At 47.0% G+C, this 63,833-nt stretch overlaps 1 protein-coding gene across 1 annotated transcript; it reads left to right on the top strand.

Annotated features, from left to right (window-relative positions):
• Positions 1 to 3,520: 3,520 nt before the first annotated feature.
• CHMP4B (charged multivesicular body protein 4B) lies at positions 3,521 to 30,469 on the top strand. The gene is made up of 5 exons (XM_049817601.1): positions 3,521 to 3,922; positions 24,894 to 25,071; positions 25,823 to 25,937; positions 26,501 to 26,627; positions 29,655 to 30,469. Exons 1-5 carry the CDS (start codon positions 3,727 to 3,729, stop codon positions 29,720 to 29,722), a joined length of 684 nt encoding a protein of 227 aa, XP_049673558.1. The 5' UTR covers positions 3,521 to 3,726; the 3' UTR covers positions 29,723 to 30,469.
• Positions 30,470 to 63,833: the final 33,364 nt, after the last annotated feature.

The raw sequence follows: 63,833 nt of genomic DNA, 5'->3' as shown, positions 1-63,833 counted from the left end.
GGTCTTGCTGCTGCCTACAGCTGCCTAACAGGCGGGGGTGGAGAAGGTGGAACCAGACTCTTGAGAGGCGCACAGTGGTGGGACGAGAGGCAACAGGGACATGTTGGAACATGGCAACTTCTGACTCGATATATAGAAAAGAAATTTCTACAAAGATGGTGGTCAAGGGAAGATCTCGGTACAAAATTCAACAGAGCATCCTGCTCTGAGTGGCCGTGCTGGGAGGAGGTGGCTGGACCAGAGACCTCCTGATGGCCCTTCCTACTTACATGTTCCCATGCTTCTGTGAAATGTCTTGTCTGCTTTGAAGGGCAGAGTTTATTTGCCCACAACGTTTGTTTTAAATACTTAGTTCTCACAGGAGGGGAACAGTATCAGGAAATAGTTTGCTAAATATACTTTTCCTCCCCTCTGCACCCGCACTGTATGGTGTCATTATGTGGTCTCTGGCGCTTGCTGCAGCGTTGCAGTAGGGTCTATTTTGAGATGATGATGTCTGGGTGCAGCACTACTTCAGCTTGGAGGCACCGTCTGGAGGCCTGGCCTTTCCTTCCTGGCCCCAGCTTTCCACCAGCCCTGCACACAGGTCAGCCATCTAAATGAGATGCTGGAAGCTGGTTTCCACTGGCTACGCTGAGTGTAATTCAAGGAGTGGAAGCAGAGCCGCAAGATGGCCTCGTACGTGACTGTGGGACATTGGGGCTGAAAGATGCCACCCTGTTTGCTTGATGGGTGTTTGCATGTATGGTAGTGTTGAACGGAAACAAGTGTTGCCAAGTTTTATCTTGAGCATAACGACTGACCTCTTAAGAGTAAACCTCAGCATGATTATGTGTAAGATAACATAACAGAGGTCCCTGATCAGAAGAGAAGCTGGGCTGGCTGGTTGTGCGGCTCTGGCCTTTGGAAGCTCTGTGGATCTGAATCCTATGCATGTCTGACGGATGCTGCAGCACCAGGGGGACTGGCAGAGGAAAGGATGTGTGACTGCCTGCAATTGTGGTGGCTGCTGTCCCCTGCTTCCCAGCTGGACTGGCTGCACAGGAGCAATAGCAGGTCCTGGCAGCCCCTGCAGAGCTGGGTAGGTGCTCCTGGAGCCTCACTGCCCTTTCTGTGGAAAGAAAAAATAAATGCAGTTATTTAAAACAACAACAAGACCCCCCCCCCTGCCCCGTAGCCATACTGCCTGCAGATTTTGACATGGAGAGAGATGTTGTGGGAAAGAGTATTTAATTAGAAAGCTATCATTGAGATATCGTGAGTTACATGCAGACCTCAGTGCTATTCTGTATGCAGGGACTGGTTGTGTGGGGAAGGAGCCTCATCACAGCAGGCCACAAGCCTCAGAAACCCTCTTTCTTCCTCCCTGTGCTAATCTTGTCCAGCTGCCTAAACTCTGCAAACCTGGAGTCAGTTAAGATGTCTACAAGCCCTTCTATTTTCTGCTGGCCAAAAGGGAAGAATTCTACCCAGAATTTTACTCCATTTCTGTTTCTCTAGCAGGCGCCTGCCCACTGCTCAGCTTCAGCATGGGCTGATGCGCATCTAAGCTGCTCAGGGCACTGATTTTCTCCCAGCGTCTTTCCACAGGACTGGTTCCATCCTGTGTCCTGGGCACAGTCGTTTTCTTTACAAACCCACCATCAGAAGCATCTTAGCATTTTCTGGAAGATCCCTGGAGCACCCCAGGGCCAGAGCCATCCTCTGGGAGAACTGGAGCTGATACTGGATCAGAATGGTCTATGGTACTCAGCCTCCACTTCTGATAGCAGATGCTTGTGTGAGAGTAAGAAAAGGGCAGGTAAAAGCTCTACCTCCCCTTGTACTCTTCAGCCTCCAATGTTGTCAGCTGGGGGGGCAGGAGGGAGGCTCTCCTGCCCTGGGAGAGGTTTCTATAAACCTCAGTGGATTTTTCTCATGTATTTTTTTTCTTTCTTGCATATCTGCCATTACGATGTTAGCAAGGTAGAATGAGGCAGGATCTGTTAGACAGCTTTGTTGCTGAACTCTCACCTTGTACATAAGGAGGCTGTCTTTCTGTTACCCATGCAGTGCTTTTTCCGGCTTGCTGAGGGAACAAAAAGGATCTCTTGCCCGATAAGCTGTTGTTTGGTTCATTTTTCCTCTCTGCCATTTGGTGTGTATATGCTGGCCTGTTTTACAGAGCACAAACTAGTCCAACCCTGCTCAAAAGCAATGATTAATTTTTTTGGGTGATTTCCAGTGGTAAACACTACTACTGTCTGTTATTAACTAACTTGTTTTCACACCACCACTGTGACTGGAAAGGGGGGTGTTTATTACTTTTACAGATGATAGAGGCCAAGGCACAAACAAACGCAAGTCAAAAGTATCCAGTAAAGGTTGGTACCAGGCTGAGGCACTTAAAACTTGATTTCCTCCTTGGACTTTGGACTCTGTATGTAGGTACTGTGGTCATATAGCATGGAATTATGTCCACACTGCCTCCACAAATCAGAATGCGTGACTGAAGTGTCCAGGAAATTACTCGCCACCAATTAAGCAACTCCGACTCTGGACAGTAACACTCGATTTTGTAAAGTTGGCAAGCTAAGAAAGGGAAGTTTAAAAAAAAAGAGATTTCAGCAGGTATTGCCCCGACACCTCAGCGGGCTGTGCGCAAGTGGCGGAGTTTGAGCAGTACGTGAAGGCCGGTAAGCGACAGCGCTCTGCCGTCACTTGCTGCGCGGGCTAGCGCTAGAGGAGGCTTCGCACCCGGGCCCGCTCACGGCGGGGGCAGGAGGCTCCGGCCCCGGCTCCGCCGGCGCGATGGCCGCCGAGGGCAGGCTCCCACGTTAACTTCTTCAACCGTGGCCCCGTGTGCCCGGTTTCCCAAGGCACCTGGCCCAGCCCTGCCCGGCCCTCGGCGGCGGTTTCAGCTCCGCCTTCCTCACCGACTCACGCTCCTTCCGCGTTTCCCCGCCAGACGCGGCACACGCCGCCCGAAGCCCCCGTGGGCCGGGGCCCCGCCCCGGCAAGGCCCGTGGGGCAGGCGGAGGCGGCGGCGGCCTCGCCCCGGCCCTTCCCCGGGCCCGGCGGGCCGGGGTCCCAGGGCGACGCCTTCCCCCGCCCCGAGGAGGCCGCTGAGGGGCGGCGCGGCGGGCGGCGGCCCTGCGGCGGGCGGCGGCCCTCCGCCGGGGCTGCAGCCCTCCGCCGGGGCTGCCGCCCTCCCCGGCCCCCGCCTACCGCACCGCTGGGGCCGGAGGGAGCCCGCCCGAGGAGCCGGTCCGGTCCAGGCCAGGCCCGCCCCCGTCTGGTGGCGTCAGCGCGCCCCGTGACGCCACTTCCAGGTTCTGCTAGGGAGACAGCCTCGCCCCACCCTTCCCGCCGTGCCCCGCGCCGGCCGCGACTACATCTCCCGGCAGCCCCCTTGAGCGGTTACCGCCTGCTGGCGCGGCGCGGCGCCGCGGGGCACGCTGGGAGTTGTATGCGGCGCGGGGGCGGGGAGCGGTGGGGCGGTGGCGGCGGCGGCGGCGGCGGGGCGGGCTGAGGCGGGGCGGCGGGGTGCGGCGAGTCCAGCAGAGCCCGGCGAGCGAGCGAGCGGCGGCCTGGGCCGGTGGATCTTGGCGGTCGGTCGGTCGGCCGGGCCGGTCTGTGAGGAGGGGGCACGGAGTGAGGGGAGCGGGTACTGGTGCTCCACGGCGGTCCTCGCCGCCCCCGCCACTACACCGCGGCCTCGGCGGCCCGGCCCGGCGCGGCGCAGCCATGTCGGGGCTCCTGGGGAAGCTGTTCGGGACGGGCGCCGGCGGGAAGGGCGCCGGGAAGGGCCCGTCCCCGCAGGAGGCGATCCAGCGGCTCCGCGACACGGAGGAGATGCTCAGCAAGAAGCAGGAGTTCCTGGAGAAGAAGATCGAGCAGGAGCTGGCGGCCGCCCGCAAGCACGGCACCAAGAACAAGCGCGGTGAGAGGCCGGGCCGGGGGAGGCCGGGCCGGGCCGCCCCTTCCCCTGGCAACAGGTCGGCCGGGCCCGGCTGCCCGGGGGTGGAGAGGGCCGGGGCGGCCCGTTGGGTTGCTGGCTGCGCTCCGCGTATAGCGCAGGCGGACGTGTGTACCTGTATTTTATAGCTTGTTGCCTTTATTTTATAGCGCGCTGCCTGGGAGCTGCGGCAGCCGGCTCTCCAGGGCCTGCTGCCCTTCCCCAGCAAGGTTTATACCGGAGCAGGCTTTCCCCGCCTCGGGAAGGGCAGCCTTTATGTCTAACGTGGGCTCCGCATCACTTCCGCGTGATAACGATGTCACGGCGTTGCTTGGCTCTTCTGTGCGAGGTTCACTTTCTGTTCCGTGTGCGCGTCGCTTTAGGGAGAGGCCAGGAAAATATTGCAAAGCAGGAGCCAGGGTGTTTCTGGTTGCTTGCAGGAGTAGCTGGAAAAGCAGCGCATCAATGTGGAATAAGGCCTTGCTTTACTATGTTGTTGTTTTTTCTTCTGACAAACAAAGCTCTTTACCAAACCGCTGCTCAAATTAAGGATTATGGCTAAATATATTTTTATTGTTGTCAGCGTATCTTAAAGCTGTAAGTGGCTTATAAATGGATATTAGAAATTGGTGACCACCAGGTAGAACTCAGCTCGCCGGGGGGAGGTCGAGCTATGTATTTGTAAGCAGTGCTTGATACGCATTAATGGTCTGTCAGCCTGAAGATAAGCAGCAGGTTGCCAGCTATGTATTTTGGTGCTCTGATGAGCTTTTTGCTTGTTTTACAATGGTTGTTAAAAGCGGCATTTTCCGGAAAGCATATTTAGATTTTTTTTGTTGACGTTGCCCTTTTTGTGCTGGGTCACAGCGGAACAGCAGGGCTTGAAGCAGGTGGTGTGGCTCTGTCTGTGGCACCGAGAGTTGCTAATGCACAACTGTTGGCCAAGTAGCAAGGGTTAATTTACAGTAATTACCTATAACAGTTTCTGCTTCATACCACTACTTTTGTCAGCATTTCAAGCCTCCTTTTAAACTTCAGAACAGTGTGCTGCATCAGGGCTTCTCACTTGCCTTGTATTTGAGGGATAGTGCAAATGGAGCAAGCTCAGGTAATGCTTGCTGGGTTTGTAGGCAAGCGGCAGCGTGGCACAGGCCTGACTTGCTGCCCCAAGTGTCTTCTGAAGGACCTCAACAGAGCCTGGCTTCAGGCTTAACTGAGTTAATTTCTAAAGCAAATTTATTGCAACAGTTTTAGTAAGTCTGAGTTTCTTGTGCAGTTTTTTGCCTAGCTTGGTAATGAGCTTAAAATGAGAACTAACATACATCACTTTCTAGCCTTCCTCTTCTTCTGCAGTTTCTGCATCTTCTGTCTTACACTGGTCCTGTTTAACTTCTCCTAAACTCTTTCTGCTGCTGGTTGGTCAGGTCTTTATCTTGCTCTGCTGTAATGTCATCTCTCTCCATGCCTTTCTGTACATGCTGCCTGTCAGTGTGCTCTGGAGCACTTTGGGTAGTGGAGGGATTAAATTTCTTTGGAGGTGGAGGAAGGAGAAAAACCTGCCCGTTCACTAGCAGCATTCTGGGTCAGACTAATTAAGGTCTCACAGAAGGACAGGATCCTGATGAGTAATTAAGGAGCTGTGAAAAGGAGAAGGGCGAGGGATGGTTTTCTGGAGGAAAACAAACCCTCTTTTTTCCGGAGGACTTATGAGACTTAAGAGGCCAACTTTTGTTATTGGGCTGCTAGGAAAGACAGCTGGTTATCCGCGAGGGAAGCGAGTTCCCGTCAAGACAGACTAAGGGCCTGCTCATTTCTTCTGGGTTCAAGATGTCAGTCATCAGTTACAGTTACAGTTGAGCTGTAACAAATTGCATTTTTTTAATATGGAGTTGTTTGGATTTTTTCCTCTCTGACTTCAGGCTGTTTTATAATCTAGAAATTATGTAATTTTGATGCAAAATCTCTTAAATCCACAATTTAAGTGAAGATAAAAAGGTGTTGGTTTTATATGTGAAAGTGTCTTTTCAACTCTATCAAAGTTTTTCCATTAAAATGTTTTAAGTAAAACCAAACAAAAGTGAATTAAGTAGACTTTTTTTTTTTTGTAGTGTTGAATCAACTTCTAAAAACCACAGGTTGAAGAATCCTTAAGCTTTCTTAGTTCTCCAAGACTTAAGCATTTTATTCTGGAGATTTCTCTATATCCCTGCTGTTTATAGAGAAGTGTACTGCGGATGGTGCATATGGGTAATGCACAGCTGGACAGTCGTGCCAACATTAATGGAAGCTGCTGTGGTGAAGCCGGCAGAAGAATATACATGTCTGCAACAGTGGGGCAGGGAGCTTACCTGAAAGCTTAAAGCCACCTTGGAAAGATATTTTTGTTTTCTCAGAGGAAAGATGGGCATCTGGCACACGGGGGGTAACAAAAGGAAACGTTTTCTGCTCTCCAGCACACTGTGCGATTGTTCGGGTGCCAAGTGAGCAGGGTTTCTAAAGGCTCATTGACTAATTCCTACAGCACTTCTGGAGTCTAACGAAAGCACAGAAACTTACAGGCCTTCTGGTTCCTCTGCCTGCCCCAAGCATATGCAGGTTTTTATTAATTTATGAGTTTATACATGTATATTTTTCATAATCTGGATTTAGGATATTCAGGCTGTATAACCAGACAACTCCTCATGAAATTCTGAAGTTATAATGAGTAACTATCTGGAATAAATTTCCTTAGTCTGTGTTGTTTCTTGGCATGGGAGGCTTTCAAATTTTAGTAAAAAGTTCCTTTTTTCAGGGTCTTTCTGTTCTTTTCTGGCTGCATAGATGTGGCAATTTTATGATCACCATGCATTCTGAAGGAACTCAAGTCATTTTTATAAGTAACAATTTTTTATTTTTTTTCTTTCACTCTACCAATTCCTTCTCATTAGTCCACAATATCAAAATAGCTCCTGGGGGAGGGAGAGGGCAACAGTCTCCAAGTGTTAGGTCGGTGCGAAGGCAGCTATGCTGCTTCTAGAGAGTGTTAGACCAGCAGTTATGGCTTTAATGTGCATGTAATTTTTTGTCCGCGGGATGAAAAACTGCCGAGGAGAAGACTGCTCATCTTTAGAAAGGTTTCTTGAAAAGATACAGGTTAATATTCCCTCTTCTGGGAAGAACTTGGGTTATGCTTGTGTTTCGTTATGTGTTCTCATGGAAGTGTTCAGCCTATTCTTTTGAAAACAGAGTGGGTTCTGGTGTTTATCTCTGCTCCCCCCCTGCCCCTCCCTGAGGCTTCTCAACACTTTTACTCTAGCTCATGAGTAGTGGACTTATCCTCTCAGTGAAGTTAATGGAAGTAGCAGTAGTACAGTGTAGTTTGAACACCAGTCAGCCAGTATCTTACTGGATTTTAAATCTGTCGTGAAAATAAATTTTGCTTTAACAAAAGAAGTGTGCAGCTGTGAGCTTGACGGTTTGAAAGTACTGTGCTGCTGCTGCATCCTTTTATTCCGCTCCAGTTTGTCAATATGGCATTGTTTCATGAAATCTGGGATATTTTATCAGGCACTCAAACTTCATGAAACTAACAAAGCTGCTAGATCTTGCCAAGGGTTATGAAGTTCTGGGGCTCAGTATTCAGTTTCAGGATAGCTCAACCTGATCTTAATCACTGCTGCTCCAGTTTTTCTCCTTTCCTTGTGGCTCTTGCCTGGCTGCACAAAGCCAAGCTGCCAGAGAAATAGCACGTGCATACAAAGAAGCAATGCGTTAATTCCTTGATCTCTGACTACTTTGGGTGTTAATGATTCCAGAATCTGTTTCTCGTGGAAACCCAAAGCTCAAGTTATTTCTCAATATGAAGATTACAGTAGGGAGAGAAACCAGACACTCTCCTAGGGTGCCATTTTTATAAGTAGTCCATTCTAGAGTTTAGATCCATGGTGAATCAATGCAGTTATGTTCCTGCCTGCCACTAGATTTTACCTTTTTGTTAATGAACACTACGTCCACAAATACTGGAATGAGTGAAAAACCTAATATCGTGCCAATGCAGTAAATATATTCAGGCTTTAGCAGGAGACTGACGTTTCATGGATTTTCTATCAACTCTGATTTCTGTTAGCTAGTGTTTTTTCTTCTCTGAGTCAAAGTTTCTCTTTCACTGTAAAAAAATATAATGCTATTTTTTTCAGCACTGTTGACCTAGTACACAAAATGGATGCAAAACCACTGCTAGATTCCTGCTGTATAATTCAGGCTTTTCCTGGAAAGAGAACACTCCTATTCTCCACCCGGCACCAAAAACAAACAGGGAAGTTGGGTGTAGGCTGGAGCCAAAAGTCATGATTTTTATGCCCACCTCCAGCTCGCAATAGATCATAGTGCTGCCACAGGTAAGTCAGTTTAGCTGGCTGATCTGATGGAAAATGAACTGTTTACCATCTCCCTACCTTTTTTTAACCTGTCACATCAGTCTGCTGATCTGATTTGCCTGTTGCTGGAGGGTTACTGTGGCACCGGAGAGGAGACAGAACTGCCCCTTTCTGTAGCAGCTTAGTTAACCTGGCTGAAACATACAACTGGTGCATTGTGGTGTGGCTGTGGAACTGGCAGTGGCTGATCTCGAATGATGTGGCTGCCAGAAGCAGTAGTGCCTTGTCCCGCCTGTTTCTCTTCTGCTGGTGTTAGCATTTGTGGGGCAGTGCTTGAGTTGGATTAGTTTGCTGATCCAGCCAAAACCTAACTCTTTAAAAAAAAAATAAAAATGTTTTCTGCACTTAACCACACAAATGCTAGAGCTGGCAGGCAGGAGAGAAGTCAGGAATGTGACTGAAGGAGGAGGGCAGTTCTGCCTCTCCTGGCAACAGTCCCCTGCTTGGTCAGCTTAGAGGTACTAACTGTGATAAAATCTGAGGGTGACGTGCAATCTCTCAGCAAGGGGGCCAGTTGATCATTAATTAAAAAATGGAAGCATGCCTGCATGATGGCACAGACGTTTTTGTTTAGAAGTTTGAGTGGTTCAAAATGTTGGAACAATCTGGAATTCAAGGCAGAGAAAGCTGCAACCTCAGGCCTGGGTACAGGCAAAGGCTCAAGTGGCCTGTGACCATGTATGTAAGGCCTTAGACATCAATGCATTGCTTGCGAACATGTTTTTAAGGTCCTGCTTGACATTTGGCAAGAGAAGTGATCTCTGCTCCTAGAATCAAATAACATGAACCTGGTTTTGTTTCCATGAATCATAAGATGCTGATGTAGCGGAAGCAGGAGTCCTACAGCAAACACTATCCAGCCGTTCTTGCTGTACTTCAGCCTGCCTTTTCTGTGTTTCAAGTCATACTCTAATGTAAAATGCATCTTTGAGTTCCAGGTGCTTAACTGTAAACCACAGCTTCAGTGCAAGAGTACTGATAGCAGTGCTGGCCCGAGTCCTTCATCTCCCCTGAGATTAATGAGTTGACCTGGCTTGGGAAAAGTGTGATAATTACCCTTTTTAAATAGGTGTTTAAAAACAAGAGGAAACTTCTAGTTTGTAATTCTACCTTACCTATGTTTAACTGAGACTTTTGGAGACAGATTGCTGTACTATAGAACGGTTTGGGAGGAATAGGGGGGTTCACAGACACCTTTTAAAACAGCTTTAAAAAGTGGCATAAATAAAAACAAAAACCCTCTGGTCCTGTCAGATGTGTTTTGGTAACTGTATTTGATGCAATACATCCTTTCCTGTTCCTGTTCTCTGTCAAGCCCTTTCAGAAGGGAAACGGGGCATGTTTGCAGCCACTGACTTTGTTTTTATTACTTTTTCTCTCCAAATGTATTAGATGTTGGATTCTAGTATCTCATTAAGCTCCGGGCCTAGTTACTGAATCCTGCTTAAGGGCTCCTAGTGCTAGTTCAAAAACTGTAATTTGCAGGTGATGCAAATTGTGAATTTGGGTTAACTCTCTTTTACTTTCTCAGACTTGTGCAGAAAACTGCCAAGTTGTTTCTCTCTGGCAGAAATTGTGCTGAGTTGTGCAATGTTTATCTGGGCTGGGATGTTGTTAGGCTTTGCACTTGTATCACTCAGGCCTCTCTGTCAATCCCTTCTTGCTCATTCTGACTGGATTCTGGCAAGAACCATGTGCTCGTACTTGAACGTCACCTGGGGCATGCAGCAGGATCCCAGCTGGACTCCTGGGATGCTGGGGATGGCCAGGCTGTGCACTCAGGTACGCTCCGTGGTGCAATCTACAATGCTGCTTGGTAGGCAGGTCAGCATAGAAAAGGTGCTGTATTGGGGCTTGGAATTAAAAGTAGTCAGTACTCCTTACCTGGCGAGTCTTGGTGCTTCCAGGCCTGAAATGATGGTGAAGGACATGGCCAAGTGTTGTGGTTTAAACCCAGCCAGCAGCTAAGCACCACGCAGCCACTCATTTGCTTCCCCCCACCCAGTGGGATGGGGGAGAGAATCGGGGAATAAGTTAAACTCATGGGTGGAGATAAAGGCAGTTTAATAGGACCAAAAGGAAGAAAATAATAATAATGATGATAATAATAATAATATTATAATAATAAAAGAATTGGAATATACAAAACAAGTGATGCACAATGCAACTGCTCACCACTTGCTGACTGATGCCCAGTTAGCTCCTGAATAGTGATTCACCCCCCAACCCTAGGCCAACTCCCCCCAGTTCATATACTGAGCATGACGCCACATGGTATGGAATACCCCGTTGGCCAGTTTGGGTCAGCTGTCCTGGCTGTGTCCCCTCCCAACTTGTTGTGTCCCTCCAGCCTTCTTGCTGGCTGGGCATGAGAAGCTGAAAAATCCTTGACTTAGTATAAACACTGCGTAGCAAAAACTGAAAACATCAGTGTGTTATCAACATCATTCTTGTACTAAATCCAAAATATAACACTATATCACCTACTAGAAAGAAAATTAACTCTATCCCAGCTGAAAACAGGTCACTATGCTTCATTGCTGAGCAGGGGATTAATTTAACATGGAGAAGGGAGGGATGGTGTCACAGCAAGAGGAGTCTGCAGCCAGTGCTGTCCAGGAAAAGGTTTTTTTTCTTTTCCTTTCCCAAACTGTTTTGCAGTTGCTCTTTGGTGTTCAGGAATGACCTACATTAGGAGGGTACCACCACGTCTAAGCTCTTGTAGGGCTCATGCAGACTGTGTTGCCCGTACTACTGGATTGAGTGGACGCCCTTGCTAGAGGTGTGCTGCAGCTGTGCATGTCCATGTGCCTCTGTGTCTCCTCTCCTGGCAGCCCAGCCTCTCTTGCCTGCACACCGTGCTCTGCATTGCTCCTGGGCACTTGTACTTGCTGGAGGCAGCAGCAAGCTGGGGGATGTACTGCTGGCACTTTTCTGAGTCTAGCTGGGAAAAGACCACTGCGATGATTTTGGCAGCTTTTTGGTCTCCCTTGTGAAATCCCCATCCGTTATGGAAAAAAAGTTTTTAATATTGCCCTTTCTGTTTTTTGGAGTAGTATGTGCTGCTTGTTCCAGAGACTTTGTATGGGGTGTGATGTGAGTGGGGAGGATGTGGCATGACCTGCAGCCAGCAAGGCTCTGAAAAAGGTGTGGGGTGGGGTGTAAAGTAAAATCTTGCTGTTTACCCACGCCACTTAAAAATGGACGATTTTGCAAAACTAAAAGTTGGAGCAGCTTGCATGCTTTAACATGCTTTCCACAAAGTTTTCAGCCAGGCATCTAGCAAACTGGAACTCCTGGCACAAAGTGCTTGAAACAAAAAGGTTGCAGTTGGAGAATCCTAAACAGGCCACGCATCAGATGTTGATAGACCATTGGCTTTCCCTCAGACAACTCAAGGCCGCAGCACGTAGCTGATGATAAGGTTAGTTCTGCATGTAATCATCCTGGTTGAGTCTTTGAGCAGAAGTGGTGTTACAGTTGCTGAAGTTGTTGGCAGATGCACGCAGGTCTGCTCACAAGGATGTGGCCAGGTTGCAGGTGAGGAACCTGTGGGCACTGTGGACCTTCCTAGGGGCCAGTACCAAGGGCAGTGACATGGCCACAGTGGCCTTGCGCTGGTGGGAACACAGGAGAGCAGAAATTTCCCCTTGGTGGAGCTCAGTGCCTGTCTGGGGCAAAGGAATAATAGTTCTGCCTGTGATGTCCTTGTAGCTGGAAGCCTAGTTGGAAAAGGTCTGCTATGGCTTCCTCCGGGTTCATTGTTTAAATGAAGCCTTGCCAATAACCATTTTTTATAGGGGCTAATATAAGCATAGGGTAATTATACAGACAGCTGTTGTCTTGTAACTCTCAAGTGATTGGCAGCAAATGATAGAAGTTTGGGGTTGTCCAAATAACCAGGATAGCCATCTCTCTTGCACACACTAGGATATGCATGTTGATCCTTGTATGTAGCAAGCAAGGGCTGATCTCAGTACAGACTTTCCTGACTGTTCCCTTCCCATTTCTGAGCTTCTGCACCAGTCTATGCTCCTGCAGTCAGCTGTTTCCCCAGCTCCTTACCCTCCTCCAGATAAGGGAAGCCAAGTCAGCAAGTGTATTGGTACAACTCATAGTCCATCTAGGACCGTGCTATTCGCACTTTCAGGATCATATCTGGAGCAATAACCAGATCATACCGCTTTCCAGACAGCAATTGCTTCAGAACAGAATACAAGATTAACAGGTCTTTGTCCCCCAGTCCCTCATCCAGCAGGTCTGACGTGTTGAAATCAAGGGTTGATTTAGGCACAAGGTAAACCAAGAGACTTGGTAACACAGTTACTATCCTGCTGGTGCAAATCCCTTGAGGTTAACCTGATAGTGACCATCTGTGAATTTGGCCATGTAGCTGCATCGTGAGCGTGTTTGGATACCTGCTGCCACGTTACTCCACACATGGAAAGACTTGCAACGTCTTTCACTGTAAAACCTGTCTTTTTGGAGTCCCCCTTTCTGATAAAGCTGTCATCAGCCATGCTGACTGTCTCACTAATGTGGTGGTGTGTTAAGTGTTACCGAACATCCATATTGTATGTGCTCTTCATGGCTTGGCAGGAACTTATTCAGGTTTAAGGAAGTCATGTTTACTTCCACGTGACTGCACAGATGTTGCTCGGATGTAGTGGAACTGAAGAGAAACATACATGTCAGGGTGACAGGAACATCAACCAATGATATTCAGAAATATGCGGGTGATTTTTGTTAGTTATGAAATAAAACGGCTTGATACAAAGTAAACTTAATATTGGGCTAACTAGGAACTGTGCACAGTCATTACATCTCCCGTGGAGGTGGTACCTTAATAAAATGTCCTGACAGGATCCCTACGGTGGGCTCAGCATGTGCAATGTCCTGGGAGGAAACTGAGTGGTATAAAGCCTCTTCTGGTAAGTGCTTCCCTGGCAGCACCATCAACTTGTGATGTGAGGACTACAGTAACAATGCTTATTGCTAAACCTGGCTTCTGGAGCTGATCACTGCCTAAGAGTATGGGATTGCCATTAAAAAAATGCAATAAAGTTCTGGCCTTGAGAGATGTACTGTGGTGCTGCCAGTTAAGTGTTTGGAGGTTGATTCAAGAAGTACAGACTTTTTTTTTTTTTTTTTTTTTTTTTTTAAATAAATGTGGTTCGTCTGATTTGCTTTATAACTTTTGGGTGTGTTTTCCACTTTTCCCCCTTAGTTGTTAGTGTTGGAATCTGAGCATTCATGAAAAAATTAATTTTTCACATCTCAAAATAGCATAAGTTCACCAAATGAGATGTTAAGAGAAATGCTAAATATTATGACAGCCTCAGTGAAATTCTTAGACTTGGCAACACTCTAATAATAATTGCCCAGAGCTGGAAAACGCATGATAGATTACCCAGGCAGACACTTGTTTAATTTCCCGGGAAGAGAAGTCTTGAAATGGGCCACTTCAAGGTACGATCTTCTGAGTTTTGTGACTTAATCACAAAACTATTGTTAAGCATAGGGAATTTGGTTGGGTGGGTGTTTTTTTCCCTGTGATAAAAGAACATTTTGAGATACAAGAACAGAAGTAGCTCTTCTTAAAGCTGAACTCTCTACCTGATATATTTCTGCAGGGATACAGAAGAAGATTATAGTTTTTCACTGGAATTCTTTCACAAGGTATCTTCAGCAATCACAAAATAAAGAAGAAAACCCATAAAGAGTATTTGCAAGCTGTGAGAATCCCAAGTTGTGCTTAAGAAACATATTTTTCTTATGCTAAAAGTTTAAACTTTTGTTGAATTCTGAACAATTATCTTCTTTTATACACATATAAAATTCTAATGTGAAATAAGCTGCAGGTTTTTAACAGAAGAGTTATTGGGCAGTTTAAAAGGGTCAGGGAGGATAATTTATTCCAGCAGCCTTAGAAAACTTCTAGTTGTATTTGGAAAGAAGAAATGTGTTTTGGGTAAATCAGTTTTGGAGATGACTTGCAATCCCCTGCCGTTATCCAATGACACGCAGGACCGCAAGAAGCGAAACACTGAAAATTGGGAAATAAGGTATATGCTTTGCTTTCAGAGGGTGGATCAGATTTAGTGTGATGGTTTCAAGCATTAGGCCTAGATGATCTTGGCTGGTCTGGCATTTCTTAGGCTCGTTCCAACTGGGTGGAACAAACCTGTTGGTTCCTTCTCTGTAATTGGGATCTCTCTTCCCTGGTTTTCTCATTTGGGCTTCAAATCTTGCTGTAGTTGACATTTTTTTCCTTTTTTTCTTGGACAAAGCTGTCCCAGACTCACCTAGAGATTATTTTACAGAGCATTATTGACCAGAGGATCGTTGCCTTGATGTTTAAGGGGCATAGGTATCAACTTCCAAGGCTGGAGGTTTGCTTGCTTTCTGGACTCGCCACCTGTGTTCCCTGAAGAAGGCCAGGCCAGAACGAGATTATTCAGCTTGCTGGTTCTGCAAGTGCAATATGTTTCGGTCTGGAACTTTCAGCCTGAGTGAATTACTCACTGTTTCAGGAATAAATGGCAGTGTAATCGTGGATTCTGACCTTCGGAAGCACGCTTTCTGCACTCCTTGTGAGAATGACTGCTTGTGACTAATTTGTAATAAGGAGCGTGACAAGGAAGTGCATTACGCTTCAAGTATAGCTGCCTTACGTCTGGGCTGTGGGATGTGGAACAACATCAACAATTGCTGGTGCAAAGGTCGAGTGGATGCTGACCAGAGCACTGAGCAGTGCCGCAGTCAGTGGTGGTGTGAAGGTGGTGGTTACTGTTCTGTTTGGGTATTGCATGTATCAAAGCTCTGATTGCTGTTGTATGGGATGCTTTTTTCTTTATCTTTTTTTTCATCTTTGTGTATTTATAGCTTTTTAGACCAGGAGTGCTTATTGTTTAGTTTAATCTCTTGCACAATAGACTAAATGTTCTGGCACTGCTTTGCCCAAGAGGAAGTTGTAATCTTGTGTTTTAAATACAGATAGGACAGAAACCTTCTTGTATTCTCTGCCTGGGTTTGGATGCTTTATTGAAGTAGTTCTAATCAGTCAGTTCATCTCTGAGCTGGGAATAGTTGCTTTCCTTTGAGGATAGGGTTTGGGAACTTTAGATGTTTAGTAGAAAGATAAGTGGCAGACCAAGACTGAACTCTGCTCATGATTCCCCACTAAAAGCGTAGCATCTCCCGAAAGAAAGGCACAGGAAGCTGCTGCAAGCACTGGGGGCTACGCTGGAGACATTAGGCCCTGGCATCTGGGGGAAATGTGTGATAATGACCTCAGACATTCAGGATAAAGTGACTTTTAGACTTGTGTATGTCCTCTAGACATCATAGATCTCAGTGGGTGATCCTCACGGGAAGGAAATCATGCTGCTTTGCACCGTATTAGCCTTGGAGTTGATGTGACTTTATTTTTAACTACGCTTTGGTACCTCTGTCTCCCAACCACTTTCACACCATGATGCTTAAAATCAAACCTGACTTCTTGGACCTCTGACATTTTGTGTTGTGCCATCAACTTGGCTCAGTGTAGCTGGGTTTTTAATGGAAAACCAGTTAGGAATATGCTTATGTATCAGCTTAGTGGCCATGCTTGCTTTCTTCCTCTTCAGTCCTTTGTACTAGGCCTGCATGTAACTGTCTCTGAAAGGCTTTGTGTTTTTTTTCAGGGGTAGGAATCTCACTAACGTGCAGGGTGTGGGCAAGGCTCTGCTGGCGCACAGGAGGGGTAGGAAGTATTTGCAGAACGGGAAACAGCGCCAAAACAAAAATGCTCAGGCAGAAGCTTGCAGGACAAGGGTGCTCTCTAGCTGTTATATCTAGAGTAGTTACATGGTTTTGGAAATACCCTGAAATGTTTTGGAAACACTCTGAAAAGATCTGACCTCTGGGACCCTGAATAGAGAATCAAGAGTCACCAGCTTCTGCATTTTGTAAGACTTCCCTGGTCTGGGACAAGCATTTGTTGGTATGTGCTGCAGATGTGCTGTGGCAAGATACCGCTTGGATGCTTTATACTTGGTTTGGTTTGAACCAACATGAGCATTCGTCAGCTGGTTAACAGCTTCCTGAGCTAGCAAATCTCTGCAGACAGATATTTATTCAAGGCTGAACTCAGTGGTGTGAAAGAAGTTTGGTAAGACTGTAGTGGGATTTATATCTACCTTTTTATCTGCTTGTAGCATTGGAGGATACTCTGTGCATTGCTTTACATTACCTTTTGCTTCTTAGAAATTTTTTTGAGATATTGTAGGCAGTTTGCTAATTCTCAATAGACTGAGAGATGAGCAGTTGTTGCCTAAGATTAAGCTACTCTACTGCAGACTCCACGGCAGGCAAGGCAGCCAATTACTTCTTACACCTACTGGTGCCCCTTGTCTATCCCATTTCAAGGATGGCGAGGATGTTGTTCCTGATTACATTTGCTGCCGAGGCAAGTGCCAGGAAGATGGAGCGGTATTTTCAGAAGCAGCAAAAATAATGACACTTCTTTCTGTTGAGCAAGTTATAGATGGATACACAATATAACGTGCGAGACAGTCACATAGTATTAAGTTGATTATCTCAATCATTTCTAGTGCCTGGGCTTTCTGCCAGAGGGGCCAACAGACCCCCATTTGGGAAGCTCCTCTGCAGCTATCTTGCACTATTTATTTTGGCATGGCTGACATTTGGTGTACGTTATTTTTGAGGCTGCTGTGGAACTTCTTCATCCCATATTAATACAACTGGTATCCTTTTGCAGTGGTATCTCTGCTGCTGCCATTTCTTTTCTTGTTTGCCAGAGAGAATGTAAGAATTAGATGTGAGAGTAAGTTATTTTTTTTCCCCCTCAGCTGGAGTAATCAGAGCTATTAACCCATGTGTCTTCCTCTGGATGAGAAGCCTTTCTGGTTTAGGTATCAGTGTGATTTTTTTTTTTAGCAGATTTTTGCAAAGGCAGGAGTTGGATAGGCAGGAAACATGCCTATTGTGAGCCATCAGTTGGGACAAATTCTCTGGGTTCACAAACGTGTGGACCTTGGTACAAGTACGTTTTATAATTCAGTGAAACTCTTGAATTATACTTGCAGTTGTTCCCAGTGCTCTTTGAAGTAACTGATTGTCCTGCTCCACTCAAGTTGAGACATGTTTTTGCTAGCAAAATTTGGAGTTGCAAGTGTGTAAAAAAAGAATTCTTTAAGTTCTTCCTTGTTTTTTTATCTACTAATCTATACTTTTCTAATAATGATATTTAAAAGCATTAATTCAATAGAATTGCTGTATGCGTAAATATCTCATTAACACTATTTGTCCTACAAGTGTATAAGCAGTACTTATTTGCAGCAGGGTTGTTGATTTTTAACAAAATCACTGACCCGTTCATACTCAATTTTTTTCTCTGAATGCAGTACTATGTAGTAAAATTGTATTTTTGTTATCCTGCTAACTTCTTATCACAGTGAACATTTTTCTTATTTCTCTAGCAAACTGCTGTAAATATTGCAAGGGAAATCTTAGGACTTAGAACAGCTCTCTTAATAATAGTATTAATAATAGTAAATTGCTTATATACAGGTTGAAATACTTGAAAAATACATGAACTTAAATTTTTACAGATAGCATTTTTTGAGAGCAAAGTGAAATTATTTGGGTGAGCAGTCATGCTTTTCAGCCTGTGAGTGCTGACAGGGGAGGATAGTCTGGCTAAATGACTCTGTGCTCTTTATTTCTGTGTGTTCATTAGTCAGAAAGAGTAGTGACTGAAAACCGTAACATGAGTTCCTGCTTATCAGTTGTGTTGGAGTGCTGGGTGCTGCTGTGGTAGGCATAATAATGAAACCCTTGGCTTCTTGTTATTCACTGTGGTTGAACAGTAAGTATAAAACTTCTGCTGGTTTTTCTAGGGGGGGCTATCACATAAATTCAAAGTAGTAGGGGATTAAAAGTAGTATTTTGTAGTTCTTCAGTTGAAGACTGTAAATAAATAAAAAACCCAACAACAACAAAGCCCCTGCCCCAACCCACACTCAAAAACCCAACAGTGGAAGGAATAGCTTTTTATGTATTAAAAAGTTTGAGTTCTTAAAAAGGCTTTAAAATGTTCTTCAAATGTACTTTTGTACATGTTTTTATGTTCAAGTAATTGAAACAGTCCACATTTAACTGCTTTTGACTCAGCTGCTGTTTTACTGGACTTGCCCTCTTCTCAAGAAGCTGATATTTGTGAGAATTTCTGTGTACAAAGGAACTGCAGAGATTAGATGTTCATGCTTATTAACACTGAGACATTTTATATTAGTTTGCCAATGGAAAAGAGGTCATAAACTATTTATATCACCTTTAACTGGTCAGAGCTCTGTGGTGAAATCTTTATGAATAAAAACTGGCTCCAACATCCTGGTCGTAGCTGATGATAAAGACAATGAATATATCAAAATGTCATACAGAGAAGATAATTTGGAGCCTGCTCACTGTCTTCTAATGGATGGCAGGAGTCACCCAGTTCGGTATAAATGTATTACCTTTAATTTAATTGCAATGATATATATATATATACACATATACACCCCTGCTTTTCCCCCAGTGCATACTTCTTTATGTATTCTGCTGAAAACTTTACTAAGATTCAAATAAACTACAACTAGTTTTGTTATCTGCTGGGTTTTTTTAGAGGACATTTTAAGTGCATGCAATTCATAATGCACATTGGACTACAAACTAAAACACACACTGTGCCTGTGAAGGAAAAAGTACCGGTTGCAAAGGCTGTCTAAAATACTGAGTGTTTATTGGCAGGTTCTTGCTGTCATCTTGTGAAAACTAACTTCCCATGTAAAGATCAAATATTTTTTGCTGTCATTGGGTCTGCATTGATTCATTAAGTGAAGGTTATCTTATATGTTAAACTTTTTTTTTTTAAATAGTAAATTCTATGTCTACCAACAGTTTTCTCTTCTCGCATCATTTTGTCTAATCCATAGCTATAACAGGTTGGGAGGGTAATGTGTCAGTTTGTTCTTGTAAAGTGGTTCACCAACTACTGTCTTTTCCTCCTGTGCAACCTGTGGGAGATTTGAGCTTAAAAGGGGGGGGCAAGAAAAAAATCCCCTCCTAAACTGTTTTTATATGTAATAGGGATATTCCAAGAGTAAGTTAACCCCCACCCAAAGGCAGGACTCTTGGAGGAGAAACTTAAGGTGTTATCGAGCAACTTCACTGGAGCGTCACTTCTCACCAAGGGAAGGCTTTGCTGGGACAATGAGTGCTGATCAGGGACACTGCCTGTTGTTTTTCTCTACCTGTTTCTGGCATCCTTTGTTGCAAGTCCTGTGCGTAGGAGCTGGGGTGGTTTTTATACAGAGCGGTTTCCTTCAGCTCTGTGCAAGAATAGTGCCCCACTGAGTGATCCTGCGAGAGCTGTGCCTTGCCCTGTACTCACCAGCTGCAACACACCAGGCTTACCCGCTGCGATTAAGCCATTAGTACCACATGGAGATCATAGTCAGGGTCTTTCTGTGCTTTATTCTGTATAAAGGCAGAGAGATCCATAAGAAATATACAGCTGCAACATGGTGAGAGCAAGCATCAGTCCTTAGTTGGTTCAAGCCTCTGAATATCAGGCACTTTGCAGAAGCTACTGTGAGAGTCTGGTCTGGCAATCTTGTAATCTTGTGTAGCTTTTTACTTGTAAGATAAGGAAATTATCACACTGTTGTAAAACTCAAGTCAGCCATTTCTAGAAAAACGTGCTGGTGATCTGTCCAGCAACAGGTTCTGGGTCGTGAGCGAACTCTGTCTAGCTAGGCTAGAGAATAAATGCTTTAAACTTAATATATGGTTACAGATCCTGCTGAAGCAGTTCCACAGCAATTAAAGCTGGGTATTAAATTATGTTGCCTGCCTATGTAATTGCTATCTTCAAAGCAGTAAAGGTGTAATTAGGGGTGTGGGTCCTGAGGACTGTCTCTTCTGCAGCTGCCTAATGTGATAGCAGTCTTCATGAAGAGGAAACCTGGGCCATGTTACACTTTGACTTCAAACACAAATCCGTTTCTTGCATGTGTGTAATCCTAGAGGACATATTTCTAGCCTACTGTCTCTGTGTCATATTTATTTCAAATTCTGGGAACTGTTGGGTGGGGGTTTTTTTGAGAAAAAGAGCCAATGTCATTCCCTTCAGATTAAGTGTTTGTAGCTTTGACTTCAGTGAAACTTAATAAAAATGTATTACTCTGGCAGTACATAAGATTTCAGTAGGTATTTATACAGATGGTAAAGACTCTTTTGCAGGAAAAAAACGGCACAACTGCTCATCGGTTTTCAGAAATCAACACTTAAATAGAGTAGAGATAAAGTAGCTGTAGTTAGAACAGAATCACCTCCTTGGATCTATACCTCTGTTAGGTACCACCACTCTGTAAAGTGTGATAGCAACATATGGAAAATTTGCAGCCGTATTATTTGTGCTACCAAAGACTGTTGCTGGTCCTGCATTTCAAGCAGGAGTTTGTGGCACTACCCCCTTGCCTGTGCCTGGTTGGGTAAGCCCCTTGGCTCCTGTGCAGAGGTTGGCATGGCTCCTATTTTTGCCTCCAGATGGACCCTTACTCTAGAAATTCCTTGTGAGCTCAGAGCTGTGGGTGGGTATTGATGTGGTGTGCTCGTCCAGAAATATCTGACGATGGGGAAATCAGTCCCGAGAGATGGAAAACTGACTTAACTGTAATGATCCTAAACACACAAACAAGATTTTAAGTATTTCACTGAAAGAAAATGCATTTTTATTAACGTTTATAAAAAATTAGATGCAGAGAAATGATCATTTAGTGATCTGTTCTCTAGCTGGGACAAATACCGATTAGAAAGGTCTGCACGAGATCCTAGCAGTCTCCACCACCCTGCATAGAGGGCAGGCAGGGGAGAGCGAAGTGCAGAGCATCATTCTGAGTTGTGTTTGCATCTGCACGAGGATGACTGGGAGCATCTGTGAAAGGGGCACCGTGAAAGGACTGCACTGTTAATTGCAACAAGGAGAATCCTGAAGGTAAAGTGCAAATCCTCTTCTGTGGGGGGAGGAGTATGGGAAATGAATTGCCAAAATTTGCAGGATGAAATTAATGTGAGTGACCTAAATTAACTTGCTATTTTTTTAACTTCTCAGCTTAATAAAATCTTCTAGTTATAAACAAGGACTTTACATTTAAAGATAGTTAAGCCGGGAAACACAGATGAAAATAAATTGCAGGAAGTTGTGATCATCTAATTTGAGGCACTGAATACCTTGTTCTACATTCCTTAGTGCTTCTAGCTGCAAAAAATTGCAATCTCTTGTGTAAGGTTTTCTTCATTGCAGAAACTCATTTATCACTTTGATGTTAATTGACCTATGCTAAATATTTATGCTGAACTGTCCAGACACGGAAGCTTTATGTATGACCCTGTGTTTATTGCCGGGGCTGTGTATCAGTCCTTAATCCTTTTAGGCTATTGAAACAGGCATTTCTAATTTCAATGTCTTTAAGTAGGTACAGGTGGGCACTGTGGCCATGGGAAGCTTTGTCCTTGCATTGGCCGCACAAAGGAGAGGGGAAAATATAAATATCTTCCTTGGATGCTTTTGGTCTGAAGGAGTTGGAAACATTTCTAGAAAAGACCACAAATCCATTTTAAGTTTTCACCTGAAGCAAGGCAAGTTTTAAAACCAGCATGTTGATATTCCTGTTCCTTGGCAGGGGTCTGTCTGCACGTCAGGCTCTTGGCCATAGCAGACCTGAGCATGGTTGGTTCTTGGCTGAGACCAGCAGGAACTCAAGGCAGTTCAGCAGGAGCTCAGCAGGTAGCAGTGCTGCAGCCTGCACCCAGGTGGGAGATGTGTGTCATCTTCCAGGTCTTCTGGGGCCATCCCTGCTCAGTTCTGCAAGCTAGAAGATTACATGCCATGCTTTTGTAAAAGCAGGAGCCTTGATCTGTGTATACAAGTGAGAAATTAGTCAAGGCAAGACTTCATAAAACAGAGTGAAGGCTGGGGAGTGCAGTTCTGGTACACTGAACTGGTGTGTGTGGGAACGGGAGTGCTTGTAATGTTTGGTGTCTGAACAGCTTGTTGTAAAAGTACATAATCATGAAATGTACATAAACTGTTGTTATTCTCAGAGAAAACTATAGTGGGGAATGTAAATTGTCGTACTTTACTTGGATTTGTATAATGGTTATAAAATCTCTGGTTTTGCCAGTAATTCTCCATGATGCACAGAATCCTCAATAAAGAATGTCCTATCACTGCCTGACACTTCCCCAGCATCTGTTGCTATATAAACACAGCCTATTAACAGTTCTATCTTTCTGAGTAAGAAAACTTTATATATCCTTAATTAAACCATTAGCACAAAACTAACCAGACTAAATATACCAGTAATGTGTTGCTCATCACTTTATGATCTGGCATAAAGCTGGAATGTTTCAGATGATATTTGTGTTGTGCTCGATTCTGCAGAGCAAACATTGTCCTTTGTGTTACACGAAAACCCAGTCCTGTTCCCACTCCTGTCAAACGAGAATGGATGTTGGACTGGCCCCAAAATGTGGGATTTACTGGTTATTGGAGCGCAAGTCAGTGAAGGGATTTGTTTTGGGTCTTTGGCTTCTGTGCTTTGGCTTCTGTGATCTGTGCTTTTGCGTTTTTGAATACTTTTACTAAATGAACCTGTGCTACTTCGCGTGCTTGGCAACCTTAGCTGTACCTTCCCAAAATACTTTTTTTATTCTGTAATACATTAGTGTAATTTGAAAGCAATCAAGTACAGCATATTCATAACCAATTGTAGAACTGAAGGTATATGTAGGACTTCTGGATACCAGGACGTTATCTTGAAGGACTGTCAAGCTTCTCAAGATGACATCTGACGAAATACACAGGGTGCCTGCAGGCATAATCTGCTTGTAGGAGAGGAGCTACTTTGCGTGTGTTTCAGGAACACACTCCTCGTGTCACAAAGTTATCATCCCTCTAGTAGGGTAGATAAGGGAAGCTGTCTGCTGTCAGGATTTCCTACTCCTTGTTTTCAACTCCCTCCAAAAAATATGCAAAGTTTTGAAATAATGTCTTTTAGAGATTTAAAAATTTAAAGCCTTTATTTGCCACCATTCCTGGTGCAGGTAACTGAGCTGTTGGGAGGTCTAGAGCGTTGATTTTTAGCAGAGCTGATCCTGTATCATGTTAACTGTTTTCTGCTATGAGTCTCTCAGAGATTAGAGCACTGAAAAAATGAAGTGTGCGTGTGGCTGAGTTCAGAAGCTGAGAGTAAGGCTGTTAGGAGAGCAGTTTGTGTCCAAGCTGAGTTTTTAAAGTACCCGGGTGTATTATATGACCAAGACTGTCATGCAGTGAGCGGACAGGTCTGTTCGTATCGGGAGGGGAGGCAGAAGTGCCATGAAGGGAAGCTGTACTCATGTCTCACTCCGTGTGATACTTGGTTCGTCAGTCAGCAGTGCTCAGTGCTTGGCAGATCTTGCCCACACTGCAGCTCTTACCAAAACTTAGCTGCATACAGGCAAGATTGTATGTAAATCTAGTTTGTGTTCACTGTCAGTGTTTTGAAATGAATGTGCACCGGTCTGTTGTCTGTCCGGGTCTCGGGAAGAGCTGGCTGTTGACTGTTGTCACCCGTTGGATGCATACCTGTCTGGGTGGGGTGGAGCCGAGCGTTGCAGAAGGAGCCCGGGGAAGCCTAGCTGTGCAGCGAGTTGGACCAGTCCTCCCACACCAGCTGATCCCCGTGGGTGTGGAGCTCTGTGTTGGTGCTGTCATGGGTGGGCTCCTCTTGCAAGAGCAGGCATTGTACAAGTGCTTACGAGCAGCAAATTGCTCAAACCAATTTAAGTGGTGGCATCTCTCTTCTCATGTCTATCAGTAGAGACTGTTGTGTGGACAGTACCTTGTAGTAGGACTAATATGAAACATGCACAAAGTTTGTTTATATATAAATATATCTACAAATACGTGTATTTCACAGCATTAAGTAGCAAAACTGAAGAAACATTTCTCTTGCTTTGTATTTGAATGAGCTGCTTCTCCCAGGAGCTGCACAGGAGTTCAGCTGGCTGGCAGGGACCTGCAGCAACATCACAACCTCATCTGACAGGAGCTACACCAGCAACTGTACCTTGATATATTGGGAGTGATGGTGAACAAAGATATTTTTAAGTGGATCAGCTTGCACATTGAAGCCTGCTGTTTGTTGTAGTGTAGTCTCTGCTCTGCAGTGTGTTACAAGTGAGTGGACTACCGATCCTTGAGTTGCTTCTTGGCTTGCATCCTTCATGTGACAGGCAATGGACAGTAGGCATCTGGCCACCTTTAAACAATTTTGTTGAAGGAGGCAAACACAAGGGTTAGGCAACTTAGTTTATCTAGGAATAAAACTGGGCAACAAACAATGGAACGTGCAAAATATTTCTCTGTACTGAGTGGCATTTGCTGCAAAATGTGAATGGCTGTTTTGGGCATAAATCTCACAAATCCTACCTTTTTCTTTGTTGTTCAGCTGCTCTTCAGGCCCTAAAGCGTAAGAAGAGGTATGAGAAGCAGCTTGCACAGATAGATGGCACATTATCAACAATTGAATTTCAGAGGGAAGCCCTTGAGAATGCCAACACTAACACTGAAGTGCTTAAGAATATGGGTTTTGCTGCTAAAGCTATGAAAGCTGCTCATGACAACATGTAAGTTATTCCCTTCTGCATCTTTCTGTAGGACCTTTAGTTTGTCATTTGTTTGATCTGCTAAATGCCAGGTGTTTCATAACCAAAGGTAGAGCTAGAGTAGCAAAACCTTCTTCTAAAAGGCTCTAACTTAAACTAAAATACTAGATACACTTTCATATTGAACAAAATATGCAAGTATTGATGCTTTCTCAGTTTGCCATCATTTTATACAGCACAAAGCTGCTGCCTTCGTCCAAAAGGCAGCTAGCACCAGTGTAGTCTAAAGCAAATGGGAGGGTGCACCAGTTACAGATCCACCTAGTAGCAGCAAGAATTTTAAGCCTCAAGGGGAGACTTAAACTTCTTTCTGTGCAGTGGAGTTTGTGTATGTAGCAATAATTAAAGGTAAACTGATTTATGGGAATGTTGTACTTGCTCCAAAAGCAAATATTGTAGATGTAATGTAATAATGCTGGATCAGGGAACAGCAAATTATTATTAATACTAGTAATGCAGAACAAAACCTCTTCATATGAAGTCTCCGTATGTAACTGCTCTGAGCTAAGCTTTTGGGGAAAAGTAAAGAATACATGCATAATTTTGTTGAGACCGGGGGATAAAATTCAGACTTGCATGTGAAGTATATTTTGGGAAAGGACCTTGTAAATGTCACCATGGTGTGGCATTTCTACATAAAACAAGAAATACAGTCTTAAGTGTTGATTGGGAAAGTGGCTGATTATATTGAACACTTTACTTTCTTTTACAGGGATATTGATAAAGTAGATGAATTAATGCAGGACATTGCAGAACAGCAAGAGCTGGCAGATGAGATTTCAACAGCCATCTCAAAGCCAGTAGGATTCGGAGAAGAATTTGATGAGGTATGCTTTAAATTTGCCTCTGTTTTTATTATAGAATCATTTAGGTTGGAAAAGACCCTTAAGATCCTTGAGTCCAATTGTTAACCTAACACGACCAAGTCCACAACTAAACCATGTCCCTAAGCACCACATCTACATGTCTTTTAAATACCTCTAGGGATGCTGACTCATATGAGGTCTTTCTTTTAAGATCTGTATATTGCATGTGTCTAGGTGTAGTACTAGGATATAAAATCTCTCCTAGAACTTGTTACAAGCTGTTCCTACCAGTGCATACAGCAGCTGTGACTCTGACTTTATGCTGAGAATGGTCTGAATGGCGTGTTCTGAGAATGTTTGGACTTAGATTTCTTCTCTTTACTTCTTTCCCCACCCTTCTCACCCTCCAAAAGATCATGTACAGGAATTCAGAAGAAGAATCAGACTCTTCATCTCCTCAGTTTGCTCTGATCCTGTGCATTTAAGCTGTTTTCTTTAATAATATGACGAGCTAAATCTACTTGCAAATAATTATGACTTAAAGTTTCTTCCTTTTTTTTCTTTTTCTTCCTTTAAAAACCTAGGATGAACTCATGGCAGAACTAGAGGAACTAGAACAAGAAGAACTAGACAAAAACTTGCTGGAAATAAGTGGTCCCGAGACAGTACCACTACCAAATGTGCCCTCAATATCAATACCATCAAAGCCAGGTATGTATGGAGCTTTACCAGAAACACCTTGGATTGTTAAAAAGTATGCTTATTTAACTGCCAGCTCCTCAGATTTGAGAGATCTAGCTGCAGGCAACGCAGACGTTTTGCTTGAAATTGCTTTGTGAATCACAAATTACATCTAGTGCTGTTTCTCCATGGGGGTAACGTGCCTTTCATAAGAACCACGAAAATTAATAGCTATCACAGGAATGGTTATTATCTATTCTAGCGCTACCAGTTTATCTACAGCATTGATGACACTCAGGGTAGAGTGGAGATGTGGAGAAAGGAAGCCTTCTACCAGTTGCTGCTGGCCCAACAGGGAAGTAGTCTTGACAAACATACCAAGGCTATAAAAGGAAGCAGAGAGTAAATTAGCTCTTGGAATTAGTCCCAGGCTGGTTCAGATCCTCACACTGAACCATACTTCCTTGCTGTTGCTGCTTTGTTTTTTTAATTTGATTCCTGTTTTTCTGGCTTTTGGGAGGAACTAACATCAGAGTCCCCTCTTTGGGGACAGCTGTTGCCTCTCTGAGGTTTGCATGTACTTGAGCCAGACAGTACCAAACTTAGGGTCATCCCAGTCTTAGAGCACATATATCTAGGAAATTTTAGTTAGTGTGATGATTTTACATGGAGAGTGGGCAAGAAATGTTCGTATTTACACAGACAGTTCAAAGCTGCGGTTAAATCTGAACTAATCACTCTTCTATGAACTAGAAGTGATACCTCATAAAATACAGTGGAGTTGGAATACCTCTGGCATGCATTAATGGGATATGAAGCTTTACTAGCCTATTTTGCTGAATCTGCCTTAATGTATTATGAATAAGTTGTAGACTTTGCAACTCTATTTCATGTGCTTGCTTAGGGAAAAAAGGTCCAAAAAACTAGTGGATGAAAAGAGTCCCAATTGGTCAGTGTATCTATAATTATCTTGCTGCCTTTCCAGGCTTAAAAGGACCTGGGAAGCCGCAGACACTGCCAAACAAGGTTCTGCTTTAGGTGGCATGCTATGAAGTCTGCTACTTGTGCATTATAGTTCTTTTATTTTGACATAATTGATTTTTTTTTTCTAGTTCTGTTTTGCTAGGCAGAATTGCTGACAAGTGTTGATGAGAGGGGAGTGAGTTATATCAAAGTATCTTAAATCTGAGACTTTATCTAGATTCAGATCCAACAGCAGGAGAAACAGTTTAAATGAATGTGTGCATAACCTTTTTATTTCCTAGCTGGTTTAATGAGGTTTGTGCTCTAAATATTCTTTGGGTATGGAAATTAAAACATACTGACTTGAACCAAAATATACTTTTTGAATTATATTAGGTAGTAGTGACTGTGCACTAGTAAGAGACATTGTAACTCTGCACATATTTAAGTAACTATACAGCATAAGACTTATGTAGACATAGCACTTCCTAAAATAATAAATAAAAATTATGAATGTTTTTGTAGTAAAAACTATGAGCATAAAACTCAGTGTTTTATAGGATTTATGTTAAGCTGCTTTTGGATGGAAATTAGAATTCCATTAATGTATTTAAATGACATGCTACTTTTTACTTTAATAAAACTCTCTCCAACACCAGCATTTGAGAAACCTTGGGATTCTGGGGTGGTAGTGGGTGGGGATTTTGTGTGGTGGTGGGGGTTTTAACCTAAATTGTTTTTCTCTTAAAATTGACTTAATATACACTGGGATTAAAAGCTTACTTCTGGTCATCATGGGTCGGACTTTCAAAGGGACTGCTTTACCTAACAATGCAGGTACATGCTTAATGTGTCTTTTGGAAATAAGTAATATGTCTTCCGCAGTAGAGCTGACTCTATTACCTCCTTTATATTCATTGAATAGAAAATGATTGTGAGCTTTCCTGCTTTTCCGGTTCTCAGGAGCTGTCTGGATTTTGACTTAATCCGTCTGAATGAGAAATTTTTTTGCTGTTGCCTGTCAGCTAAGTTGATGTCAGAAGAAATTCGGGCAAAAGCTGTTTTTGTTTAACAGAGACTGGAAGAACTTAATATAGAAAAACAAATTCCAAACTTTTACAAATGATAGGTCTTGAGTTTGACTTAAAGCTGACTCAGTTCTCTTACGTACATGTTTCATTTGGAATGACACAAACCATTTTGAGTATGAATTATTTGACTCTTTTTTTTGGTTTGGTTTCCCCCCTTTCAACCAAAAACACTGTCTGAGGAAATGACATGTTTTTTTGGTATTTTCCGAAATTATTGCAGCTATTTCTTTGTTAAGACATTTTTGCTGAGTTAATGGTTTTCCTCTCCAGAAACTGGACTTGTCACATTATGACAAATAGTAGCATTTGCTTCCCTGGAAGGACCAAAACTGATAATAAGGCAGCGCGTAGCCTGCTGCTTAACATCCACATCCAACCAGCTCCTAGTGAGTGTGGCAAGAGGGCAAGTAGCACGTACCCAGTGCTTGTTAGCTCTTCAGCCCCTTGAAGAGCTTGAACTGACACAAGAGTTGGAGGTCTCCAAATTCTGTACTTGGCTAAACCAAAACACAGTAGCCTCCTTTGTTGCGCTTTGAGGACTTAATGATGGAATAAGGAATTTATTTTTTATGGGGGAGAGACTATAATACTGGAGATGTCAGATGAATTTTTGTAAGAAACTATATATATATTTTTGTAAGAAACTATAGGGGCTCAGAAGCCGAAGGCTCAGGTTCTTCTCCTTGGAGGCTTGGTGGTTATGGAAAACAGACACTGCTGGTGCACACATCTTGACCTTCATGCACGTTTGCATTCTTCCCGTGTAAACTATTGTCTCTTTCCACTTGAAGTGGTAATATCAGAAAGTTTAGCCCATGCTGGCTTTTTCAGAAGGCACCTTTTACTTTGATTCAAAAAGGTCTTGTGTATTTTTTTCCTGTACTGTCATTTGGTCCTTCATTTATTGGTTAGGTCAGTGGCACAGAGGCTTCTCTCCTGCAAAGAATCAAGGCAGGGTTCTGTCAAGATTCCCACTCATTTATTTTCTTTTGATATTTTGCAGCCAAGAAGAAAGAGGAAGAAGAGGATGATGACATGAAAGAGCTGGAAGCTTGGGCAGGAACCATGTAACCACAGCAGTAACTGGCTGGAAAAAGACTTTGATTACCTATTCTGGGTGCAAATGTGTTGTGTTGAGGAGAAAGCATAAGCAAAATGTCTTTATCTTTAATTTTAACCCAAAGCAGTGGGAACTGCATTGCTGTTTTCTGCATAGCATGGTCTGCACAAAGGAAAGAAAGGGGAGCAGAGGGAATTGCCTGCAGTTTATGCGGTTGAATTTGTGTAAAAAGGTATTTGCAAAATCACACATTCAGCTTATGGACTGTGCTACTGCCACTGCTGGATCTTCATCTTCAAAGTTTGGGCCATATTGAATTGAAATAAGCTGAAAAACACTCTGTAATTTTAAGTCAGTTTAAGTGTGTCTAGAAGTCTTGTAAAGCATTTAAAAACCAGGAAAAGTCGTAAGCCACCATCGGCTTCTTATTGTGTTTAGGTGCAAGAATGCTTTAGGTTTTTAGTTCTTTGCAAGTTATATTTATAACCCTTGACTGATGTGTGGCCAGCCTTGTGTTTGTCACCACAACAATGTAGTCACTATTCCCATTTTAATTGGTGATAATGATTTGCAATTGACAAATGCTATCTTGGAAGTAGGGAAGATTTAAATTTCAGTTGTACATTTTTCTACCTAGCGTTACAATGTTTATTGCTTTTTTGTGATAATTGATAACCCATTCAGATACATGCACACAATTATTTTAATTAAGAAACTACTATGGATTGCACTGTATTAAATATCTTGATTAATTTTCATCTGTGGCTACTGTTGTCAATTCTTTGTGATGTTTTAGTAATCTGGCTATAACTTAGGTGCAGTTTGGCTATTTCTACGTGAGTGCCATGCATCCTTCAAAGCTAGCTGAACTTTGGTTGTATGACTAGCTTAGTTGTATAAAACTACAGACTTAGCTGAGCAAAATTGCCAGAGGGCTGCTGTAGCTGTTTTCTTATTGTAATAATATTCTGGTCCACCATTTCAAAATCCCCACACTAAGGAAAAATCAAAGCTGAATTAAAAGTAGAAGCAACAGGTCTAGGGACAGAGCTGGGAGCCTTGGCTTTGTATTTTTTGTTACAGAAATGATACCTGTTGTGCACTGTGCTAAAAAATGTTGTATTTTAAAGCAGTAGTATTGTAGGAGTTATGGGTGAACATCTCAAGTGCAATGAAGTGTCTTAATAGAAGTGTTCAGGTATAGCTGGGAGAGGAAACAGAAATCCCATAAGCACTGTTAATGCTTTTAAGGTTACTGATGTAGACGCTCAGAAACTGTAAGTGACAGGGGCACCACCTGGCAACCCAGCTGTTTCCTGGGTTATGTTTTCTTTCCTGTTAATTTAGCCAATTGCTTTAACTAAAGGAAGAACCTAGTCTGCACAGCAAGAAAATGCAATAATGAGCGTGTGTTGTGATTCCTGTTTACTTTTAGCCAGACAGCCAGAACAACCTTATTTCTTACAACCTATTTTTTTCTTGATTATTTTAATAAATGATGGCGTGGTTTCTTAATCCTACAATTTATTAGTAAGTCTGAGGACCAATCACCTTTCTGCTTTGAATATCACTGAATGCCTTCATGTATTGCATATCAGTGAATAGCTATAATGCTTAGAGTAAAACATTTTTCTGCCTTGCTCAGACTCATTCTGTGGGCAGAACTTACCTGTAAAGAGCACCAAGATGCAATGTAAAAGGAAGGAGCTACCAACTGCTGGCAGGTTTTCTGTAGCTGCGCACGCAATGCCCAGAGTTTCCCTTTCCTAGGAAAGGCAGTCTGGTTCCTGCTAGGAAACTATTCTCAATTAACTTGCCCTCATTGGGCAACTTAATTTGCAGCTGCATCAGAGTTTTCTCGTAGAGCTGCTGTTACATGTTAAAGGAGGCAAGCAGAAAAGTGGGATCCAGGTATTTTCAGTTTGTGGTTAATCCTTGGTTTTGCCTGTAGGGAGGGTGCAAAGCATTGTTGATGTTGCATGCGTGTATGAGACTGGCACATTTAAAGCAGGGCAAAAATACAGTCTGGGCTGATGGACCTCATTACTGCTTTTCCCTTAGAACACTTTCAACCTTTAACAGAGGGGATGGCTGTTATCTCTGCTATGCAGGCGGAGAAACCAGGACATTGCATTTGTACTTTGACCCTAGGGGAGCACAACGCTTTCATCAGGAGTGGTAGGGATGCGTTTTGTGTTTATGCTGCGTGTTGTTTGGGTTGGGGAAGTCAGGAAAGAGGTTGCTGCATGGTGGCTGCTCAAAGGCTCAGGATTTCACTCACGCCAAGTATCTGCTTTTGTACCTATAGAACAGGGCAAAAAGCACTTTCAAAAGCTGGGCCAGAAAGTGGCTGAGGTGGCTTTGCTTTCAGTGCTGCTGATTATAAACCTCAGCAGTCCTCCCCCTGGGGCTGGAGAGCACTTGTGTTGTACAGCAGGTGAGGTGGCTGTTCCCTCCCAGGAATAACAGAAATCCATAGCTCTGCCCAATACTGCTTTCTGTGAAATAGATCTTCAGTGTTGTTGTATCTTTACCTTTCCAGATGTATAAATGGCTTTTCAGTGTGCCTTTCCTGGTCTTCTCTCCAACAGATGCTCTTTCTGGGACTGTTTTAAGATAAGACGTTTAACTGCAAGAACCTTCAGTGTAATGTTAAATAGGCAGGAAATAAGAGGGGCTCCATTAGCCACTGGTGTGGCAAATTACTCTCCAGTTGCTTAACTGATGAACTGTAAGCAAATTAGCATGTTAGTTAATGCATGTTAGCAATGGGCTCTGGGGAGATGCTTCGTGGGACTTTGCAGGCGCGAGCGAGAAGAGCTCGCTGGAGAGCGGTTGGCATCGCACGTGGGTCCAGGTGCTGCGGGAACAAAGCAGTGTGTCGTGTGGGGCAGTTAGGTACGTAGCATATCAGGAACCATCTCGGGTTGCGCTGCGGGACAATGTGCTCACTAAAATATATTATCTATTTTTTGCTACTTGAAGCATTTGAGGGAAAGTGTGACTTCTCCAGGAAAAGTCATTGGACCCTTGCCTTCGCTTTGTCTGCAGGGAAGTGCTGTCCAGGAATGAGTGCCGTACCCCAACTGCCTGTCCCTAACAGACCCCCTGTGGGCCAAAGGCTTTGCTGCTGGATGTGCCACAACTGTTCTTGTGTTCATAGTTCTGCTCTTATTGATCATGGCTAGATGGCCTAGTTTGTGTCAGTGAGAATAGCTCCAGTGCTGAGAGAAGGAAGAGCTATTTGTCTTCTCCACCTGCTTCAGTTTGAGCGTTTTGCATCTAGCATGCATGAAGCACCATGCATCAGCTGGCAAAGCTGGGTCTGGGGAAGTCCCCTGCTGTGCATGGCTACTGTCCGTGCCAGTGGGATCAGATGCAGCTTTGATGCCAGCCACGGTGGCAGAAAAGGAGCTTACAGCTCTGGGGAGGGAAAGTTTGGGAGCTGGTTCCTGCAGTTGTGCCGGAGCCTGGCTCTGCCCACGCTCAGCAGCAAGTGGAGGTCAGCATTCAAGTGCCTGCACATGGCTGTAGTTGACTTTCACAGCATGGGCAAGGCTGAACCTGCTCTGAGTTCTCTTGGGGTGGCAGTTCATTAGCATTGGTTGCTTGAGGGATAGATGGGTGGAGATGTGACTGCTCTACAGGCATGGAGAACCTGTGTCCTCAGTTCAGGAGAGTGAGTATGGAAGTGGTGGGAGGTAGGAGGCCTTTTTCAAAGGGGCCAAGATGCCTTCTCAGCCGTGTTTGTTGGCGCTGTGATGGGAGGGAGCAGGAATGCTTCCCCAGCTCTTCAGGAGCTGCTGCACCCTGCACATGCACAGGGCATGACATTTCATTTAAGAGTGAGAGCTCATGGCTGTCACTTAGTGGCATAAATCAGCTGCCACACTTGCCCTGGGGATTTCCTTTTCCCTGTCTGAAGTGCTGGCTGCCACCCCACCTCTGTCACACTCTCTCTTCCCCTGGCATCTTCCCTATGCCTGTACAGCTGTCCCTTCCCTGATCTGGGGGACAGTTGACATCATTTCACTGCCAAATAAACACTGCTCCCAGCTCTCACAGCAAGACGTTACAGCTCCCTGGCTCTATCTTTGCCCCCATGTCTGATGTGAGTTATTGTCCAGTTGCTTCTGCCCCTGACTTTCCCAACCCTAAACTGACCCTCAAGCTCTGGACTCCCGCTTGGGTCTTGCTGCTGGGCTTTCTTGTGGGATGGATGGATGGATGGATGGATGGATGGATGGATGGATGGGTGCCACCAGGCTGGGCCCCTTGGGAGCAGCCGATGCGGGTGCTAGGGGCGTGCGCTGGGCTGCGCCTCTGCTAGAGCTGGGAACCCCTGCCTCTCTTGCTCAGGAGGGGGGTTGGGGCTGCAACCGTGTGTTTTGGTACTGAAGAACCACTGTCCTTTGGCCAGCCTGGCCCTGGGGTTCACAGCCTGGGCTAAGCTGCTTGTGCTTCTTTCTTCCTCCTTTTCTCTACTTTGAACCTACCCTGCCTGCATTCTCTGTTAAACCCCACCATGGAAACCCATCGGATGCTCCTGTGATGCTACAGCTCCTCCATTCTTAGGCACGACCCCTGTGGCACATCATCTCCCGGGGTCCCAAGGCCACCTCTGTCAGCCTGCATGTCGCTCGTGCCAGGTGAGTGTTTAACAGCGTGGGCATCCAAAAAGCAGAGGGGGCTGGAGAGCCCCTCAGCCACACCAAGGCTGCAGCACTGCCTGGCCACGGGGTCTCTCCCCAGGCAGCCTGGTCCTCCAGGGCTCCCCTGGGATGCTGGTGCCCCAGGGATCACAGTGGGCTTCTCTGCACCCCTGCGGGTACCACCCGTGTGTGACGGCCTGTTGGGTTGCTATGGCGAATGTGGCTTCATCCCCAGAGATGCCATCACCAGTTGCAACTCAAATCCCTTTGCAGACGTGTATTTAAATCTCAACCCTTTCATTAAAACCGATCAGCTTATTGAAGCCTCTGAATGCAGCCTGTTCATGAAATTAGCCTGCCTGTAAGAATGAGTTTCTTCTCACTCAAGAGGTGTAATACTGCTGATCAATACAATAGGTTAAACCCTTTTATTATGGCTCTGCTGAGAGGATCTGGAGTTTGACATTTGTATGCCATGCTCAACGCTCCCTTTCTCCTCTGCTAGTTATTTTTATCATTATTTTGGTTCTTATGACAAAATTGCACTCTGCTCATCTGGAAAGCTCTTCCCCCTCTAAATCCTGCTCGCATTCGGCTTATGCTCAGCCCTGTGGCAAATAAAAGAGCTCTCTTGACTTAATTTTCAAACATCAAGGTCCATTGAATTGTAGTGATGCTTTCCAGGTCTTGTGGCTCTCAGCAGCCCATCCCCATCCCTCCGTCCCTGGCTCCAGGCATTTCAGCTCTGCTGGATGTCTCCTGAGCTGGTCAGCTGGCAGGACTTTGAGGCCACGTTTTTAGGGCATTATCGGAGCTTTTGCCTTGTCTTGCCTGTGCTATGGAAACCTGGTGATGTCCTACATGTTATCTTGGAGCTGTGGCTGAGAGCATCCCTTGTTGGCTGTCCCCTGGGTGTGAAGGAGGGATGGTTGGCTGGGATCCAGCTGGGTCTGGGGCTAGCTCATGCTGCCCTTCTGGCCAGCTCATGTCACCCTTCTGCTGTTCTTGCATTTCTCCTGCCCTATGCTATTTGCTTAGCTATTAGCCTGCACTCGTGATCCTGTTCTCGTTAGGTGCTGTGCTAAGGGGGGAAGTTCCCCATCCTTCTCCATGACTGGCACCATGCATGTGATGTGAGGAGGTTTTGCAGAGGCATCTGGCGAGTGGTCAGCAGGAAGAAGGGACACAGACATGCAGAGCCAAATGGCTCAGACAGATCTTCCCCATCCATGGTGAGTTCTCTAAAATCAGCTGCCTTTGCAGCTCCCGTGCCCGGCTGGGGGCAGCTGATCCCAGGGACTCACTTATGAGTATGAGGGAGAAGATGGCTTTGGGGTTAGGTGGAACTGAGACTTCTAGGGCTTTTTGGGGTGCTGGTTAGGCAGCACCTGGCTTGAGGATCCCTAAGGTCCTAGGCACCAATGGAGTTTAGACTGGGCTATGAAGCACAGAGACACAATTAAAAAGCTTGTCCTGCTGCCCTGGATTGTCCCGTCCTCTCTGTTCTGCTTGCACATGTGTGCACATGCATCCCCCTTCTCTGTGTCCACTCAGCCTGCTGCAGAGACCACGCAAACACAATTTGCAATCTGTACTGTGGCATGCAGAAGGATAAGACCAGCTAACGCCATCTGTGCAGTATCCTGCTTGAACACTTGGAGGCAAAACTGTATTTCTGGACAGGCATGCTGACAGTGTGATGCCCTGTGCAGCCGCTGCCTCTTGCCTCCCTGCTCGAGGCCAGGGCTCCTGCTGACCCTTCCTGGCTCTTCCCTTTGAGATTCCAGGGAGGCACCAACCCCAGCTGCTGGATGCTGCCTGGGAGCAGGGCACAGGGTGCTGCCCGTGGGCTCTGTCCCCCTGTGATGGGTTGTGATACGGGCACAAAGCTGCTTTGCTCTGAGCAGTGGGGTCTGGCTCCGTGGTGCTCTGCCAGCTGCTGACCTTCTCCCGGCTGCCTGGGGGGTGCAAGGTGATGGGGTGCTGGTGGTGATGCTGCTGAGGGCACCCTGCCAGGGTCACCCCGGGCCCAAAAGCAGCGGTGGCCTCTCAGCCAGGCATCCCCCTGCTCTGGAAAGCATCTCCCAACGAGGTTTGCAACCATAAAATAACTTCTGTAAATTAGGAACTAATATTTTAGTGCTGCCACAGGGTCACTGGCTGCCTACTGTTAATGAAAACCATTTTTTACCTCCTTTAATCTTCAGGTCCCTGTTTCCCCAAGGGTGAAGCCTGGCCACTAAAAGGCTCCAGTCCCCTTTTCCAGTAGCTTGGCTGCTTTCCTGGACACACAGCAGCCTGCTGAAGCCTGCAGCCAAGCCTCAGAAGAAGGTCTTCCTCACCCAGTCCCTCCAGCTGAGGCCAGTGGTGCCGCTGGGATTTGGCCCTGGGGATGCTGTGGGTGCCCAGATGAGCAGCCAGAGGCAGTGGAGTTGCTCCCCGGCGTATTTTGGGGAGACGGGGCTGGGGAAAGGCTTATCCGGGAGGGATTACCAGCAGAGGGCAATACCGTGATGGATTTCCATCTCTGTGCAGTTCAGGAGGTGTTAAACCAGAGCTGGTCCAGCGTGGCAGATGCTGGGACCGCAGTCCCCCGGTCCCTTTCAAACTGCCTCAGCCCTGGCGACATTTCCCGGTGCAGGCAGGAGCAGGCAGGAGGGCACCTTCTTGCTGGGGCAGGTGGCTCGCAACTGCCCAGTACCTCCCTGTCCCACCAGCGAGGGGTGGAGGTGATGGCAGGAGCTGCCTCCCTGCCTGCCTGGTGCCATTGTGGACAGCTCTGGGGAAGCAGCTGTGGGATCAGGGTATCCCAAATTAGCGTGGGCCAAATCCTGGTTTTGGATTTTGGATTTTGCTGAGCATTTTGATTGCTCTTGTAGATCAAGGCTTGGGCTTTGCTGCTGGCCCGTTCCCCTGAGGGCAAGGCGGAATTTTCGGGAGGCAAGAGAAGAAGCACTCGCACCACTCTTCAAACCTGCAGCAGGACAGGGAGGAATGTTGACTTTGGCTTTGCGAGGCTGCAAGCATCCTAACTGGGGTTGTGTACCTGTATTATCAGTAGAGACAAGAGCATCCTTCCAGCAGGCAGTGACAAATGCTGCCGCTCTCCTCGGCATGCCGATGCCATCCGGGAAGGAAAGGAGTGCTCATGCTCACACAGGTGGGATGTGCATGGGTCTAGTGGGAGCTTGGTCTCTTGTGAATGTGGTAGGGGAAAGGGAAAATCTGATTACAAGTGGCAAAATGCAGTGGAGTTACACCAAATATGTGTGGTGCGGAGCACAGAAAAGCAGGTGCTTTTGCACAAAAGACCCTAAAAAGCTGCAGCTGCGTGTAATAGGCTGAAAGTAGGGACTTGGAGACTAGAAAACCATTACAATAACCAGAGAAATACCAGGGTTCCGGGATGGTTGTGTGGTGCGTTCTCGTGGCTCAGCTGACAGGCAGTAACGTGACAGCTTGGCCACACAGGGATGCATTGGATCCTGAAAAAAAGTTAAATGCTCTTTTTCAAGGAACTCTGCACCCACAGCTCGCTGACTGTCCCTTGTTCTGCCTGGATCACAGTGTCCTCTGCAGCCCCAGTGATCCCTGTCTCTCCTACCAAGGTGTGCTGGAAAAGCAACTTGGATTTTCTCACTCTGGCCACCTCTGGAGGTGACAGAGGTCACATCCAGTTGGGGAGCACAAATTCCTTCCTCTACTGGACCGGTAACTTTTTGGCAGTGCAACCGCCTGCATCCCTGTGTGGGGCTGGCTGCAACTCCTGGGTGCTGGGCTCTGTTCTCCTGCTCCACAGCACATGGGCACCCAGCCGGAGGAGCAGCACCTTCCCAGGGGCTGATGATGCTTCGGCATCCTTGCTTTGCCTTGTTCTGTTGTTTCATCAAGCAGCAGGACACAATGGTCTTTTTAGTCTCTGTTAACGGGACAAGAGCCAGGGAAAATTTGTAGCCAGCTGAAATGCTGAGCAGAGAAGGAGGCGATCCGCTCCTGCAGCTAGAGAGCGATGCTGCTCTGGACACCACAGAGGCACTCATCATCCTGCGGCCATTCCCTGCAGAAACACGGATCAGCTCAGTGGATCGGCTCTCTACATTTACATCTTTTATTTCACCCCCAGGAAAGCTGCTGCTGCAAAGGCTGCCATAAGCACAGCCCTGTCCCCACATCCAGGAGACGCTGGCTGGGTTCCCGCTCTGCATTTTCCAAGATCGCACTTGTTTGGCTTCCAGGGAAGAAGTGTGCCTCGTTCTTCCAAAACAGGTCAGAACAAGGAGACCAGTCTCATCATAAATAAAATATATCCCATCTTCATTATTAAGTGTACACCCGCTCCAGCATCAATTATGGAGAAAGAATGTTACTGGCCCTGATGTTCAGGGCTGGAGTCAGAAGACTGCTCGCTGGTAAGAAAATACCTGGGGTAAACTGTCCTCGGCTCTTCCTTGGCAGTTTGGGAGCAAAGCCCTGGGCGCGTCCCCACTGCCGTGCTCAGCCCCTGTGATGCTGGATGGACAAGTGAGATCAGCTGTAGGTGGGAGATGTCGCCACTTATCAATGACCCCTGTTTTGAATGGGGGTGTTGGAATGAACTTGGCTGATGGCCACTGCTCTGCAGTGTCTTGTCTGGGTGCAGTGTCTCTGTGGTCTTGTCTGGGACCTCTCCTGGCCAGGGCCGGCAGCTTTTGGTGTCCATGTTCCTCCTCCTGTCCTTCCCCTGTTGGCTTTGTCACCTCCAAGGTGCCAGAGCCATTTGTGAAGCTCTGAGCAATGCAATCCCTCCTTTGCAGAGCCATCCTTGGGCTGCTGTATCTGAACCCCAGTCTGAGCAGCTCTTTTTTCCCTCCCCAGCCCGTGGGGTGCTGCTGTGGGGTGATGCTGGGGTCTCTGGGGTTTGACACAGCCTCTCCCAGCTCTTGTGCTCGCCCATGTCAGGGAGGGTCGGGTCTTAGCTCGACCTGACTAGCAATGACATGGAGATAAAATGTAAAATGTGCTTATTTATTGCAGGAAAGACACTCTCCAAGGCCTTTCTCTCCCACACTGGCAATGACGGTACAATTTATGACCCCTTGAAGGTAGGAGGGCTATAAAGAGGCTGTGGTGCAAGCAGTCCCATGGTGCAAACTCTGGTCCGTGGAATAAATCCTGGGCAGGTTCATTACAAGCTGGGTGGATCCAGCTGTGATTTGGGGATGCAGGGAGCCTCTCCTGTCCTTCCTTGCCCTTGTGAGTCGGAGGCTTCACCAAGCTGGGCTGCGCTCTGCCCCAGCATGACTTATGAATCTGCCTGGCTTTCACCTCGATGGGCTGGGGGCTGGGTTGTGGCTCTCACACTTCTAGTAAGAAAACCATCAGCTGATGTTTGATGGCACAGGGTGGGATTGGGCTTGTCGGCACAAGTGGTTATTTATAGGTGGGGAAACTGAGGCGCAGAGTGGCAGAACTGCCCTGTGGGACAGGGTCTCTGGAAGCATGGCCACCATCTTCGGACAGGGCCATCTTGTGCCGTGTTGGCATCCTGACTGGCAGCGTGTCCCTCTTGTGTCCGTGGCATTGCTGTTACTCAATTAACGCTCCCGGAACTTTCTCTCCTTCACCTCTGCTGGAAGATAAGAAAGTGGAAATTTGCCATATGGTTTCTTGATAGCAATGTTGCTGTAAGTGGAGCTATTACAGATGCAAATGAACAATTTTAAGCAATGAATGTGAAACCCAATGGCAACGGGATGCTTTTTACCTCTGTGACACTTTTACTTTGGCATCATTGGAACAGGAAGACTTTGTTTTGCCTGGGGAGCGATAAATCACCTTGTGCTGGCTCAGGTGGAGCATTGGAGGCAGTAAATGCTGTGCTGAGCTTCCCCAAAAATGGGAGCGCAGCTCCTGGGAGGGGAGCATCTCTGCTGCCTGTCCCTGAGGATCTGTTGCAGCAATGGAGCCGTTCCCTCTGGGCATCTTCAAGGTGTCCCAGCTCTGGGGCTCTTGTGTGCAACAGGGGAGAAGAAGGGATTGCTGGGCTGGTGGTTGTGGCTGGGCTGGGGCTTTCTGCACCCTTGTGAGACACGTAATCACCTTTTCTGTCTGTTGTCCCAAACAGCTCTTCTGCCAGGTCTGTGAGTCCCATGAGTGGCAAAAGCACGTATCCATCCTTGTCCTTGCCCAAGTCTGCTCCTCGCTGACTGCAGAGGTGCAGAACAGAAACACTTGTAATGACTTTCACAGGGACCTGCTGGCATTCTGGGGCATGGGGAGGAAGCAGAAACTTCCCAGCCCCAGGTCAGATGCGCATGGAGCCAGGGTTTCATGCCCATAACCCTGCGTGCAAGGAGAGCAAACAAAAAACAAAACAAAACAAAAAACATCCTTGTTTTTTCAGCTTCTGCATTAACAGTCCGCTGCCCACAGATATGAGCCAGGGAGCAAGTGCTAAAGCTCTGCAATGGGACACATGTTCCCAGCAGAAAATGCTGACACGTGTTCCGCAGACCGAGGAGGTGCTTGTGAGAGGATGCGTGGCACGGGGAGATGGGGGCAGAGCCATCTGTCACTGCTTTCTGATTAACACTGGGTTTGATATGATAATTAAATCTGACTTTTGCATTAATTTTTTGCTAATTATTTACAAAAATGTTTTGGATAACTGTCGTCATGTTGTGCAAAAGTGATATCCAGCGGCCAGCTGGTGGGCAGTGAGTCTGAGCGTGATGATGGGCTCATCAGCACACTTGGCCGTGGGGCCAAAGCTGCTGGTGAGCAGGCGGCCCCAGGTCCCCAGGGCCACCACATCAGCGGGGGCTTTTTGGTAAGCTCTACATCCTGCAGTGCTGGCATGGGGGTCAGGGCTGGCTCTGGGGGTTGGCAGCTGCTCTCCTTCACCCCAGATGTCCTGGTGGCATGTGCTGGCATGTGCGGGGCTGGAGGAATGAGGACACACGGGTGCCCTCCATGGGGCATCCAACCCTCTGATGAGGGTGCAGGAGGGGCCCAGGAGTTCATCCTGAGGCTGCTTCAGGCAGTGCAGGGGCTGGAGGCAAGGTGGGGGGCAGCAGCATGGCTGTCGCTCTGCTGGGGTCTAATGAATGACCCAATTTTGAGCATCCATTGACGAACACAAGGGGCTGCTCCCACCGGAATTTTACAGCTCCAACCGCATCAGCAGGAGCTCTGGAGACTCACCCCCTTGCAAAGTCGAACCTGTGACCGTGTTCAGTGTTGTCACTGGGTGCTGCGGCCAGATCGCTCACACACGTGGCTCCGATGGCCACACAGGCATTCACGCTTGGGAGAAGCTGCTCAGGGATGCTCTGCCCATAGCGGGTCCCTGACCCAGCGGGAAAAGCAACCCTGGGGCAGCAGCCTTGCGAGTCAGGAGGAGAACAGTGCTGGAAATCAGGAGTTTTGTGCAATGCAAGCTGCCCCGGAGGAGCGGTGGTCTGGGCACCCTGGCCTTCGGAGCTCTCCTTCACCTCAAGGTGAGGCAACATTTGCCTCATTCTCAGGGCATCCTGGAGCAGCTCTTCCAGGTGCTGCCAAAATGTCAGCTGCAAAGGAGCTTCCTGGCATTTCAAAGCACTGGTGTTTGAACGAGCTGTGAGAACGAGAGCCAATGTCAGCAGGGGAGCCGTGGGGAGACTGGGGAGCCAGCACGACCGAGGTGGTGGCCGAGGGATGTAGATGGCTGCTCCAGCACTCCTGTGGAGCAGAGAGGGACCATCAGTGACTGTGACAGCACGGTTGGGGTCTCTGCAACCTTCTCGGCATTATACCCAAGCTGCTCAGTGCAGGTTCAACATTGGGATTCCCTTTTTGTCCATTGTGAGTAGCCGAGGGGGTTGTGTCTCTGGGGGCTGTAAATGCCAGCCAGCCTCTATGCAGAGGCTCCATTTTTCCCCTTTATCATGGAAACTGTTTTTTGTGGGACCTCTCTTGCCCCGCTCTGCCACTCCTGCTCTCTGAGTCCCCAAACCCTGTCCTCTTGGGTGCTGGTACTGCAGGGGACAATGTCAGCAAAGCCCAGTGCCACCATGTCAGCCTGAGAGCACTGTGTGGAGCGTGTCCTTTCCCAGGAAGGACCTGAACTGCCTCAACCTCTTCCCACTGTGGAGGGCAGCACTGCAGGAGGCTGCCGGCAGCCCCGCAGCTCCGTGGAAGGACGTGCTGCCACTTATTTTATTTTTACAAGCATCTGCATTGAAATTTGTCAGATGGCCTCAACAGGGAGCAACTCTGCGTTGCATGTGAGGCTGGGGTGGGCACCATGGTCTCCTGGCCCGGCCAAAGCATCGGTGCTATCCTGACGCTTCCTGTCCTCATGCATTCCACCGGCTCCACCAGCCCTTGCGTGGTTTGAAGGGTCTGACTTTGCTCTCCCCGGAAAGGCTTTGGTGAGTGAGGGGTGGTGGCTGTGCTGGATCCACACAGGGCCAGCCACGCTGCCGGTGCCTTGGTGAGCCTCATCCCTTGCATGAGGGGAGAAGGAACATCTCAAAGCCAGCAGTTAAAAGCTGTGTGGAGCAGCTGTGGCAGATGTTTTAACTAAGTTGTCCTCCACTCCGGGCAAATCTGGGTAAGAAATGTTTAAATTTTAAATCTGTGGTTCTCACTTGCTGCTTTCGTGGCTCCTCTGACTCTTTCCATGCTGCTTGAGAGGCAGATTATGGAGCTGGGTGGGACTGAGCTGCAGAGGTCGGTGCTGGGGGGCGGGCAGGGGGTAGCAGGGAGCTGCCTGGGGGTCAGTGGGGCCCCATACCCAGCTGTTGGGGTGCAGGGTGGGGAGCAGGAGCTGCAGGCTGTGGCACCCTCAGTTCTGGCAGTTGCTCCTCCTCTGGTGGAGGAACCACCCTCTGGTTCTTGCTTTTCCCTTCGTTAGTATGAAGCACGCGTGCGGATTAGCTCACCCTGCTGAGCTTATTATAGGTTGCTGGTTTTCTGCACCGGTCGGCTCTGTGGCTGTACAATGTATAATTCACAATCAATTTACCTGAAGTTAAAATACAAAGGAGGGGAGAAAAAGAAAAAGAAAAGCCTTTTCAGTTTAACAGCTGGCGATGCCTCAATAGCTGCCACCGTGGGCTACCAACGGCACTTCACAATCCAATATCTGACATTATTTCTTAGCCTCACTCAGTTCAGTTTCACCTCAGTCCTGAGCAAATATTGACAAATCTCATATAATCCTGCCAGTACAGTACTGGAGAACTTTATTCTGTTTGCAGTGTGCTTGGTACCATCTATATCCCCTGGACAGGAGCCAAGGGACACAGGCACAAAGTTAAATTGAAAGAGCAAAAGGACGGGAGAGCAAAGAGGCTGGGTGGGTATATGGTTTGCTGGGAGTGTTTTTTGGGGACCGGAGCTGCTACTTCCCATGTGTCTGCCCAGCCCCAGGCTGTCGGGGCTGGGTGGCTGTGGGCTCATCTCCTCGCGGGCATCCCCCTGTGCGCAGGGGCTCTGGTCCCCTGGTCCTGCTGCAAAATCCTCCATGGCGCATCCAAGAGGAAGAGCTCTCTGTAACATTTCCCAGGGACACAGGTATGGTGCTGTCTGCAGGGGACCAGCTGGAGAACCTGGTACATGGGGATGACCTGCAGCTCACAGACCCCAGGCCAGAAGGGACACCTGGGCTGTGTGCCATGTCCCAGCGCCAGAGCCTGTCTGGGGCTGAGCGGTGCTGCGGCGAAGCACGATGGGAGGAAGGATCGCTCAGGTGAGCAAGCAGGGAGAGTTTTGCTTTGATATTCCTACTGGGACAGTTTCTAGTGTTCACTATTGGAGAGCATGACAAATCTTCCCACACCCACAGCTTTCATCACTCGCCTGCAGTTTATTCTCCCCTACCAAACCGTCTCTCAGCGAGGCTGGGAGGTGCTAAATCAGCTCCTTCTCAGTGCCACGACTCATGTTATTGCTTGGAAGGTTTGGGGCGCTTTTGTTTTACCAATCCATCAAAAACCAATTCTGGGTCAGGGAGACTGATGGGTGCATTGGGATAAAGACCCAGCAAGCGCTGCAGTTTCTCCTGGACACGTGCTGCTGGGGTGCCCATCACTCCTGCAGTGGCCGGCGAGGAGCTGGGGATGGTCCTTGCTGCGGCTCTGGGGCTTGGTGAGCAGAGTGACATTGTGGGTGTGAACTGGCTCAAAGCTGTTGCCTTGAACTTAAGCCAGAGGTTTTGGCTGAGGTGGGGGAAGGTCTTCTCTTTCTTCTGCTTATCCCCATGGAGGTGGCAATGGGTGCTCAGTATTCATGCTAAGCTGATGTCTGGTTCAGCAAAGCTCATCACAAAACAGTGTTCAGACTGTGCTGCTTGTCCCTGGGGCGCAGGGGTGCCATGAAACGCTGAGTCCTTTTTGGGGATTGCTCTGCACCCCAACAGGCTGCACCTGATGGGCAGAGCTGGGCCTGCGCTTGAATCTTGGAGGTAAAATCCCAGCACTTGAATGGGAAAGACCTGCCCCAGCTCTGCTTGTAGGAAACCTGGAGTCTGTTGGGTGCTGTGGCGAAGCTGGGTTCCCTGGGGTGCTGCGGCAAAGCTGGGGTCCCCTGGATCCCATGGCAAAGCTGGTCCCCAGGGTGCCAAAGCAAAGCTGCACGTAAAGGGACCTTCTTTCCTAAGGTGGCTGCTGTGGTGTCACCCACTGCCTCGCTGCCCGGTGCAGGTATTTGCAACCCCCCTGTGCTGGGTGCAATCTCCCAACCCATGCGACTGTCGCTCTGGGTCAGCATGTCCCGCCACAGTCAAAGGCGACCTGCACAGCTGCGTGGCTCTCCGGGGGCTGCAATGGGGCAAGACATGCACCCAAATGTCTGTGTCCCTGCTTTGAGACTTTGGCTGTGGTTTTGTCCCCTGGGCTGTTAATTCTCTGATCAGCTCGTCATACCCTGCCCAGCACAGGAGCAATTCTGTCCCTGGGCTGGATGATGCTGGGCTTTGCGGCCAGTGCTGGGCTAGCAGATGGAGGGGGAGTGCTGCTGGCACCATCGCAGAAGTGAAGCTGAGTCAGGGCAGGATGAGCCTATTGCAGGAAGAGTCCATCTCCATCAAAAAATGTGCTGTTTACGCAGCCAGGCAACTGAATTTCTTACCTACATCATCTGCAGCATCTTCACCCTACCCAAATCCTGCTGCAGCGCAGACCCAAGGGATTGGTGCTGGGGCACCGAGATGGATGTGCAGAGCCAGGAGTGATGGATGGATGGGCGCCCGGCAGGAGGATGGCAGCGGAAGAGAAAGCTGATTTCAATCGACTGGTTAATGACTTCATAAAGTCAGTGACTTGTTGGCAGCACCTGGCAGCTCATTTTTAACAGCAGAACTCCAGTGCTCAGCCCCAAAGCCAGCTGCCTCAGAAATTCAAAACTCGATAAGCAGCTCCGGGGCTGAAAATAAGTTGTTTGAATCAAATCGTGCTCTTCCCTGCCCCCCATCCACACTCCGCATGCTGCATCCTTGCCATCCCCCAGTCCTGATGGAGAAATCATGCTCTTCCACATGGTATTAACCCAGGACCTAGATTAACCTGTTCGACATCTGAAAGAGATGGGGGCAAATGGCATCTGTGGTTTGACCTGGACATGGCATTCAGTTTCTTTCTGGATTTGTGTGCTTTTACACCCTGCTCACCCGCAGCATAGGGCGGATCAGGCCCCTCTGTGGGAGGCAGTGGCCAGTGCCATCTCACTCTTGGTTATTCCCTCCCCAGCGTTGTGTTCTGTCCCCCCGATTAAGATGGATCATTTATCTTGTTGCTTATCTACGGTACATGCCTTGAAACACTCGTAATATAATATAATCTTTTTCAAGTCCTACAGCGTTGCTTGGCAAAATGCTGGGTATTACCACTAATCTTCCTGATCTCTGCTCATTTAATTATCTTACTCTACACTTCATCCCCACCCTCTCCCACCCCTGGCTCTCCAGTGCCTGAGCCACGATCTGTGGTGGCTTCTCAGCATGGGCAGAAAAGCTCACCCTGCAGCTGGGGCTTCATCTCCAGCTGTACACTCTGACTTTAAGGTGCCATTTGAAATCTTCACCTTAAATACCTTTAAAGGCTCCCTTCAACCTGCGCATGACCTGCTCCCCACCTTTCCAGACATCCCTCCCTGTGACACCTCCCTGCTCCCACACCACACAGAGCATCACAGCTTCTCCCACAGGTGAGGCTCACTCCTGGTGAGGTCCAAAAAACCAGGATAAAACATTAGTAAGGGCATCCTGCTTTGCACTAACTTTATAACTTACTTATGGGCACATGTGCAAAAAGCATTTCTGCATTTAATCAACTCGCTGCCAGCAGCCTGATGGCAACGGGCTGCGTTATTTCAGCAGCTTGGGCTCATGGTTATGGAAATGTGGGGTTACAGCCGTGGCGAGGAGCTGGCCGCAGAAGAAAAGTCTTTTCAGCGCGGCGGTGTGTGGTAATACATACTAATTAAGACAAATGTAATTACCCAGGCTGCAACTCATGCTTAACAAATTAGAACCAAAACATGGCAAACATGAAGAGAGAGGAAAAACAGGCTCACAGCTTTGAAAAGCACAGAGCCCAGGCAGGAGCTTGGGCATCATCTCAAGTTAGTGACTCCCCTAGAGTTCATCCAGGGCACAGGGGATGACTTTTCAGCTTCCTCCACTGTCAGAAAGTCACTGCTGCAAATTAAGGGGGCAAAAATTAAAAAAAAAACCACAAACAAACAAAAAAACCCCAAACCAATTAAAGGGTCAAAGAAAAAGAAAAAAAATGTGTGTGTTTATCTATCAAGAAGTTGGGGCGAAAAAATGAACCAGGTGTCCCCAGGTCCTTTGGAAGAAGCAAACACAGGGACGACAAATCCACGTTCTTATTAGCTGTGAAGTCCCTGTGTTTCCTCGGACGCCACTGCTGGGGACAGCGAGCTGCCCGAGCTGGGAACACCAGCACCGAGCAGTCCCGTAGGCGGCTGTGCTGGTTTGGAAGGTCAGATTGGGGGAGGGCTGCCACAGCTATGCAGCACCCGGGGCTTTCTGTTACGTCCTGCTCTTCTTGCCTCCTGCTCATTTTCTCGCCTCCTGCTCGTTTTCTTGCTGGCGGGTGGAAGGCTTCCACGGCATCGCTGAACTCCTGGGCAAGTCATTGAAGGAGTTTAATGCAGGCTGCACTAAAAATCCTCATTGTCTTTATGCACAGCCATAAACTAATCAAGGAAAGCTGAGCTCTTGGTAAAAATCCTGAGCTGGATCGCTTTAGACTTCGGGCTTTAATTTTGATCAGATCATCTGATTTGTAGCAGATAAATCAGGCTTTAATTTTTCTCAGAAAGGAGCTGCCGGTGAAAGCTTAATGCAATGATCACAGGTGGATGCTAGTGAGGATGGCGAGACTGAGGTTTCCTGCACCGATGTTGCCGTGGCTGAGGTGCTGCATGGGGATGCGTGGGTGCTCCTGCACCAGCCCAGCCAAGCTCGCTGCCCTGCCTGGGCATCGAGCTGAGCCTGGGTCTCTGCTGGGCATCTCACTTGATTCCCTGGCTCGGACAAGCTGCTGTCGGTGTACAGGCTGGTCTGGGGCAAGTGTCCTCAACAGAAGCCTGCTGCCAGGAGAAGGGTTTTTGGGAAAATCAGTGTCAATGAAACCTTCCCATGTTTGGTATAAACATTGGGAAGAGGTGCTGACTAATTCATGCTCCCCTCTAAATGCCAAAAGAGGCTTTTGAGGATGGAGCTGAGAATGAGCAAACTGGCTGGAGGAGTGGATGTTGCCCAGAAGCGGACGTTGCCCATTGAGGCAAGGCAGGACCGTGCAATCCCACCCTCGCGTGCTGGGAGAAAATGCCGGTGGCTGGGCTGACCCTCCGTAAAGGCTCAATGGGTTCTCTGGGGCTGCTCTGCTTTAAGCCCCCCTCGCCCGGCTGCGCTTGGTGGGAGGGGGGCTGCATTCACTGTCTTGTGGTTTCCACTCACAGAGGGTTGTTTGTGAGGGGATGCTAGAAAGCAGATTAATGAGCAAGACATTAAGCATTAAACCAATAAAAATCTGCACAGTAAGTACAGCTGCTGTCAAACGGTGTTCCCGAGGGAGATAATATCTTCCCCCTTAATTTCTTACTAAATCCATTATGATTAATGCTGTTACAGAGGAAACACTATTATTACAAATACATTGATGATGGCAGAGCTGCCGAATTAATAACTCTGGGTATTACTTAACTAATTAGCTGCTGTTTTCAATAGGACCATTATCCAGATATGTTAAACTGAACCTTAAATTGCATTGTACTCTGGGCTGTCTTTGCTCAGAGATGAAATGAGACGGATCTCCTTCTTTTTTGCCAAAAGCAATCTCCTCATGGCACCACCATTCAGCTGAGCTGCCCACTGGTTGGTGGCACCTCTGGAAGCTCCGGGAAGCTGGTGGTGGAGCATCTTGTGGTGTTGGAGACCAGCAGCAATTGAGGAAGGGACTCGAACCAGGACCTGGCATCTCCAGGTGGTCCTCAGCCCTCCAGGGCTGTCCATGCGGGGAACAAGAAGCCCCTGCAGCTCACAGGGACCTGGGCCAGCTTTGGAACGTGCCCATCCCTCCTTGCAGCCTCATGGCTTCTGGGCTTCTCTGAAGGCTTTTCCGACAACTTTTTTTTTTTTTTGCTGCTTTTCACACCTACTGCAGAAATGCAATTAGCAGAAGACTTCCTTAGCCAGGTGTTTCCTTTATGCTGCTGGTTGGCACTTCCATACTGGGAAATCCTGATAGCTGGCTGCATATTGGGCTTCACCAAGAGCATGGTACCAGCTTAGTGGACAAACTGGGTTTGAACAGCAGCTGAAGGGAGACGGGTGGGATGAAAGCGCCTGACACATTGATGCTGCACTGGTCACCAGGACCTTGGGGACCCTTTTCTTGCCTTGGGAAAGCCATCTCCTGTTGCCAGGTAGACCTGGGAGCTGTGGGCAGCCTTAATAGTTATTCAGGGCATCCCATTTCATATTGGAGCAAAGACCAGGTGAGGGGTGAGGCAGTCACCTGCTGTAGCAGGAAGGATCTCACCCAGTCCATGCCACTGTCACATCAGCGGTTGTGTCCTGGTCAGCATCACCGGGCAACTTCTTGGCAATTGCCGCATTATGGTAGTTTGTCTGACAGAGGTCTGCTGGGGGCTAAAAGGCAAATAAGCCCTGTAATGCTATGCAGGGAGGTTGGACAGATGGCTCAGGGGCTGCATTTAGATTGGAGAGGATTGGTCCCACTGAGGAGGAGCAATTGCTGAGGGTCTGGAGCTGGGCTGGCACTGTACCCCCTCTGCCAGCACTGCCCCTGCTCACTGGGGACAGGGACCCTCCTCTGCACAAGCAATGCTGTCCCCAGGTGATGGAGTGGGGGTCCTCCCCTCCTCCATCCCCCAGCCCCATCCCCTGCTCCTCCTGACATGAATGGATCCTGACGCTGCCGGAGGGCTCCTTTCAGTGCCTTCAAATTAACACCTACTTAAAATTCAAATGCAAATAAATTTTTAATTTCCTTAATTAAAATTATTTCCTTGTTAGATCTGAATAATGGGATTTGAAGAATAGAAGTAACAGGATGTGCCCGGCCACGTTGGAGGGGACGGAGGCACAGGCGAGCAGAGAAGGGTCCGGGAGCGGTGGGACTGTGACCCATGTGTTTGGGGAGCTGGAGCGAGCTGGAGCTTAGCATCCCTCACAACTCCAGTAAGTAAAATTCACACAAGTGGCAGCTTAAAATCATATCACAGCAGCCCTTGGTTTTGCAGAGTTTGAAGGTGATGGATTGCTCCCACAGCCTCCCCTACAGCCCAAAGCAAGGTCCACACGGGCTGCTAGGGGGTGGCAGATGCTAAGGGGTCTGATCCACTCTCACTTGCACTGTGGGGGGACTGTGGGACCCAGGGCCTGGGGTGCTGAGCCGGGGGCGAACGTTGAACAAGATCATCCCTGGCCTGAACCAGTGCAGCCCAACAGCGGACAGAGTGAGCAGCAGCGGAGCTCCCTCTCTGGGTGCCACTCTGTCCCGAAATGCCTCTGCCCCAAAATAATTCTGGTTTCCTCATTTGCTGGCTGGTTTTCTCAGCTTGGCTGTTGTGCTGGTGAGATGCAGGAAACCCGTGTATTGGCACTCTGGTGTACACGTGACTGTGAAAAAAAAGGAAAAATATATGATGATATAAAATGCATTTAATCAGCTCTTGCTGCCCATACACACCCCGGTGTCCGGTCTTGTGGATAGGAGGTGCTGTAGTAAAGAGACAGATTAGATCTGCTCTCATCTCATTTGACCTGACCAAAAAACTACTGAATGAAAACATAGACGTTTGGACTCTGAAACTTCCCTGTTGCTCTGTCTGTGTGTCTCCTGTCTGCTCCTAGTGTCTCCCTGGCATTGTACTGTCTTTGGAAGCTTTTAGTGTATTTACTTAAATTAATAATAATTTATCCATTAAAATACTGCAGATCAGTGAGTTATTCTTGAACAAGGTGAAGAGCCCTGCATGTACTGCTTTGGAGAATTTATTAGCTCATGTATTTGCACCTCTTGCAGCATGCTTGTTAGATGTTGTACATGAAATGATTTATACAGATCACTGCCACTTGTACCAATCCAGCCTAGAATAATTCAAAAGCAATTGCATAAATAATTTATTAATTATTACTGAAGTATTTATGCAGCAAACGGATGCCTTCATTTGAATCGTTGGCCTTTTTTTACCAGCATTTGCTGCATTGACAAAAAATTTTTGAGTGTCTAATGCATCCTGCTAACAGGATGAGTAGACTGCAGGAGTGGCCAGACCTTTGCAGCCCTGGTCTGCCTGGCCGAGGTTTGGGCACGCAGCCTCTCACTGCAGCCCCTGGCCTGACCACAGTGCATCTACGCACTCCCTCAAATAACGAGCAGGTATCCTAATTAATCCTCATTTCTAGCAGCAGCCAGAATGAGCTCCACGATGAGCACAATGCCATTTGATGCAGATGAACTGTGCTTTGGTGGGAATTCAATTACACAATTTTTCCTCGCTGAACATAATGCATTTTGACGATACAGTAGTTTCAGTGCTAATGAGATGCATTTTAACTGCTGTGAAGACTGTATTTCTCCCTGCACTTAGTACACAGGATCCGCTTTAATTACAGTTTCAGTGGAGAAAAACCCACAGAGTTACTACCTACATTTTACTCCTGGTAATAGCAGTTTCCTTGTATTGCCAGGAACATTATGGATTCACTTTCAAGCCACATTTTATACCAAACAACTTGATTGTGATAGCAGGGAGAAAACAGCTCTGCTTTCCTTCGACTGCTCAGTCTGTGTTGTAAAAGGGTCATTTATAGCAGGGAGATGAATCAGATGCATTCAAGCCAGAACGTCCTCGGAATAAAAGCATTTATGGAAGTTGTTTTAAGAGGTTTTTGTAAGACATATGGGACTCAATGCCAAATTAAAACAGCCGCGCATGGGCCCACACAAAGGTGCATGCATCCTTTGCCCCTGGGATGGCAGGGCTGTGGCCAGCTGAAGCACATCCCCATGGGGCAGCATCTGGCCCTGGAGCCAGGATGGAAAATCACAATTATTTTATTCCAAGGAAGAAGCACATTTGCTCTTTGATTTCTTTTGGGGAGTTTTCAAACTCTCAAGCCTGGCAGCGTGGACTTTCCCTGGTATTTCTTCCGCAGGAGTTGTACATTGCGGGAGGTCCTACTGCTTGCTGTAAGCCGCAGCAAAAAAATCACATTTTGGCCACAGGTTTTGTCTCATTAGTTAAACCATGCTGTTTGCCTGCATCTCTGGTGCATGGTCCTGGTGTGGCAGGAGAGCAGGCAGGCAGCAGAGCAGGCAGCAGCTCCTGTGGGGTGGGAGAAGCTGACTGCTAGGACGCAGCAGCATCGAGGAGCCACTGGGCTGCATCCAGCTGGGGAGTGTAGAGCAGCGTTGGGGCTGCTCGAATGCTCTGAAGCACTAGCCTTGGGAGTTTGTAACCTATTTCTTTACAGCCATTGCCCTTTCTCCACACTGCGGTTCGGGCTGAGAGACCAAAGCAGAAAGCTTGGAAAAGCCAAGCAGTTGTAAGCTGCATGAAGCATGTGTTTGATGAGGAGTTAGCAGTCAAAAGTACTGCAGAGATATTTAATAAAAGATTGATTGAATGTGTTGTAGCATGTTGTATAAATCACTCTGTGACCTTCATTTAATGCCTACGCCTCATCTGTTAATAGCCCGAAAGAATTTGTAGCCTTCTATAATGCATTTCAGCAATTGTCGTGGAAAAACTAAAAACAATTATTTCTGTTAATCATTCATGTCTTTATTTAAGTATTTATACATCTCCCTTCATTTAGAGTTCCCCTTCCTCTCAGCACAGGGGAGAGCCTGAGCCCACCCGTGCCGCTGAATGGCAGAGCACTGCAGCTGGGCTGTGAACTGGCACTAAGGCAGGTGACAAATAAACAAGTTGTTTGTCAGCCCAGCGAGGCAATTAAATTCTCACTTCTGTGACTGGGGGAAGTAGCTGAACAGAGACGTATTTGCTGTTGAAACTCCTTGAATATTGGGTGTGGTTAAAAGTGTAATACCATGACTAAAGTCTTACTTAGCTTCCCCGAGGAGCAGCTGTTCAGGAGGGGGAGACGCTGGGGTCCATGGCTGGTGTGGTGGGCATGGACAGCAGAGGGTCTTTTGAAAATGGGTTTGCATGGGGAAAGATACTTGGTCTTTATGCCAAGTGGAGTGCATTTTGGGAAAAAGCAGTGAGAAGGATCTCATCTTGCTTTTTCCTTCATTCCTTAGGAAATTAATGCTGCTCCTTTTTTCAGAAAGGTTTCTTCCCCCCCCCCCCCCCCCCTTTTGATACTGATAGTTAAAGCAAAACCAGGAGCTCACAGCTCTGTTGTGCTCATGGTACAGGCTCCCTGTTTGCTGACAATTCACAGCACGAGGTTGTTTAAGGGAAAACCATCTTTTCCTAGAGTCCTCAGCACCTCTGGCATGGTGGATACATTTGGAGACAATTGGGCAGGTGCTGAGACCTTGAAAATCTGAGTCCTTTTGAAAAATCAGAGCTGTGATTCAGGCAGCCATGCCCTGATGCCTGGTTCTGCTCTGCACTTACAGAGGTGGAGGTTGTGGCACTGGTGAGCAGCAGAAGCTTTTCCAGCGTGGGCAGCCCCAAGTACTTTCAAGTGGAAAAACCAATGAGAGGATTAAAAAAACAATAGAAGCTCACTGTCCTTTTACTTTCTCTCTGGTTTTAAATGCACCTGTATTGTGGTTTCATGGTGTCGTCTGCAGCGGCAATGGCTGAAAAATGTACTGATTTTGAGAAACATAAAATACTAGTCTCTGGGAATCCCACAACTCCAGGAGCCAGGGCTTCCCAAAATGCAGAGACAGGAATAAAACCTGGGTGCTGGCCATGCCATGGGTGCAGCGCACTAGATGGAGCTACAGGATAGCTGGCTGCCCACTGCCCACCTGGCCACTTGCAACCCAGCAGTGGAAGGTGGCCGGACACAGGGAGCTGAAGTAGGTGACCTGCCCAGGGATGTTGGTGGCCACCCTGTCCACCCCAGGAAAGCCCCCAACATGCCTTAGGCTGATCTCATTTGATGCCTGCTCACTGTTTTTGCTCCCTGTAAAGAACAATCTCAAAAATGTGGAAATAATTTTTCAGATACCCTAAGGCAAATACCTTTTTTTTCACTTTAGCAAGAATCAGCAGTGGATGTTGTCCTAGTTTCAGCTGGGACAAGGTTAATTTTCTTCCTAGTAGCTGGTACAGTGCTGTGTTTTGGATTTAGTATGAGAATAATGTTGATAAAACACTGATGTTTTAGTTGTTGCTAAGTAGTGCTTATCCTAAGTTAAGGATTTTCAGTTTCCATGCTCTACCAGCAAGCAGGTACACAAGAAGCTGGGAAGGAGCATGGCCAGGGCAGCTGACCCAAACTAGCTAAAGGGATATTCCATACCGTAGAATGTCATGCTCAGTATATAAACTGGGGGGAGTTGGCTGGGAGGGGTGGATTGCTGCTCAGGAACTGGCTGGGCATTGGTCAGCAGGTGGTCAACAATTGCATTGTGCATCACTTGTCTTTCTTGGGTTTCATTTCTCTTTTTGTTATCTTCCTTTTCATTACAATTATTACTATTATTATTACATTTTATTTTATTTAAACTATTAAACTGTTCTTATCTCAACCCATGAGTTTTAGTTTTTTTTTTTATTCTCCTCCCCATCCCACCGAGAGAGGGGAGGAGTGAGCGAGCGGCTGTGTGGTGCTTAGTTGCTGGCTGGTGTTAAACCACAACAGAGTTGAAGATGTTTCACTCATCTGGATTTATCTGTCTTTTCTGGGAAAGTATGACAGTTGCCACTGGGCCAGCTGGGACTCAGCAAAGTCAGTGTTAGCTCTTTGCACTCGCAGTGGGTGAGGCTGTCCAGTGGCTTTGCCGCACGAGGACTTGCTGCCCACCTGCTACACTAACCGCTCTTATCTTATCCCACCATCTCGGTGAAACATTGCAGGATGAGTCAAGGACCATTTTCTGGACCAGAAATGCTATCTAAAATACCAGCTCCTCCTTCCCTCTTCCTCCAGCAACCGTCTCTTTGGTCAGCCCCATGTCAGAGGCAGGAACATGCCATCCTGCTTGGTCTTGGGACAGTGAAGTGCTGGTAGATCTTGCCCTCAGCTCACCTGCTGCTGGCATCATCTGCATCTTTGCAAAGGGGACATCTGTCTGTATAAGCAAAATGGGCATGGTGGTAGACATGGTTCTGAAGAGGTTTTGCAGATAGTAGATTAAAATTGAATGAAGGGGAGCTCACTTCAGATATAAAAATATGGAAATACCTAGAAGTAATGGGGAAAAAAGCAGTAAAAAATGAATCTGGAGGAATTTACTTGAGAGTAGAGATTTCACTGATTCTTTAAATAAAACTTGCTAGCAGGTTCAGGTAGTTCAAATTCTCCTTAAATGTCTGGCTTGGTAGACACCTGTGAAGGTTTAGTGGTAGCTAATAGGAGGTACTGGGCCTGGTAATTAAGGGGAAAGCAATAAAAATGCATCAGGTGAGTGGTCATGATGGAGCTTTTAAACATTTCTGACGTTCTTGGGTACTCAGTGTGATTGTGCTTTCCATGCAGGCATGTGCACAGGAAGGGTTTTACTTAAAAAATCCATTTATAAATGGTGCTAGAGCCTCTGGAAAGACTCCAGAAAAGATACTGCTGCTTCTTGAATGGGGAAAATGACTCTGCTGGTGAGGCTCTGGCTGGCTTTTAGGGCTTGCGTGACTGAGCCTGTGTGTTGATACGTTAAGCTTAATTGTGGAGTTGTGCTCACGTAGCCTTTGCTTGTGTCTCAGCCCAGGTACTGCTTCCAGGTAAGGCTCAATGTCAGAAATTTCCAACTGTTTGTTACTTTTTTGCATGAAAGTTTTCAATGGCCCACAACAATGGCCACAAAATTAGCAAACTTTCATGGAAATGTGTCAGCTGATGAAACCTTTAATGGGGGATGTGCCCTGGCCAAGGAGGAGGGAGCTGCTCCTTAGGGTGAAGGCTGACCACTATCTGATGCCTGCCCCTGAACAGGGCTGGGGATGGTCCCACTTATGTGATCTCCTTTTGAGTGCTGGTAAGTAGAAGTCAGCAGGGTATTTTAGTTTGGGCAAACAGCTGGTTGCCTGTGGCAGGGTTGGGAGGTTGGCTGAGGTCCTGCTGCTCAGATCCTGTCCTGCTGCAGGTGGAGATAAGTACGAAGAGCAGTTTCTCACCTGTGAACACTTCTGGTTTTGGTGACTATAGAGCAGGGAAGTGGATGTGAAGGTCTGTGAGGTCAAGTTCAGCCCTGTGCCCTAAGTCAACCCAGGTTGCTCTACTCCCTTCCACCTTTCTGCCCCCAAACATAGGTCTACTTCAGGGTCTTTGCTGCAAAGAAACAGCAGACAGCTGTTCAGCCTGCACGAACTCTTATGCTAGTTCTCATTTCCATGTCTTCTGCAATAATGTCCTCAGCTGGGAAGAGAGAGTACCTTGCAAATGCCATATGCCCAGAGTTGTTCCATTGGAGTTTCCCAGAAGCACTAAAAATCTCGTAAGCAACCTGGTTTTACATGATTACCCACCCAGTTTCATTCACCAAAGGGGAATGGATAGTTTTCATCTATTTCAGAGAAGCAGCTGTGATTTTGATACTTTTTTTGTGAGATTAATCGAACCGTGACAAGTTTTCTGGTTCACCAGCTCCAGAGGTCTGGCCATAGAAATTCCTCCTCTACTACTACTTAAAAGCAGATGGCAATTTATTCTGTAGTTATGTTGGAATAATGTGTGTTTCTGTGCCTCTGTATATGGGTGGTCAACAGGGAGCAGTCCATCTTCATGTAATTTTAAATATCTTGGAGGCTCCAAATGCACAACCCTGTACTTGGGGACTTCATGTAGATTTGCGACCCTCTTTAGAAGAGCTGAGGTCATAAAATAGTAACTAGAATTCAGGGGGATATAAATATCATATTTTCATCTGTGGCAGCTATAACCTTGCTTGACTATTGTTCATATTATTTAGAGGGAATATGGACCCATTTGGCTTATTTAATCAACCTGAAAGTTGTAAGACGGGATGGAGGAAGTAGTTCTGATAATGAAATAAACTGCACAAGATCTGGAAAGGCAGCTGAATGTCCTCTGACAGGGGAAAAAAAATTATTTTTAGGCCTTTCTAGGGGTTTATTTATGGAGGGGTGGGTGCTCCTGCACTCTGGAACAGAGCAGGGCTGGTGGGAAGAGCATCTCTTTGCCGTCATCAGAAAGTGGCATGCCACATTTTAATGATTTTTACTGGGATGAGATGGAGGCCCCTCGGAAGCATCAGGGAGCAGTGGTCCCCTCAGACAAGGGAGTAACTGTGGTGCTTGGAAGGTCTCTAAGCTGGAGTGCAGATCTGGAGAACCTCAGCTGTGCTGCCAACTGACAAAGTGCCTGGTGCATGGTCTCAGCAAGGATATTTGGAGACTACGTGCTCAGGCTGGGCCTCCAACCATATGTGACCATCCAGTTCTGGAGTTGTCTTGTGAATGAAGGTCCCATTTTCCGTAGTCCAGGGCTACTGCGGAGATGGTAGGCACAAGGCAGGCCTAAGATAAGTGCAGCGCTAACACTTCTTCCCCCTCTCCAAGGTCAGCTCTCTATTTTGGGTTTTTGGGGAGTCAAATCATATATATGAATAACTTATTGCACAAAGTTTTCAACTGTCAACAGAGTGATTTGTGAATAAATGTTTTCATTACTTGGCTGGTTCTATGGATGGATGAATAATATCCATCAAATAAATTATTCATCCTTTTCTTTCCTTGCCATCATCAGATAAATTCTTTGTGATTTATATTTGTTCATTATTCATCTGGCTATGAGAAACAGACATAGATAACAGATATTAGAGATGGGTTAAGAGCTAAATCTGCTTTATTGAAATGAACAACTAAGTTCTGGTTGATATTGGGAGCTGTACCAACACAAATCTCATCCCATGTAGTTCAAGTGCCCTCTGAGCAGTGATGCTTAGAGCAGGTCCACAGGTGGCAAAAGTCCCCAAGTGATGTTCTGAGGGCAAAGCCACGTTCTCCTGCTCTGATACCCAATCCCCAACTTCTTAATGTCCTCTGATATGTTGGGGCTGCCTTGGGCTACTTCTTGCCAGAAACCATGGGTTAGGGATGCCACCCTGTGTGGCTGATAAGTTGTGTCCTTTGGCCAGGTCATGGCTACAGCAAATAGACATGTGTGCTCTTAGAGCGTGCAATTCCCCAGACATCTGGTATATTGGAGTCCAGGGACAGTGGAGAGGAGAGGGATTATAAGTTTTCATAGCAATTTTTTGCAGTATTTTACATAACATAGGGGTCTGAGGCTGCAGCCCTTCCTCTCCCAGGCTCCCACTATGCAGTTTCCTCAGGCTGCTTTTGCCCTTGACAAAGCCATGCCGGCAGGCTGGCCAGCCTCCTTTTCAAAACACTTCAGCAACAGGGATATTGGGAGACTTTCCAGCTATGCCAGAAGAGGAAGGGAGGGGGTAAGGACTTCGTTTAGCTCCTCTACAAAAAAGGAGCAAAGAAAACCATCACACAGAAGCTGACTGAAGGGACAGGAGTAGGAGATATCTGCTGCTCCTGCTTAGAAGTGACTTGATTTGTTCGTATGATTTACAAGTGTTATGTTGTTCCACAGCCTGGTGACTGAACCAGTTTCAAGTTTCAAACTGCTTTTTTGCTTTATTCCAGTTCTGAAAAGTGAGTCTATGGTTATTTTATTTTTAAACTGCTGGGAAAAGCATCTTTCAGTTGCTCTCCCATGACTCAGAAAAATGACAAAATGTTCTTCAAACACTTCTACCTCAAAAAGTTCAGGCAGACAGAAAATATAGAAAGTTTCACCTTTAAATAGTGAACAGCTGCGAAAGTTGCCTGTACGCGAAAAGCTGAGGTAATAACCGAGCTTGTTTTGTAACCTTAGCTCGAGTGTTCTTTGCAAGGCACCTGCTTGTAATAACAGGCTGATCTATGTGAGGTATTTGCAGACAGACCTGGAACACCAGAAAAGCTTTGATTTTTCATTCATGGCACCTAACATGACACTCTCAGCTGAGTGACCAAATACAGACATAAGTATCAAGATTCAGCTGGAGAGAAGGAATGACAACTGAAGGAAAAAAAAAAAAGTAACTGAGTGGGTGAAGGCAAATGCATCTTCTGCAGGCAGGGGGAGGCAAGTGGCAGGGGCAGTGATTTGTTTAGCGCTTCCCAGCTCACCTCGGTCTGGTGCTGGTTTGCTCCTGAGCACTGCTGCACAGCCAGACCCTGTCAGAAGGGCTGCAGAGACCTGCTCTGTGATGTTGGGTGTATAAGCCCACGGCTCTTGTCCCTGCCAGGGTACCCCACAGCGATGCCCTGTGTGGGCTTTGTGGCTGTCATGGGCAGGGTCCTCTTAAATGCACACTCAGCTGCTGTAATCCATGCGTACCCTAAAGAAAGCAAATATGGCAGCAAGTAGGGGACCTTCATGCCTGAAGGACGTATTGGAGTATAATTTGTGGAGTGATTGATTTTTTTTTTTTTTTAATATTTTTTTTTCCCCTCTTGCAAGCTGTCTGATCCAGGGGACACATCAATCTTTGAGCCCTTTCAAACTCAGAAATGTATTTCAGCAGGAATCATTTGTCTTGCCCACCTGTGTAGGATAGGTGGGTGCGGGAAGGGAAAGGAGCAGGGGTATCTTCTGCAGAATAGTGCTGGAGGGAGATATCTTCTGCTTGTTTTCTGTTTGCCTTTAGCCTTGGCATCCAGGGTACTTGCTGCTCTCCTGGGTGTGCAAGAGCCCTCACCCAGCCCCCAAACGGATCCATTAAGAGCTGGTGCTGTAGAGACTTTGAGAGCTTTTTGCACAAAATTAAGCCTATTTCAGTCTCATTTTCAACGGTCAACAGGTCTTGGGAGCAATCACGGGGGACAAGGGTGTCCTGAGCCTCAGCCAGGGAGCTTACCTCTTGCTGGGGCTTCCTCAGGTTGGCTTTTCTGATGTGGATGGGGAAATGTGTTTAGGTTTTTTTTTGTGTTTCCCCTTGCTTTTCCTCCCTCCAGCAATGGCAAGGAAAGATCTTTGGTACCAAGAACTTGGTGTTATGTGTAGGACTAGGGGGGGTGAGGGCTATCAGGCAGAGTGGTGTATGTTCAGGAGTGAACATCTCACCAGCTGGAGCCAAGGCAGACCTGGGTGCGAGTGGCTGGACTTCAGGGCCTGTTTAGGCTGCCTCTGTGGTGCCTAAGATCATTTCAGCGCCTCTGATTTGCCTGACCTTCCCTGTGGCCTACAGAGAGCAGAGGTATGTTGGGAGGGATGGAGAGAGACAGTGAAACCAGCGCCGGGTCAGGTTTGAGGTACTCGGTGCAAGAGGAGGCTGACTGCAGTCTGGAAAAGGGCTATAGCCTCCTTGGGAGCACCTCTGCCAGGGGAGCTGCTGGGCAGGAATGTGGTACACCCCTTCCTGCTGTCCTCCGTACCCTGTCACTGGTGAGTGAGTCTGCCCTGACAGACAGACTCAGGCAGACATAAGTAAACATGTGTATGTGTTGGCTTAATCTGCCCTGATTAGTCTCCCTTGAGCACTTGCATTGGGCAGAGGATGCAAACACGTGCAGGGGAGCGGAGCTGTTGGTATCTGCTGAGCTGCAAGGGTGGTGCTGCCTCGTGGCTTTGCACTCCCCAAGTGCTGGGTTTCACCATGTCTCGGGTGGCTCCTGTGAGATGTAGCTGTTAGCTGGGGGGAGTGGGATCAGGAGCTGTAAAGGCGGCTGTGAGCCTGAATCCTATTAAATCTATGGAACAAAGAAAAGATGATGAGACATCTCCCAGACCTGTGTAAGCAAGGAGTCTTTTCCTTCAGGTCAGGCTACCAGCATCTTGGCAACAGATAAGCTTATTATGCTTTGGACCGGCCTGCGCGTGGGAACGTGTGTGAATAGCTGCCATCTATGTAACAAACTGAACTTGTTCTGCAGAGCTGGTTGGGGTTTTTTTGTTTGTTTATTTTATTGAGTTCTCAGAGCTTCTGTTTTTTGCTAGCAGCTGTTTGTCTGTCAGAAAACACGGAAAGCTGCAACCTCCCATGAAGCGGGGAGAGGGCAGCACTCATCTGACTTGTACAATATGACTTAGAGCTGTCCTGAATTTTAGCATGAGGTTGTCTCTTGCCAACATTGGGAACTGCATCTTCGAGGTGTTCCCTGCACTGAGCATGTTCATTGGGTTACTTGGCCTCTTGGGACATTGAGGTGATATTGAAAAGTTCTGGACTAGGAAATTCACCATCTGCTCATACTGCTCAAGGTTTCCTGCAGTCTCTGTCTATTACTGGAATTTGCTGGGATATATTTTGATGAAAATCCTGTTAGTCACCTCAAATTAACCAGCAGACAGTTGTGCTGCTCTCTTAGTAGCTGCTGTATCTCCTGCAAATGTTGGCAATAAGTACCACAAATGCAGGCTGGGAGGTGGGTGGCTCGGGAAGATGAAGACTGGTAGGCCAGCTGGTGCTTGTGTCCCTACTGATGGAGATTTGCAGACCTCCCTCTACCAGAGAGCTATGAGAGGTGCAGAATAGCTCCTAAGAGATGTGCTCACACTCATGTTGGGGCTGGTGTTCAACAAGATGGTGTCTATGGAAAAGCAGTAGTGGCCAGAAGTAGATGCTTGCTGCTTTCAGAGTCCTTTCATCTGCAAGTCCTTTGTAGAAGTGTCACCTCACCAATGTCAGAGTAAGGGGGATTATTCCTATATTCTGTGAGGGCAACTGGTGTCTGGTTGGACTATATGGTATTGTAAAGGTGACCTCAAAAACTGCTGAAGGAGGGCATGCAGACCCTCAGCTAGAATTGCTGGGCCATGCTTCATGAATTGTCTTTGTGTGACTCTGTGTGTGTATTATGTGGAAGTCCTTGAATCAACAGGTTAGAAAACCAGGTTCCTCCATCAGTCCTGTCCCCTCCATTTCACCAGCTCCTACCCATTCCTCGGTACCCTCCTGGGGAGGAAATTCCCCGCCCCCCCCCCCCCGGCCCCGGTCAGCATGGTTTTGGGTGGCTGGGGCAGCACTGCCATGAGGGGTTGGGATGAGCATCTTTCTGCTGTTTAGCCAAGTGGTGGGTGGGCAGCCCATGGAGATCCCTCTTGTGAAGCTTTGTGAAGCACAGGGCAGTGGTCTCTCTGCAAGGGCTGCTGGAGCTAACCTGCCCCAGGCAACTTGAGGGCTGCTTGCTCTGTCTCTGGAGTGGGTTAGAAGATTTTTAGACTTCTTTTTTTGCTTCCAAGCAAGTGGCACAATCTAGACATGCTATTGAACTTGGGGATGTTGAGTGGCAGCTTTCCCACAGGCAGACCCCAGGGCTGCTCATGAAAAAACATCATTTCCTTTTGGCTACAAAGAAACCTTTCCACACAGGGCCCCCATGGGAGCAGGGGCAGTTTTACCAGCGGTGCCTTTTCATTTTTCTTTTGGTAACAGGAGATCCAAGAGGCTTCTGCTGAGACTCCCCACCTTGCGTGCAGCCCAGGTGTCTCCAGCTCAGCTGCTGGAGCTTCCAGCTTACCAGTAACAGTTTTTTTAACACTCTTATTTTACCCAGAATATTCTGTAGCTCGCTTAAAATTAAAAATGTAAAAGTTGGGTAAAATAAATTGTAATTATTATCAACTTAAATTGTCTAATGATACTGCACAGATGGTATTCTGGATTTTCATATTTTATTCAATAAACCCTTTGGTTTGTGATAATATATCTGAAAGAGTGGCAGAATTTAGCAGCCTTGCCTCGGCATTTAGGCCAAGCCTGCTGCAGAGTTGAGAGGGCCTGGGCTGTGCTCTCTGTTTTTTGGTGGGGCCAATTCTGATCTTGGGTGGGCAACAGTAAATAAGGAGATGCCTTACTCGCAGGTAGAAATAAAATTGGTTGATGGAAGACAGCCTGAAAGAGACCAGATGATAAGCAGTCTTATAAAGGGGAAAGAAAGGTGAAAAGGCATATTTCTTGGAAACCTAGCTGGAACACTTGCAGTTTCTGTGGGCAGGGCAAGTGGTTGGCCCAGCAGCTCATCTTTCTTCTCCAGCCACAGTTATTGCCAGCATTGCTTTTTAAGTGGAGTCCAAGTGGACTGATTTCCTGACCTCTCTCCCTTTTCTTCTCTGTGAAATGTGTCCCTAAAAAGTGATGCCTTGGAGGCTCCCAGTGGCCCTGAGCTCCAAGAGGAGATCCTGTCTCCCTTGGCTCTGGGGACATGTGATGAGCCTCAGCCCTGGCCCTGCCTCTCAGTTGCTCTCTATTTTCTGAGCCTCCTTCATCCACCGATGAATATCCCTGAAGAACTACCTATACGGGGCAGTTTTACTTAAGAGCCCAAGCTAAGATTCCTGCAAGCATCACAGCCAAATTACACAGTATGCAACTACCAAATCCACTGCTTTAGCCTGCGGTTGGTGTTGAGAAGCGGAGGAGCTGTGTAGCTGGGCTGGACTGTGTCCCAGTTCTCTGTCCCAGATTCACTGTGCGCTGCTGAGTTTCCCGCCTTGGTGCATTCAGTTCCCCCTTGCTAGGGCGACCCTGCTTTGCTCCTGGCCCTGCCAGTCATCCCATCTCCAGGGACAATGGCAGACTTGTTAAAAAATCCTTTTGCTTTATTGAGCTAGCACCACCTTTATTTCAAGGCTGGGAAGGGCTGTTGCAATGACATGAACAGACCTCCACATGCCCAGGAAATCCTTCTTGGGGCTTCTGCCTCCAGTTCATTGTTTTGTCTTTGCATGACCTTCCAGACACTGGTCAGCCTTGATTTCAAGACCCTGGATGTAGGAGACCTCCATACACATAGGGAAGGTCTCCCAGTTTAAAGATATATCCATTACAGTCTTGACCCCTGG

This window comes from Accipiter gentilis, chromosome 14 (genome assembly GCF_929443795.1).
Source record: "Accipiter gentilis chromosome 14, bAccGen1.1, whole genome shotgun sequence".
NCBI lineage: Eukaryota > Metazoa > Chordata > Aves > Accipitriformes > Accipitridae > Astur > Astur gentilis.
The sequence above is the reverse complement of the archived record's forward strand: the minus strand, read 5'-3'. Positions and strand labels throughout refer to the sequence as shown.

Bases quoted from the DNA above. Each gene is read 5' to 3' on its own strand.
- CHMP4B (XM_049817601.1), top strand. From the start codon at position 3,727: ATGTCGGGGCTCCTGGGGAAGCTGTTCGGGACGGGCGCCGGCGGGAAG. The intron at 25,938-26,500 runs GTATGCTTTAAA...TTAAAAACCTAG, and splicing joins TCGGAGAAGAATTTGATGAG to GATGAACTCATGGCAGAACT. The intron at 26,628-29,654 runs GTATGTATGGAG...GATATTTTGCAG, and splicing joins ATCAATACCATCAAAGCCAG to CCAAGAAGAAAGAGGAAGAA.